The sequence below is a fragment of the Staurois parvus genome, unplaced genomic scaffold, assembly GCF_062004578.1.
Source record: "Staurois parvus isolate SC_StPar_1 unplaced genomic scaffold, SC_StPar_1.0 ptg001192l, whole genome shotgun sequence".
Taxonomy (NCBI): domain Eukaryota; kingdom Metazoa; phylum Chordata; class Amphibia; order Anura; family Ranidae; genus Staurois; species Staurois parvus.
In genome coordinates, this window is record NW_028318988.1 from 3,720,564 (window position 1) to 3,792,652 (window position 72,089).

The following is a 72,089-nucleotide window of genomic DNA, read 5'->3' on the forward strand; positions in this document are numbered from 1 at the left end:
CACAGACACAGAATTGTTACTCGCACAGACACAGAATTGTTACTGAGGGCCACAGAACTGTTACTTGGGGCCACAGAAACTTTAATCAGGGACACAGAATTGTTACTGAGGGCCACAGAACTGTTACTTAGGGCCACAGAATTGTTACTCGCACAGACACAGAATTGTTACTCGCACAGACACAGAATTGTTACTGAGGGCCACAGAACTGTTACTTAGGGCCACAGAATTGTTACTCGCACAGACACAGAATTGTTACACAGGGACACAGAACTGTTACTGAGGGCCACAGAACCGTTACTTAGGGCCACAGAATTGTTACTCGCACAGACACAGAATTGTTACTCGCACAGACACAGAATTGTTACTGAGGGCCACAGAACTGTTACTTGGGGCCACAGAAATGTTAATCAGGGACACAGAATTGTTACTGAGGGCCACAGAACTGTTAGGGCCACAGAATTGTTACTCGCACAGACACAGAATTGTTACTCGCACAGACACAGAATTGTTACTGAGGGCCACAGAACTGTTACTTGGGGCCACAGAAACGTTAATCAGGGACACAGAATTGTTACTGAGGGCCACAGAACTGTTACTTAGGGCCACAGAATTGTTACTCGCACAGACACAGAATTGTTACTCAGGGACACAGAACTGTTACTGAGGGCCACAGAACTGTTACTTAGGGCCACAGAATTGTTACTCGCACAGACACAGAATTGTTACTCGCACAGACACAGAATTGTTACTCAGGGACACAGAACTGTTACTGAGGGCCAAGGAACTGTTACTTAGGGCCACAGAATTGTTACTCGCACAGACACAGAATTGTTACTCGCACAGACACAGAATTGTTACTCAGGGACACAGAACTGTTACTGAGGGCCACAGAACTGTTACTTAGGGCCACAGAATTGTTACTCGCACAGACACAGAATTGTTACTCGCACAGACACAGAATTGTTACTCAGGGCCACAGAACTGTTACTTGGGGCCACAGAAACGTTAATCAGGGACACAGAATTGTTACTGAGGGCCACAGAACTGTTACTTAGGGCCACAGAATTGTTACTCGCACAGACACAGAATTGTTACTGAGGGCCACAGAACTGTTACTTAGGGCCACAGAATTGTTAGTCGCACAGACACAGAATTGTTACTCAGGGACACAGAATTGTTACTCAGGGACACATAATCGTTTAATTAAAGAGTATGTCAGACAACATGCAGAGGAGTGGCAGAGGAGGCAATGTTTTAGGAGCGAGCAGACGTGGCAGCAGAGGAAGGGGTCGAGGCAGCACTATTCGCAGCCAGAGGCCAGTGCTCCCGGTGTCATCCAGCGGTCGTGTCTCCACCGACAACCCTGCCGTCATCGATTGGTTGGCTCTGTCGTCTTCCTCTTTCCAGGTCACCTCTGACACCTACAGCCAACGGTCGGTGGGTACGTCAGACACAACCGTTAGTTGGCATGGCCCGGGACCAAGCCCACTGAAATCACGTGTCCTCTACCTGCCCCTGTCCTTTGGTGTTCCCTCACCAAGCGAAGTATCGCATGCTGTGGGCTCAGCCCCACTGTACAGTGAGGAAGAGCTAACAGAGGGCTGTCAGGAACGGGGGGAGACATCCGCCTTTTCAGCAGCCAGGCGAAGAAGTAGTGGCGAGGAGAGTGGCCCGGTAGCCGGTCTAGAGACAGGTCTGTCTCCTGACCCAGACGCAGCCGAGGGGGCTAGTAGTGAGGCGGAGACCCTACTTGATGATGAGGAGGTTGATCGCACTTGGCAGCCTCGTCGTCATCAGGCAATTTCTTCCGCATCATCAGGAGAAGAGGGTGGCAGCTTGGCAGTGAGCGAAACAGTCGGTGGGTTGCCCAGGAGACAGCAGCAGGGTCGCAGCAGTGTCAGTGGAAGCAGTGTCAGTGGAGCCAAACGGCCACGGAGTAGAGCACCAGCTCCACTGCAGCCTACCACCACGGCCAGTAGTGGTGCCGGTGTGCACGGAGGAAGCAGCAGTCAGCCAGTGAGGAGTATCGGGGGCAAAGTTTCCTACTCGGCGGTGTGGCAATTTTTCGTCAAGCCGCCCGAGGAAGTAAACGTAGCCGTATGTCGACTATGTGGCCAGAAAGTCAAGCGTGGCCAGGGGGCCCATGTTGGGACTACAGCATTGCGGCAGCATATGCAGCGTCGCCATTTGGTGGCCTGGGAAAACCGTGATAAAGATACGGCGGTTCTGCCCGCCCCAGCCCCCGCTCCATCACCCGCTCCGTTACTTGCTCCGTCACCCGACGTCAATTGCCCTCCATCAGCCAGTCAAGGCTCCAACACCTCTGCTGAGGGGAGTTGTCGCTCGTTGGCATCTTCCGCTCGTTCAGATGCTCCTTCTCCTGCTACTCCTCTTCACGGATTCCGTCAGCAGTCTTTCTTGGAATCCGTTTCCAAGAGACAACAGTTTGCGAGCACGCACCCGACGGTGCAAAAGCTGAACGTCCTCCTGTCCAAGTTGCTGGTGCTGCAGTCCCTCCCTTTTCAAGTGGTGGACTCAGCACCTTTCAGAGAAATGATGGCTTGTGCCGCGCCGCGGTGGAGAGTGCCAAGCCGGCATTTCTTCGCCAAAAAGGCAGTGCCAGCCCTGCATTCACATGTAGAAGACATGGTGGGCCAGTCTTTGAGCATGTCGGTCTCTGCCAAAGTGCACGGCAGCGCCGACGTGTGGAGCTGTAACTACGGTCAGGGACAGTACATGTCATTTACGGCCCACTGGGTGAACGTGGTGCCGTCACAGCCGCACCAGCAACTTGGACAGGTCACGCGGCTTTTGCCTCCACGTTTACACGTCCTTGGTCCGGCAAAGATGTCCGCCTCTACCACCTCTTCTTCCGCCGTGTCCTCAGCCGCCACCCCCGTGCCAAGTCCCATTACCCGACCGGCATATCACATGTGCAGGGCGCAACGGTGTCACGCTGTTCTGCACCTGGTATGCCTTGGCGAACGTAGTCACACAGAAGAGGAACTTCTGAGTGTAATGAACAGAGAAATCGACAGATGGCTGTCTCCGCGCAAACTGAAAATCGGAACCATGTTGACCGACAACGGAAAGAACATGGTGTCTGCTCTGCGTCAAGGAAGGTTGTGCCATGCGCCATGCATGGCTCACGTGTTCAATCTGGTTGTCAAGCGGTTCCTAAAATCCACCATCCCACTGCAAGACATCCTTAAAATGTCACGTAAACTTTGCATGCATTTCAGCCATTCCTACACCGCAAAGCACACCCTCCTTGAGCTGCAGCGGCAGAACGGAATTCCACATCATCGCCTGATCTGCGACGTTGCAACAAGGTGGAATTCAACCCTACACATGTTAGACCGCCTTTACGAGCAGCGAAAGGCCATCACCGATTTCCTGATGTTACAAGCGGATAAAGGTACTCCCCTGTGTAACTTCGATGTCAGCCATTGGCAGCTCATGCGTGACACCTGCCGCTTGCTCAGGCCCTTTGAGGAGGCCACGCTATTCGTGAGTCGGCAGGACTATGGGATGAACGACGTCATTCCTCTGTTGCACGTCCTTGAACAAATGCTGTTAACAATGGCTGGTCAGGGTGCGGTAGACGTGGTGCACAGATCTCAACGCCACATGACCCCTGTGGGGGCAGGACAGGAAGAAGAGGAGGAGGTAGAGGAGGACATTTGTGCTCAGGAATTATTGAGTGAAATGGGTGGTTTTTCCACTCAGCGGACAGGAGTGGAGGAGCAGGAGCATCTGGTAGAGGAGGAGGAGGAGGAGACAGAGGACCCAGACGCACCGTGGCAGTATGCTGTGGAGATGGAGGCAGGGAGTCCCTCGCATTCCTTGGCACAAATGGCCCATAGCATGCTCGGTTGCTTGCGTAGCGACAGCCGAATAATAACCATCAGACAGAGGGATGACTTTTGGCTGTCCACCTTGTTGGACCCTCGCTACCGTTCCAAAATGGTGGCCTTTTTCACACCTGCTGAGAGGGAGGCCAAAATAACGTACTATAAAAACCACCTATGTAGTCAGTTGGTCTCTGCCTTTGTGCGCCAACGTCCATCCTCAGACACTGTGGGCCCTGTGCGCTCGCGTTCCGCTGCCATGGCAGCAGGGGATGGGTGGGGTGGTAGGAGCAGTGGCAGCTCCACCAGCAGCGGCTGCCTCAGTCTGCAGTCGATGATGAGTAGCTTTCTTCACCAGCGCAGTGAGGAAACTACTAACCAGCCGCAGCAGCAGCAGCATCAGGTGGACCTGGAGCAGGACCTCAAACAACAGGCTTGGGCCTACTTGGACAGCACCCTGCCAACCGAGGTAGACAATCCCCTTGACTACTGGTCAACGAAACTTGACCTTTGGCCCCAACTAGCTGAATTTGCCCTTGAAAGGCTGTCATGCGTGGCATCGGAGAGCGTGTTTAGTGCGGCAGGAGGTATTGTAACTCCGCGGAGGACACGACTGTCCACCCAAAGTGTGGAGAGACTCACGTTTGTGAAAATGAATCAGGCGTGGATTAGTCTGGATTTCAAACCACCAGTTCATGACACAACTGACTAAATCCGCCATGAATCATGCCTCAAACATGTGCCACTTTGAGGTCTCCTCACACACTGCTGGTGTGTTGAATTTTTTGACATAGGGTGCTGGCAGATTACGGGCCTCCCATTGCTGCTGCCAGGCCCCTAATCTGCCATAGGCCCCTATATACCGCCTCCTCATGCTGCTGCCAGGTCCAGAGTCTCTCATGGGTCCCTGTACGGCCTCCCATTGCTGCTGTCTCCATCGCCACACTCTGCCATGTGCCACTTTCAGGTCTCCTCACACACTGCTGGTGTGTAGATTTTTTTGACATAGGGTGCTGGCAGATTACGGGCCTCCCATAGCTGCTGCCAGGCCCCTAATCTGCCATAGGCCCCTATATACCGCCTCCTCATGCTGCTGCCAGGTCCAGAGTCTCTCATGGGTCCCTGTACGGCCTCCTATTGCTGCTGTCTCCATCGCCACACTCTGCCATGTGCCACTTTCAGGTCTCCTCACACACTGCTGGTGTGTAGAATTTTTTGACATAGGGTGCTGGCAGATTACGGGCCTCCCATTGCTGCTGCCAGGCCCCTAATCTGCCATAGGCCCCTATATACCGCCTCCTCATGCTGCTGCCAGGTCCAGAGTCTCTCATGGGTCCCTGTACGGCCTCCTATTGCTGCTGTCTCCATCGCCACACTCTGCCATGTGCCACTTTCAGGTCTCCTCACACACTGCTGGTGTGTAGAATTTTTTGACATAGGGTGCTGGCAGATTACGAGCCTCCCATAGCTGCTGCCAGGCCCCTAATCTGCCATAGGCCCCTATATACCGCCTCCTCATGCTGCTGCCAGGTCCAGAGTCTCTCATGGGTCCCTGTACGGCCTCCCATTGCTGCTGTCTCCATCGCCACACTCTGCCATGTGCCACTTTCAGGTCTCCTCACACACTGCTGGTGTGTAGAATTTTTTGACATAGGGTGCTGGCAGATTACGGGCCTCCTATAGCTGCTGCCAGGCCCCTAATCTGCCATAGGCCCCTATATACCACCTCCTCATGCTGCTGCCAGGTCCAGAGTCTCTCATGGGTCCCTGTACGGCCTCCTATTGCTGCTGTCTCCATCGCCACACTCTGCCATGTGCCACTTTCAGGTCTCCTCACACACTGCTGGTGTGTAGAATTTTTTGACATAGGGTGCTGGCAGATTACGGGCCTCCCATAGCTGCTGCAAGGCCCCTAATCTGCCATAGGCCCCTATATACCGCCTCCTCATGCTGCTGCCAGGTCCAGAGTCTCTCATGGGTCCCTGTACGGCCTCCCATTGCTGCTGTCTCCATCGCCACACTCTGCCATGTGCCACTTTCAGGTCTCCTCACACACTGCTGGTGTGTAGAATTTTTTGACATAGGGTGCTGGCAGATTACGGGCCTCCCATAGCTGCTGCCAGGCCCCTAATCTGCCATAGGCCCCTATATACCGCCTCCTCATGCTGCTGCCAGGTCCAGAGTCTCTCATGGGTCCCTGTACGGCCTCCCATTGCTGCTGTCTCCATCGCCACACTCTGCCATGTGCCACTTTCAGGTCTCCTCACACTGCTGGTGTGTAGAATTTTTTGACATAGGGTGCTGGCAGATTACGGGCCACCCATAGCTGCTGCCAGGCCCCTAATCTGCCATAGGCCCCTATATACCGCCTCCTCATGCTGCTGCCAGGTCCAGAGTCTCTCATGGGTCCCTGTACGGCCTCCCATTGCTGCTGTCTCCATCGCCACACTCTGCCATGTGCCACTTTCAGGTCTCCTCACACTGCTGGTGTGTAGAATTTTTTGACATAGGGTGCTGGCAGATTACGGGCCACCCATAGCTGCTGCCAGGCCCCTAATCTGCCATAGGCCCCTATATACCGCCTCCTCATGCTGCTGCCAGGTCCAGAGTCTCTCATGGGTCCCTGTACGGCCTCCCATTGCTGCTGTCTCCATCGCCACACTCTGCCATGTGCCACTTTCAGGTCTCCTCACACTGCTGGTGTGTAGAATTTTTTGACATAGGGTGCTGGCAGATTACGGGCCTCCCATAGCTGCTGCCAGGCCCCTAATCTGCCATAGGCCCCTATATACCGCCTCCTCATGCTGCTGCCAGGTCCAGAGTCTCTCATGGGTCCCTGTACGGCCTCCCATTGCTGCTGTCTCCATCGCCACACTCTGCCATGTGCCACTTTCAGGTCTCCTCACACTGCTGGTGTGTAGAATTTTTTGACATAGGGTGCTGGCAGATTACGGGCCTCCCATAGCTGCTGCCAGGCCCCTAATCTGCCATAGGCCCCTATATACCGCCTCCTCATGCTGCTGCCAGGTCCAGAGTCTCTCATGGGTCCCTGTACGGCCTCCCATTGCTGCTGTCTCCATAGCCACACTCTGCCATGTGCCACTTTCAGGTCTCCTCACACACTGCTGGTGTGTAGAATTTTTTGACATAGGGTGCTGGCAGATTATGGGCCTCCCATAGCTGCTGCCAGGCCCCTAATCTGCCATAGGCCCCTATATACCGCCTCCTCATGCTGCTGCCAGGTCCAGAGTCTCTCATGGGTCCCTGTACGGCCTCCCATTGCTGCTGTCTCCATCGCCACACTCTGCCATGTGCCACTTTCAGGTCTCCTCACACACTGCTGGTGTGTAGAATTTTTTGACATAGGGTGCTGGCAGATTACGGGCCTCCTATAGCTGCTGCCAGGCCCCTAATCTGCAATAGGCCCCTATATACCGCCTCCTCATGCTGCTGCCAGGTCCAGAGTCTCTCATGGGTCCCTGTACGGCCTCCTATTGCTGCTGTCTCCATCGCCACACTCTGCCATGTGCCACTTTCAGGTCTCCTCACACACTGCTGGTGTGTAGAATTTTTTGACATAGGGTGCTGGCAGATTACGGGCCTCCCATAGCTGCTGCCAGGCCCCTAATCTGCCATAGGCCCCTATATACCGCCTCCTCATGCTGCTGCCAGGTCGAGAGTCTCTCATGGGTCCCTGTACGGCCTCCCATTGCTGCTGTCTCCATCGCCACACTCTGCCATGTGCCACTTTCAGGTCTCCTCACACTGCTGGTGTGTAGAATTTTTTGACATAGGGTGCTGGCAGATTACGGGCCTCCCATAGCTGCTGCCAGGCCCCTAATCTGCCATAGGCCCCTATATACCACCTCCTCATGCTGCTGCCAGGTCCAGAGTCTCTCATGGGTCCCTGTACGGCCTCCCATTGCTGCTGTCTCCATCGCCACACTCTGCCATGTGCCACTTTCAGGTCTCCTCACACACTGCTGGTGTGTAGAATTTTTTGACATAGGGTGCTGGCAGATTACGGGCCTCCCATAGCTGCTGCCAGGCCCCTAATCTGCCATAGGCCCCTATATACCGCCTCCTCATGCTGCTGCCAGGTCCAGAGTCTCTCATGGGTCCCTCTACGGCCTCCCATTGCTGCTGTCTCCATCGCCACACTCTGCCATGTGCCACTTTCAGGTCTCCTCACACACTGCTGGTGTGTAGAATTTTTTGACATAGGGTGCTGGCAGATTACGGGCCTCCCATAGCTGCTGCCAGGCCCCTAATCTGCCATAGGCCCCTATATACCGCCTCCTCATGCTGCTGCCAGGTCCAGAGTCTCTCATGGGTCCCTGTACGGCCTCCCATTGCTGCTGTCTCCATCGCCACACTCTGCCATGTGCCACTTTCAGGTCTCCTCACACACTGCTGGTGTGTAGAATTTTTTGACATAGGGTGCTGGCAGATTACGGGCCTCCTATAGCTGCTGCCAGGCCCCTAATCTGCCATAGGCCCCTATATACCGCCTCCTCATGCTGCTGCCAGGTCCAGAGTCTCTCATGGGTCCCTGTACGGCCTCCTATTGCTGCTGTCTCCATCGCCACACTCTGCCATGTGCCACTTTCAGGTCTCCTCACACACTGCTGGTGTGTAGAATTTTTTGACATAGGGTGCTGGCAGATTACGGGCCTCCCATAGCTGCTGCCAGGCCCCTAATCTGCCATAGGCCCCTATATACCGCCTCCTCATGCTGCTGCCAGGTCCAGAGTCTCTCATGGGTCCCTGTACGGCCTCCCATTGCTGCTGTCTCCATCGCCACACTCTGCCATGTGCCACTTTCAGGTCTCCTCACACACTGCTGGTGTGTAGATTTTTTTGACATAGGGTGCTGGCAGATTACGGGCCTCCCATTGCTGCTGCCAGGCCCCTAATCTGCCATAGGCCCCTATATACCGCCTCCTCATGCTGCTGCCAGGTCCAGAGTCTCTCATGGGTCCCTGTACGGCCTCCCATTCCTGCTGTCTCCATCGCCACACTCTGCCATGTGCCACCTTCAGGTCTCCTCACACACTGATGGTGTGTAGAATTTTTTGACATAGGGTGCTGGCAGATTACGGGCCTCCCATAGCTGCTGCCAGGCCCCTAATCTGCCATAGGCCCCTATATACCGCCTCCTCATGCTGCTGCCAGGTCCATAGTCTCTCATGGGTCCCTGTACGGCCTCCAATTGCTGCTGTCTCCATCGCCACACTCTGCCATGTGCCACTTTCAGGTCTCCTCACACACTGCTGGTGTGTAGAATTTTTTGACATAGGGTGCTGGCAGATTACGGGCCTCCTATAGCTGCTGCCAGGCCCCTAATCTGCCATAGGCCCCTATATACCGCCTCCTCATGCTGCTGCCAGGTCCAGAGTCTCTCATGGGTCCCTGTACGGCCTCCTGTTGCTGCTGTCTCCATCGCCACACTCTGCCATGTGCCACTTTCAGGTCTCCTCACACACTGCTGGTGTGTAGAATTTTTTGACATAGGGTGCTGGCAGATTACGGGCCTCCCATTGCTGCTGCCAGGCCCCTAATCTGCCATAGGCCCCTATATACCGCCTCCTCATGCTGCTGCCAGGTCCAGAGTCTCTCATGGGTCCCTGTACGGCCTCCCATTGCTGCTGTCTCCATCGCCACACTCTGCCATGTGCCACTTTCAGGTCTCCTCACACACTGCTGGTGTGTAGAATTTTTTGACATAGGGTGCTGGCAGATTACGGGCCTCCCATTGCTGCTGCCAGGCCCCTAATCTGCCATAGGCCCCTATATACCGCCTCCTCATGCTGCTGCCAGGTCGAGAGTCTCTCATGGGTCCCTGTACGGCCTCCCATTGCTGCTGTCTCCATCGCCACACTCTGCCATGTGCCACTTTCAGGTCTCCTCACACTGCTGGTGTGTAGAATTTTTTGACATAGGGTGCTGGAAGATTACGGGCCTCCCATAGCTGCTGCCAGGCCCCTAATCTGCCATAGGCCCCTATATACCGCCTCCTCATGCTGCTGCCAGGTCCAGAGTCTCTCATGGGTCCCTGTACGGCCTCCCATTGCTGCTGTCTCCATCGCCACACTCTGCCATGTGCCACTTTCAGGTCTCCTCACACTGCTGGTGTGTAGAATTTTTTGACATAGGGTGCTGGCAGATTACGGGCCTCCCATAGCTGCTGCCAGGCCCCTAATCTGCCATAGGCCCCTATATACCGCCTCCTCATGCTGCTGCCAGGTCCAGAGTCTCTCATGGGTCCCTCTACGGCCTCCCATTGCTGCTGTCTCCATCGCCACACTCTGCCATGTGCCACTTTCAGGTCTCCTCACACACTGCTGGTGTGTAGAATTTTTTGACATAGGGTGCTGGCAGATTACGGGCCTCCCATAGCTGCTGCCAGGCCCCTAATCTGCCATAGGCCCCTATATACCGCCTCCTCATGCTGCTGCCAGGTCCAGAGTCTCTCATGGGTCCCTGTACGGCCTCCCATTGCTGCTGTCTCCATCGCCACACTCTGCCATGTGCCACTTTCAGGTCTCCTCACACACTGCTGGTGTGTAGAATTTTTTGACATAGGGTGCTGGCAGATTACGGGCCTCCTATAGCTGCTGCCAGGCCCCTAATCTGCCATAGGCCCCTATATACCGCCTCCTCATGCTGCTGCCAGGTCCAGAGTCTCTCATGGGTCCCTGTACGGCCTCCTATTGCTGCTGTCTCCATCGCCACACTCTGCCATGTGCCACTTTCAGGTCTCCTCACACACTGCTGGTGTGTAGAATTTTTTGACATAGGGTGCTGGCAGATTACGGGCCTCCCATAGCTGCTGCCAGGCCCCTAATCTGCCATAGGCCCCTATATACCGCCTCCTCATGCTGCTGCCAGGTCCAGAGTCTCTCATGGGTCCCTGTACGGCCTCCCATTGCTGCTGTCTCCATCGCCACACTCTGCCATGTGCCACTTTCAGGTCTCCTCACACACTGCTGGTGTGTAGAATTTTTTGACATAGGGTGCTGGCAGATTACGGGCCTCCCATAGCTGCTGCCAGGCCCCTAATCTGCCATAGGCCCCTATATACCGCCTCCTCATGCTGCTGCCAGGTCCAGAGTCTCTCATGGGTCCCTGTACGGCCTCCCATTGCTGCTGTCTCCATCGCCACACTCTGCCATGTGCCACTTTCAGGTCTCCTCACACACTGCTGGTGTGTAGAATTTTTTGACATAGGGTGCTGGCAGATTACGGGCCTCCTATAGCTGCTGCCAGGCCCCTAATCTGCCATAGGCCCCTATATACCGCCTCCTCATGCTGCTGCCAGGTCCAGAGTCTCTCATGGGTCCCTGTACGGCCTCCTATTGCTGCTGTCTCCATCGCCACACTCTGCCATGTGCCACTTTCAGGTCTCCTCACACACTGCTGGTGTGTAGAATTTTTTGACATAGGGTGCTGGCAGATTACGGGCCTCCTATAGCTGCTGCCAGGCCCCTAATCTGCCATAGGCCCCTATATACCGCCTCCTCATGCTGCTGCCAGGTCCAGAGTCTCTCATGGGTCCCTGTACGGCCTCCTATTGCTGCTGTCTCCATCGCCACACTCTGCCATGTGCCACTTTCAGGTCTCCTCACACACTGCTGGTGTGTAGAATTTTTTGACATAGGGTGCTGGCAGATTACGGGCCTCCCATAGCTGCTGCCAGGCCCCTAATCTGCCATAGGCCCCTATATACCGCCTCCTCATGCTGCTGCCAGGTCCAGAGTCTCTCATGGGTCCCTGTACGGCCTCCCATTGCTGCTGTCTCCATCGCCACACTCTGCCATGTGCCACTTTCAGGTCTCCTCACACACTGCTGGTGTGTAGAATTTTTTGACATAGGGTGCTGGCAGATTACGGGCCTCCCATTGCTGCTGCCAGGCCCCTAATCTGCCATAGGCCCCTATATACCGCCTCCTCATGCTGCTGCCAGGTCGAGAGTCTCTCATGGGTCCCTGTACGGCCTCCCATTGCTGCTGTCTCCATCGCCACACTCTGCCATGTGCCACTTTCAGGTCTCCTCACACTGCTGGTGTGTAGAATTTTTTGACATAGGGTGCTGGCAGATTACGGGCCTCCCATAGCTGCTGCCAGGCCCCTAATCTGCCATAGGCCCCTATATACCGCCTCCTCATGCTGCTGCCAGGTCCAGAGTCTCTCATGGGTCCCTGTACGGCCTCCCATTGCTGCTGTCTCCATCGCCACACTCTGCCATGTGCCACTTTCAGGTCTCCTCACACTGCTGGTGTGTAGAATTTTTTGACATAGGGTGCTGGCAGATTACGGGCCTCCCATAGCTGCTGCCAGGCCCCTAATCTGCCATAGGCCCCTATATACCGCCTCCTCATGCTGCTGCCAGGTCCAGAGTCTCTCATGGGTCCCTGTACGGCCTCCCATTGCTGCTGTCTCCATCGCCACACTCTGCCATGTGCCACTTTCAGGTCTCCTCACACTGCTGGTGTGTAGAATTTTTTGACATAGGGTGCTGGCAGATTACGGGCCTCCCATAGCTGCTGCCAGGCCCCTAATCTGCCATAGGCCCCTATATACCGCCTCCTCATGCTGCTGCCAGGTCCAGAGTCTCTCATGGGTCCCTGTACGGCCTCCCATTGCTGCTGTCTCCATCGCCACACTCTGCCATGTGCCACTTTCAGGTCTCCTCACACACTGCTGGTGTGTAGAATTTTTTGACATAGGGTGCTGGCAGATTACGGGCCTCCCATAGCTGCTGCCAGGCCCCTAATCTGCCATAGGCCCCTATATACCGCCTCCTCATGCTGCTGCCAGGTCGAGAGTCTCTCATGGGTCCCTGTACGGCCTCCCATTGCTGCTGTCTCCATCGCCACACTCTGCCATGTGCCACTTTCAGGTCTCCTCACACACTGCTGGTGTGTAGAATTTTTTGACATAGGGTGCTGGCAGATTACGGGCCTCCTATAGCTGCTGCCAGGCCCCTAATCTGCCATAGGCCCCTATATACCGCCTCCTCATGCTGCTGCCAGGTCCAGAGTCTCTCATGGGTCCCTGTACGGCCTCCTATTGCTGCTGTCTCCATCGCCACACTCTGCCATGTGCCACTTTCAGGTCTCCTCACACACTGCTGGTGTGTAGAATTTTTTGACATAGGGTGCTGGCAGATTACGGGCCTCCCATAGCTGCTGCCAGGCCCCTAATCTGCCATAGGCCCCTATATACCGCCTCCTCATGCTGCTGCCAGGTCCAGAGTCTCTCATGGGTCCCTGTACGGCCTCCCATTGCTGCTGTCTCCATCGCCACACTCTGCCATGTGCCACTTTCAGGTCTCCTCACACACTGCTGGTGTGTAGATTTGTTTGACATAGGGTGCTGGCAGATTACGGGCCTCCCATTGCTGCTGCCAGGCCCCTAATCTGCCATAGGCCCCTATATACCGCCTCCTCATGCTGCTGCCAGGTCCAGAGTCTCTCATGGGTCCCTGTACGGCCTCCCATTCCTGCTGTCTCCATCGCCACACTCTGCCATGTGCCACCTTCAGGTCTCCTCACACACTGCTGGTGTGTAGAATTTTTTGACATAGGGTGCTGGCAGATTACGGGCCTCCCATAGCTGCTGCCAGGCCCCTAATCTGCCATAGGCCCCTATATACCGCCTCCTCATGCTGCTGCCAGGTCCATAGTCTCTCATGGGTCCCTGTACGGCCTCCAATTGCTGCTGTCTCCATCGCCACACTCTGCCATGTGCCACTTTCAGGTCTCCTCACACACTGCTGGTGTGTAGAATTTTTTGACATAGGGTGCTGGCAGATTACGGGCCTCCCATAGCTGCTGCCAGGCCCCTAATCTGCCATAGGCCCCTATATACCGCCTCCTCATGCTGCTGCCAGGTCCAGAGTCTCTCATGGGTCCCTGTACGGCCTCCTATTGCTGCTGTCTCCATCGCCACACTCTGCCATGTGCCACTTTCAGGTCTCCTCACACACTGCTGGTGTGTAGAATGTTTTGACATAGGGTGCTGGAAGATTACGGGCCTCCCATAGCTGCTGCCAGGCCCCTAATCTGCCATAGGCCCCTATATACCGCCTCCTCATGCTGCTGCCAGGTCCAGAGTCTCTCATGGGTCCCTGTACGGCCTCCCATTGCTGCTGTCTCCATCGCCACACTCTGCCATGTGCCACTTTCAGGTCTCCTCACACACTGCTGGTGTGTAGAATTTTTTGACATAGGGTGCTGGCAGATTACGGGCCTCCCATAGCTGCTGCCAGGCCCCTAATCTGCCATAGGCCCCTATATACCGCCTCCTCATGCTGCTGCCAGGTCCAGAGTCTCTCATGGGTCCCTGTACGGCCTCCCATTGCTGCTGTCTCCATCGCCACACTCTGCCATGTGCCACTTTCAGGTCTCCTCACACACTGCTGGTGTGTTCAATTTTTTGTCATAGGGTGCTGGCAGATTACGGGCCTCCTATAGCTGCTGCCAGGCCCCTAATCTGCCATGGGCCCCTATATACCGCCTCCTCATGCTGCTGCCAGGTCCAGAGTCTCTCATGGGTCCCTGTACGGCCTCCCATTGCTGCTGTCTCCATCGCCACACTCTGCCATGTGCCACTTTCAGGTCTCCTCACACACTGCTGGTGTGTTCCATTTTTTGTCATAGGGTGCTGGCAGATTACGGGCCTCCTATAGCTGCTGCCAGGCCCCTAATCTGCCATAGGCCCCTATATACCACCTCCTCATGCTGCTGCCAGGTCCAGAGTCTCTCATGGGTCCCTGTACGGCCTCCCATTGCTGCTGTCTCCATCGCCACACTCTGCCATGTGCCACTTTCAGGTCTCCTCACACACTGCTGGTGTGTTCAATTTTTTGACATAGGGTGCTGGCAGATTACGGGCCTTACATTGCTGCTGCCAGGCACGTAATCTGCCATGGGCCCCCGTACCGACTCCTCATGCTGTGACGTTGCAACAAGGTGGAATTCAACCCTACATATGTTAGACCGCCTTTACGAACAGCGAAAGGCCATCACAGATTTCCTGATGTTAAAAGCGGATAAAGGTACTCCCTGTGTAACTTAGATGTCAGCCATTGGCAGCTCATGCGTGACACCTGCGCTTGCTCAGGCCCTTTGAGGAGGCCACGCTATTCGTGAGTCGGCAGTACTATGGGATGAACGACGTCATTCCTCTGTTGCACGTCCTGGAACAAATGCTGTTAACAATGGCTGGTCAGGGTGCGTTAGACGTGGCGCACAGATCTCAACGCCACATGACCCCTGTGGGGGCAGGACAGGAAGAAGAGGAGGAGGTAGAGGAGGACATTGGTGCTCAGGAATTATTGAGTGAAATGGGTGGTTTTTCCACTCAGCGGACAGGAGTGGAGGAGCAGGAGCATCTGGTAGAGGAGGAGGAGGAGGAGGAGACAGAGGACCCAGACGCACCGTGGCAGTATGCTGTGGAGATGGAGGTAGGGAGTCCCTCGCATTCCTTGGCACAAATGGCCCATAGCATGCTCGCTTGCTTGCGTAGCGACAGCCGAATAATAACCATCAGACAGAGGGATGACTTTTGGCTGTCCACCTTGTTGGACCCTCGCTACCGTTCAAAAAAGGTGGCCTTTTTCACACCTGCTGAGAGGGAGGCCAAAATAACGTACTATAAAAACCACCTATGTAGTCAGCTGGTCTCTGCCTTTCTGCGCCAACGTCCATCCTCAGACACTGTGGGCCCTGTGCGCTCGCGTTCCGCTGCCATGGCAGCAGGGGAGGGGTGGGGTGGTAGGAGCAGTGGCAGCTCCACCAGCAGCGGCTGCCTCAGTCTGCAGTCGATGATGAGTAGCTTTCTTCATCAGCGCAGTGAGGAAACTACTAACCAGCCGCAGCAGCAGCAGCATCAGGTGGACCTGGAGCAGGACCTCAAACAACAGGCTTAGGCCTACTTGGACAGCACCCTGCCAACCGAGGTAGACAATCCCCTTGACTACTGGGCAACGAAACTTGACCTTTGACCCCAACTAGCTGAATTTGCCCTTGAAAGGCTGTCATGCCCGGCCAATAGCGTGGCATCGGAGCGCGTGTTTAGTGCGGCAGGAGGTATTGCAACTCCGCGGAGGACACGACTGTCCACCCAAAGTGTGGAGAGACTCACGTTTGTGAAAATGAATCAGGCGTGGATTAGTCTGGATTTCAAACCACTAGTTCCTGACACAACTGACTAAATCCGCCATGAATCATGCCCCAAACATGTGCCACTTTCAGGTCTCCTCACACACTGCTTGTGTTTTCAATTTTTTGACATAGGGTGCTGGCAGATTACGGGCCTCCCATAGCTGCTGCCAGGCCCCTAATCTGCCATGGGCCCCTATATACCGCCTCCTCATGCTGCTGCCAGGTCCAGAGTGTCTCATGCCATGTGCCACTTTCAGGTCTCCTCACACACTGCTTGTGTTTTCAATTTTTTGACATAGGGTGCTGGCAGATTACGGGCCTCCTATAGCTGCTGCCAGGCCCCTAATCTGCCATGGGCTCCTATACCGCCTCCTCATGCTGCTGCCAGGTCCAGAGTCTCTCATGGGTCCCTGTACGGCCTCCCATTGCTGCTGTCTCCATCGCCACACTCTGCCATGTGCCACTTTCAGGTCTCCTCACACACTGCTGGTGTGTTCCATTTTTTGTCATAGGGTGCTGGCAGATTACGGGCCTCCCATTGCTGCTGCCAGGCCTGTAATCTGCCATGGGCCCCCGTACCGCCTGGTCACGCTGCTGCTGGGTCCACAGTGTGACATGGGTCCTTGTACCGCCTCCCATTGCTCCCACTGCATGTGCCACTTTCAGGTCTCCTCACACTCCTGCTGGTTTCCATTTTGTCATAGGTTGCTGTATGGCCTCCCATTGCTGCTGCCTCCACCGCCACACTGTGGCTCCAAACACTGGTTTTGGCCCCGTGACTGGCCAAATGAGTGAAGTGTGCGGTGATTCTAAGATCGACGGCACTCATCTGCATGTCATACTGAGTGACAGTATTATTTCTCTTCCCCAGCAGACTCCAAGGGCATTTAAATTAAAGGTACAGTGTTCTGCACTAATATTAAGTCTCTCTGAAGCCTAGAAACACCCTTTTTTAAGTTAAATTCACAGCGAATTTATTCGACTCGAATCGAATATTGTCCACGAATTCGCCGAATCAGTCGAATCGAATTTTTCATTTCTTCGCTCATCTCTACTTGAGAGATTCGGACAGGTCTAGACGGAACTGGTATTTTAACGGTGCGTCGTTCCAGCTGGTATCAGCTGACCATTTGCGGAATTCCACAATATATTTCTCCACAGGCCGCCGACCCTGTTGTAGAGCATTGAGGGTGGACTCAGCAGTGGCGGTCCTCTGGGGATTATCATAAAAGGCAGCCATGGCTTCAAAAATAGTGATCACTGAGTTGAGTGCTGGGTTCCTTTGTTCCAGTAGGCTGTGTGCCCATGATCGAGGTTCATTAGACAAAATGCAGATAATGAACCCAACTTTGACCGCCTCAAGTGAAAAAGTCCTTGGTTGCAGAGCAAAATACAGCTCACAAGCATTTTTAAAGGATCTGAATTTACTTCGGTCCCCAGGAATCATTCAGGAGTGGGTACCCTGGGCCCTGAAGGAGGTAACACCACAGCAGGTATAGCAGCAGGAGGCGAACTGGCAGGTGCGACTATAGGGTTAGAACTGACAGAAGTATTCTGGTCTGCAGAAGTCACAGAAGTAGTGAGGGCGTGAAGACGTCCTTCCAGCTGAAAGTATCCTTCCTGCAGATCTTTAACTGCTTGTGTAAGTGCCATCATCTGTTGGCACAGGGCCTCTAATGCGGAACCACCTCTCTCGGACTCAGACATAGTGGCTGGTTGATACTATCACATACCTGGTGATGGAGGCCAATGGGGAGAGGGCTTCCCTTGCGGCTAAGTTTCAGACTCCCCTGGATATGGGACAGCAGGAGTCGGGCCCAAAGTAGCTAAGGTCGTCTGTAGGAATACTGGTCAACGGTACACCCAGGAGTACAGCTGACGCACTGGAATGGAGTCTGCAGACAGGTGGCACCTGTGGGAGGTATGCAAGCTTTCAGGGAAATGGAGGACCACAGGATAGTCGGCTCAAATCCAAGCTCAAGTGCCAGGTGGAGATTGGAGCAGACATAGTCAGTAGAATAGCACTAGGTCATACACAGAGGAGAGGGAGAGACTCTCCATTAGCCAAGCCAGGGTCAGGTCAGGAGTCAGACAGAGAAGACAGGTCCAACAGCAAGCCGGGTCGGTAACAGGAAATCGCTATAGCGAAGGAACACAGACAATGGTACTGGGGAGCCAGAGATCAACCAGCAACTTGGGGGAGTGATGAGCCTCCTTATGAAGGCCGTCTGGCACCAAACTGAGCCAATGCGTGCGCGACTATGCACCAGTGTGCATGTGTGTTCTGGCTTGTGTCCGTGTGCCAATGCTCATGGATCTTCACCAACATGCACTTCTGTGGAAAGGCAGGGTACTGGCAGGAGTGCCAGATCTCCTAGAACTTCTGCTGTGGACAGAACCCTGACAGGGCGCAAGTTGGTGTGAGAAAAACCTGTTGCCTGGCTGTGCAGAGAGAGGCTTAGGGATGTCCACAACATAGTGGCCCTTACAAGGGTAGCGCTACATGCTAAAGAAAGAAAACTAAATATATTTGTTAAGGAATTATGATCATCAATGAATACATCCTTTAAAAAACAATGCTTTGAAGGTTTCTAAAGAATATACTGTACATTAAAATGTATATTTATAAATAATATAAATAGTTAAAAAAAATTAATAAATACATACATATATTGTATCTATGGATAGTTTTTAGATTTTGTATCTATGGATAGTTAGATTAACTCTCTGCAGGGCAAGGCATATGGGAGAGTTATTGTTTAATCTAATAATAATCAAATAATTATAACCACCAAAACAACAACAACAACAACTTCAATGGCAACAGTAGTTAATCATTCCTTGGAGGATTCTAATTGGCTTTAGACTCATTGTTTGTGTTATGACCAGGGGTTTATATAGAAGCTAATCACAGCGTTGTTTATTTACCACTAAGCAAAAATGAAGGAAAAGCCATGCTACACATATGTAGCCAATTACTAAACAACATTTAAACCAATCGTGCAAAATTCAGTTTGTTTCATTCATTTTTGAAGAAGATCAAAATATTAACATTTCAATTCTTGCCAAAAGTTTTCTTTTATTATTTGTCATGGGAGCTGAACTATGGAAGGTAAGTTTGATATATTGATTATTTTGTTAAAATCTTTGTATTTATGAAAAATATTATTTTGAACTAAAAAAAAACGTAAAAAAAATGGACATTTAAAATAGATTTCGTGCTAGGTAAATATGAAATTTCAGTTTTTGTTTTTCCTTTCTTTTCTTTTTTAATGCAATTAAAAAAAAAAAAAAAAGTCATGCAATACAAAAACATAAAACAAAAGATAAAACAAGAAACTATATGAACCTAAATTAATGTTGACAGTGTAGTGCAGAAAATTTAAAGCATGAGATAATGTTGATTAAAAAAGTACAATTTTCTTCTCGTTACATACAGTATATTGCAAAAATTTTAAAGAAACTGTAATAAATGGCATATTTTGTTAAATGTATTATATTATACTATACTTAACCCCCTGGGGACTGAGGATAAAACACATTTTAATGCCTGAACACAAATTTGGAATTTTGACACATTTATCACAACTACTTAGTGTATCCAAGTGGATTATACCTTGTTTTTTTTCAGGACAAATGGTAAAATATAAAATCAGAAATAGTGTCGCGCTCCACTACCAATTGCAAAAAATGTGAATAAATAAATATTAAATAAATAATAGTCCAGCATCAAAAGAATATATATCAATATCACTGCAATTATATTACTGCTGCAAACATGTCCTTATTTAGTCTGTGACTTTGACACTTCTAGTGCTGTGATAGGAGATAATGACCGTGCAGTCCACCAATCATAAAAAATATTATGCACCTTCCCTGGTTGTGTCCCTTTAATTGGACTTAATGGTAAATGAATAGGATTATCCCTCTTTCCCTGGGATGGATGGATGGATGGACGGAGTGTTCCCTCTTCCCAGCAGGGGGTCGCCTTGCTTCCTTATGGATTTTTCTCCATAGGTGTAATGGCCATGAAATGTAATGAAAGAATATAGTGCCTTATCCTCTTTAAAATGTAATTTATTAAATAAAGTAGTGCACTCACATGTATGACAAGTTAAAAATGCTTTAACATGTTGAAATTTGAATCCACAGTAAAGTTTTCCAATATTGCTGAATACTTTCTGTATGTTGCTTTAAGCGTTGTGACGTCACACATGCAAAATTGTACAGAGGATAAGGCGCTATATTCTTTTATTACATTTCATGGCCATTATACCTGTGGAGAAGAATCTCTAAAGGAAGCAAGGAGACCCCCTAATGGGAAGAGGGAACACTCCATCCATCCATCCATCCCAGGGAAAGAGGGATAATCCTATCCATTTACCACTAAGTCCAATTAAGCTTTTTATGAGCTCACTAAACAGTTTGGTCATATACACCAGGTGAGAGCACAACCGGGGAAGGTGCATAATATTTTTTATGATTGGTGGACTGCACGGGTATTATCTCCTATCACAGCACTAGAAGTGTCAAAGTCACAGACTTAATAAGGACATGTTTGCAGCAGTAATATAATTGCAGTGATATTGATATATATTCTTTTGATGCTGGACTCATTTTTATTTAATATTTATTTATTCACATTTTTTTGCAATTGGTAGTGGAGCGCGACACTATTTCTGATTTTATATTTTACCATTTGTCCTGAAAAAAAAACAAGGTGTAATCCACTTGGATACACTAAGTAGTTGTGATAAATGTGTCAAAATTCCAAATTTGTGTTCAGGCATTAAAATGTGTTTTATCCTCAGTCCCCAGGGGGTTAATTATAGTATAATATAATACATTTAACAAAAGATGACATTTATTACAGTTTCCTAAAATGTTTTGCAATATATGTAACGAGAAGAGAATTGTTCTTTTTTAATCAAAATTGTCTCATGCTTTACATTTTCTGCCCTTCACTGTCAACTCTATTTTGGTGGTGGAGCGCGACACTATTTCTGATTTTATTGCTTATGACACAATGGTATGAGTATGTGTAGAGTGTAAGCCAACCACATTCTTTCACAGTTTCTACACACATTTTACATTTTATTTTCACTATTGTATTGGTTTACCACAATTTTAGTATCATTTATAGTATTTAATCATTTAAATATTTATCAGCACTTTGTATACACCATAGCAGCTCATAAGACCCCACACTTTAGTATTACATGGTAAAATATATCCCCTGATTTTTTTTATTATTAAAGGAAAACTGGCCCCAAATTGTAACAGCAGCCCACCAAGTGGTAGGCCACAAAAAAGTCAGAGCGGGGTCAGCGCATGCTGAAGTGCACAGTGCACAAAAGTCACCAACTGTCTGCAGAGTCAATAGATGAAGACTTGGCTTTGGGTTAATACGGCTTTAACAAAAGCCTGGTGTCCAAATAAACACAGCACTACAACATTGTATAACAATCTTTTCCTATAGCCCTGTTCCCCTCGGCCTCTGTTGCCGGCACTTAATAAAGTGGAACTTCACTCTCTCAATCAACATTGACTATTTTTATTCCTCATACTGATAGTAAATAGATAGGAAAGTATATTATATTTACCTGTTTTAAACTTTTTTTTTCATTTCTTAAGTTACTTCTTGGTTTCCATACCTAGGCAAATAATGTCATACATCCCAGCCTTCAGTAGAGGAGGAGGGGTTTGCTGAACTAAGCACACCCTCCTGCCTTCATGCCTAAGCTAAGGGCAGATGGATTCCAGGAAGTAAATGCTACACACACTCACTGGCCACTTTTTTTGGTACACCTGTTCAATTGCTTGGTAACACAAATTGCTAATGTTAAGTACTCCTTTTGAATGAAGGACATCAACGCCAATTCTGTTGCATTCGTCTGATAGAAGTTTACTGGAGAATTACAATGTACATCGGGTCACAAAGCATGCAGAAAGCAATGTGACAAAAAATGATTACATGGGTGGATGTTTATATAGGAATTCTTCAACATGACCTGTTCAATTGTTTGGTAACACAAATTGCTAATCAGCCAATCACATGGCAGCAACTTAATGCATTTAGGCATCTAGACGTGGTGAAGACGACTTGCTGAAGTTCAAACTGAGCATCAAAATGGGGAAGAAAGGGGATTTAAGGCTGAGAGCTGCTCTCCAAGACTTAGACTGGGAGGGAATATTAGCATCGATGAACACAACACAGAAATGTGAGTTTTTCCAAAAGACTGTATGTGAACACACTGCAAAATATATTCCCATTTGAACAAGAAAAGAGCTTTTATTAAATATAAAAATGAAGGAACGCAATCATCGTTTAAACATTACAAAGAATATTACAAAAAATGCAGAAAGGAAATAAAGGCTGCAAACATTGAAAGTGAACGACAGATTGCAAGAGATAGCAGGGCCAACCCCAAAAAAGTCTTCAAATATATTGACCCCTTGCCCTCTAGAGGATTTATCTCCTTAATGACCAGGCCTCTTTTTGCTACTCGGCGCTGCACTAATTCAACTGATAATTGCGCGGTCATGCAATGCTGCACCCAAATGAAATTTACGTCTTTTTTTCACACAAATAGAGCTTTCTTTTGGTGGTATTTGATCACCTGTGAGCTTTTTATTTTTCACGCTATAAACAAAAAAAGACCAAAAATTTTGAAGAAAAACTATATTTTTTACTTTCGGCTATAAAAAATATATAGCAAACTCAAAGTTAGTTATAAATTTAGGCCAAAATGTATTCTGCTCCATGTTTTTGGTAAAAAATCCCAATAAGTGTATATTGATTGCTTTGTGTGAAAGTTATAGCGTCTACAAACTATGGTATAGATACTGCAATTTACTCCATTTGTTTGCTATACAGCGCTGCACTGGTTTAACTGACAATTGTGCGGTCATGCAATGCTGTACATAAATTAAATTTATGTCCTTTTTTCTCACAAATAGAGCTCTCTTTTGGTGGTATTTGATCACATGTGAGTTTTTTATTTTTGGCTCTATAATCAAAAATTTTTGAGAACAAATTTGTTTTGAAAAAAAACAATATTTTCTCTTTTCTCTCAAACAAAATATCCAAAAAACTAAAAAATCATCATAAATGTAGGCCAAAATGTATTCTGATACTTGTTTTTGGTTAAAAAAATCCCAAAAAGTGTATATTGATTGCTTTGTGTGAAAGTTATAGCGTCTACAAACTGTGGTATAGATAATGGAATTTACACAGCTTTTCCTTTCTGACTGCCTATCACATTTCTTGAGGTGCTAAAATACCAGGACAGTACAAACACCCCCAAATGACCCCTTTTCAGAAAGTAGACACCCTAAGCCTTCTGCTGAGAGGCATATTGAGTCCATGGAAGATTTGTTTTTTTTTTCTTCAAGTATCTGGAAAATAACAAACTTTTTTTTTTTCTTCATAAAGTTGTCATTTAAATGATATATTTCTCGCACAAGCCATGGGTATATGTGGAATTACACCCCAAAATACATTCTGCTACTTCTACCTAGTATGGGGATACCACATGTGTGAGATGTTTTGGGAGCCTATCCACATACAGGAGCCTGAAATCCAATGACCACTTTGAAAGCCTGAAGGTAAGTAACTTCCTCATTTCACTTCCTTACTACCTATCACAGTTTCAGAGGCCCTGAATTGCCAGGATAGCACAAACCCCACCCCCCCAAATGACCACTTTCTGGAAAGTAGACACCCCAAGGAATTTAAAAAGAGGCATGGTGAGCAGGGGCATACTGGCCATTTGAGCACTCGGGCCCTTCCCGAGGGCCGGGGTTCAGTAGAGGCCCCATGAAATGCTCCTGGAACCTTTTTATAGGGTTTTTTGGGTGTGCTTTGAGTGTGGGCAAGGACACAGGGGCCCCATGATCCCTTATTGCCCAGGGACCCCATAAGTTGTCAGTTCGCCCCTGATGGTGAGTATTTTGCAGATCTCATTTTTTCTCACAAGGTTTTGAAATATAAAAAAGGAAAAGAAAAAATAGTTGTTTTTTTTTTTTTCCTTTTTCAAAAACTTGTGGCAACAAACGAGATCTGCAAAATACTCACCATGCTTCTGATCAAATTCCTTGTGGTGTCTACTTTTCAAAAAGAGGTCTTTTGGGGTGGGGGGGCTTGGTGCTGTCCTGGCATTTCAGGGCCCCGAAACTGTGATAGGTAGTCAGGAAGTGTAATGAGGAAATAAAGCCCTTTGCGAGCCTGAAGGTGCTTATTGGATTTTGAGGTCCTGTACTTGGCTAGATTGCCAAAACGTCTCTCACATGTGGTAACCCCATACTCGGGAGAAGCAGCAGAATGTATTTTGGGGAGTAATTTCACATAAACCCATGGCATGTGAGTAATAAATCATTTAAGTGACAATTTTATGTAAAAAAAAAATTTTTTGTCATTTTGCAAAAACTTGTAAAAAAATACATTCTTCTATTGATTCAACATGCCTCTCAGCAAATAGTTTGGAGTGTTGGAGTGGAGGGACTCCTCAACGCAGATGTTTTGCTGGGGAGTATAGACATCTGCAAATTTTTCGGTTAAGGTGAGTTACGAGGGGCTGAATTTAGTGTGAATTCAGGGTCACCCCGAGGATGACAGAGTGTATTGTCGTTGAAATGCATAAAACACATTATACTCTCATATCAATGCCTGGCCATGGCAGCAGAGAATACGGGCATATGATGAATCGGGTCTGTGGACCAATATAACTGCAATTCATTTTTTTTAGTAATGTCCATGTTGAGGGTTAGGTCCAAAAAAATTTTTAATTCAGAAACCGTAATGAGCTTCCATGCGAATGGTCTGGCAAGGTTTGAATTTGGGTTGGTGGAGATAAATTGTTGTGCATATAAATTGCTTTGATCCACAATCAATGCATACAGATCTTCCGTGAAAAACAGCTCCAAATAATCAAGGGGGTTAGTTAAATTTGCTATTTCAACCTGAATTCCGGGTTGGGCAGTGAATGGGGGAAGCATGGGTGCTGCGGAATTTGTGGGCTGCCAATCGGGATTTGCAAGCACATCCGGAAGGGTACTAGGGGCTCTATGGGCCTGTGTGCGAATTCTTGGTGGTTGCGGGACAATACTTGTGCTCGCCACTGCACCAGCTTGTACTGCACTTATGGGACTCGCCACGTCACCGAGTGATACTGCAGTGCTGGTATTATTATTATTATACAGGATTTATATCGCGCCAACAGTTTGCTCAGCGCTTTACACTATAACGGGAGACAATACAGCAACAATACAGTTCAATACAAGAGGGTAAGGAGGGCCCTGATCCTTGGAGCTTACAATCTAAGAGGTATGTGAAAGACCAGGATGTACTAGGCTGCTGGTGCTCGCCAGTTCACCAAAAGGTAGCGCGGCAATACTAGCAATGTAGGTTTATTGTGCATGAACATGTTCCTGGCAGTCAAGGGGTTAAATGTAATCACTGGTATACTGATGGGCAATTTGATGCTATCTGGGAGGGGCGTGAAAACCACGGGAGCACAAATTGTGTATATATATGTGATTTTGTGCACCTGTGCCTCCCTGTAGCAGTATTTGTGCTATAGGGCGGTCAGGAAGCGGTTACATAAGCGGTTTGTGTTATGGCGCTGCATCACTTTAACTGACAATTGCGTGGTCATGCAACACTGCACCCACATGAAATTTACATCCTTTTTTTCCCCATGATTTGGGCTTTCTTTAGGTGGTATTTGATCACCTGTGCGTTTTTATTTTTCGCACTATAAAAAAAAAAACAACTTTGATAAAAAAAACAATATTTTGGACTTTTTGCTATAAAACATGTCCAGTAAAAAAATTTAAAAATCAAATTTCGGCATAAATTTCGGCCAAAATGTATTCTCCGACATGTCTTTGCTAAAAAAAATCAGAATACATGTAAATTAATTAGTATACGTGAAAGTTATAGTAATTACAAATGGCGGTATAGATACTGGATTTTTTTTTTGTATACTAATAATATGGCGATCAGCGGCTTATGGAAGCAATCAGCGATTTATGGCGGCGACCGTGACTTATGGCGGGACTGCGGCGGACATTCTGACACTGGGGGGGACTGACTTGGGGTCACTGACATCCCTACTGACACCAATACAGTGATCAGTGCAAAAAAAACCCCACTGGCACTGTACTAATGGCACTGGGGAGGAAGGGATTAACATTGGGAGGCAATGAAAGGGTTAACTGTGTGAGGGGAGTGTTTTACAAGGGGGTGGGGGGTGTGTACTTCTCTGTTACACACTGTTCCGGAAGGCTGTGCTCAGCGATCCCAGAAAACAATGCAGCCTTCCTCCCTGTCGGTGTTTGCCAGCAATCGCCAGGCTCTGGCGGGTAATCACCGGACCCGGTGATTGACACCCGCGATCAGTGCCGTGGGTAGGGCAGGGCATGCGTCCCCTACCCTGAAATGCAGGATCACGTTTATATTTGTGATCCTGCGCACAGGGGCCCCTTATAGCAGTATATGTACTTCAGGCGGTCCCCTAGTGGTTAATAGTAAAAAGATTCTAGAAGCAGTGGGCGGGAGGTGAGGATGAGCTGGTCTGCACTCTCAGGGGATCCTGGCCAATCCTCAAGCAGGTGGCTTGGCATGGGGTCAGGAAAGCCCTTAAAAGTGAATGACATGCAGGACTCTGGGAGGGGTCCCAGTGGGAAAGGGCCTACCTACAGGCAGGGTGCTGGAAAGGAGGATAACTTAACATCATCATACTCCAGAGCAAGGACCACCTGTACAGCCAGAAAAGGAGCTAGCCCAGTAGAAGGCCTGAAGGCAGCCACCTACCTAAATCTGCACACAGGACTGAGACTGAGTGAGTAGTCCTACACCCCAAGGCCAAAAAGGGGAAAAAGAGCACTCTGGTGGGAAACCCAATTAGCTCCTTACCTGGGACTGTTTCATTTAAAGTGGCAGGCACTGGATTCCCTTGCCCAGGAACTCCCTCAGGCAACTGTATAAGAAGAGGATTATCTGGGGTCTGCGGAGGTACACCTGGAGAGGCTAGAGTGCTCACCAAGCAGAAGTTCTACTGTGTAAAGACTTGTACATAATTGCTAAGGAGTTTGTTCTCAGTTGCAGTTCCACTGGGCATCCCGTACACCCCTTACCCCATCCACATTCAACACCCCTCAATAAAACATAAAAAGCCAACCTCAAGGACTGTCTCTGAGTTTACTGTCTCTGAATGTAAGTCTGTGGAAAACTGTGTGTTGCCTGGCTGTGCAGGACTACAGGGAGACCCAAATCTCTAGCGACTCCTAAGGGGGTAGTGCTACATATACTAATGCTGGAAAGGCTATTGTTTGAGCAATTAGATCAAGGGTCTTGAATTAAAATTCACGTAGGACCAGTCAGTAACATTTTCTTCCGGCAGAGGTCTCATGTTTGCATTATAACACATCACAGTCCCCCTTTACATCACAGCTCCCCCTGTACATCGCAGCTCCCCCTGTACATCACAGCTCCCCCTGTACATCACAGCTCCCTCTGTACATCACAGCTCCCCCTGTACATCACAGCTCCCTCTGTACATCACAGCTCAGTGTCTTTACCACCTCCCGCCTGCCATATAGTACAATGACGGGCGCAAGGTGGTTCTCTCGTTCTGGGAGGATGTCATATGATGTCCTCCCATTCTAATCGCACATGCGCAGCTCCGGGAGCGCGTAGCGCGGCAATCGGCGGTGCGCTGTGTCCCCCGGGCACAGCGGATCACGATCAATGGACAGAGTCGAAGATGTCGGCTCGGTCATGTGATCAGCTGTATCCAATCACAGCTGATCACATGTAAACAGGGAAATGACGGTTATCTCCTCACGCTGACAGTTTGAGAGAGAAGAGGAGAGCCGGTAATCGGCATTCCTCAGAGGGGACATGTACACTGATCATCAGTGTGCCCTGATGATCTGTGTAGCCCCAGCAGTGCCACCTGTCAGTGTCCATCAGTGCCACCTGTCAGTGCTCATCCATGCCACCTGCCAGTGCCCATCAGTGCCACATCAGTGCCACATTTCAGTGCCTACCAGTGCACATCAATGCCACATATCAGTGCCCATCTGAGCTGCCTTCAGTGTCACCCATCAGTGCCAGTCAGTGCCACCTATCATTGGTGCCAGTCAGTGCCGTCTATCAGTGTGCATCAGTGCCACCCATCAATGCAGGTCAGTTCCACTTATCAGTGCTGCCAGTCAGTACCACCTATCAGTGTGCATCAGTGCCTCCTAACAGTGCCAGACAGTGCCACCTAACAGTGCCAGTCAGTGCCGCCTATCAGTGCCATATATGAGTTCTGCCTTTCAGTGCCTATCAGTGATGCCTGTCAATGCCCATCAGTGCCACCTACCAGTGCCTCCTCATCAGTGCCACCTATCAGTGTCCATCAGTGCAGCCTATCAGTGCCCATCACTGCAGCCTCATTAGCGCACATCAGTGAAGGAGAAAAATCAATTATTTACAAAGTTTTATAACAAAAACTAAGAAAAAATGTTTTTTTTTTTTTAATTTTCAGTGGTTTTTGGTTTGTTTAAGAAAAAATAAAAAACCCAGAGGGGATTAAATACTACCAAAATAAAGCTCTATCTGTCACAAAAAAAAAAAAGATAAAAATTTCATATGGGTGCAGTGTTGCATGACCGCGCAATTGTCATTCAAAGTGCGACAGCGCTGAAAGCTGGAAATTGGCCTGGGCAGGAAGGGGGTATAAGTGCCCTGTAGGTTAGTGGTTAACCTATCCTTCCCCTCATAGCCTCCTTTACATCACAACTAGAGATGAGCGAATCGAACCAGGCGAACCGGAATTCGAGTCGAATTTCAGGAAATATTCGATTCGCGGCGAAACCGAAATTTTGCCTACTTCGGGTGCGCGAATCGAACATTTCCCGATCAGCCGGCAAAAGTGTCCCTGCAGTGAGCTCCGCTATTTCTGACAGTTCTCTGACAGAAGGAACACATGTTTAGCGGTTGAAACATTGTATCTATTAGTTTACATTTAGGATACAGATGTTTCAACCACTGTTCATGTGAAGAAGCTGTGAGAGAACTGTCAGAAATAGAGGAACTCTGCACATACACTTTTTGCCGGCTTGGAATTATTCTTCTTTTCATCCTACTTCTTCTTCTTCATCTTCATCCTCAGAAGAAGAGGATGAGGATGAGGATGAAGAAGAAGAAGAAGAAGAAGTAGGATGAAAAGAAGAATAATTCCAAGCCGGCAAAAAGTGTATGTGCAGAGTTCCTCTATTTCTGACAGTTCTCTCACAGCTTCTTCACATGTACAGCGGTTGAAACATCTGTATCCTAAATGGAAACTAATAGATACAATTTGTATCTATTAGTTTCCATTTAGGATACAGATGTTTCAACCGCTGTACATGTGAAGAAGCTGTGAGAGAACTGTCAGAAATAGAGGAACTCTGCACATACACTTTTTGCCGGCTTGGAATTATTCTTCTTTTCATCCTACTTCTTCTTCTTCTTCTTCATCCTCATCCTCATCCTCTTCTTCTGAGGATGAGGATGAAGAAGAAGAAGAAGCAGTAGGATGAAAATAAGAATAATTCCAAGCCGGCAAAAAGTGTATGTGCAGAGTTCCTCTATTCTGCAGATACACTTAGAGGAGCTCTGCACATACACTTTTTGCCTGTTTGGAATTAATCTTATTTTCATCCTACTTCTTCTTCTTCTTCTTCTTCTTTATCCTCATCCTCAGAAGAAGAAGAAGAGGATGAAGAAGAAGAAGAAGAAGAAGAAGAAGAAGAAGTAGGATGAAAATAAGAATAATTGCAAGCCGGCAAAAAGTGTATGTGCAGAGTTCCTCTATTCTGCAGATACACTTAGAGGAGCTCTGCACATACACTTTTTGCCGGCTTGGAATTAATCTTATTTTCATCCTACTTCTTCTTCTTCTTCTTCATCCTCATCCTCATCCTCAGAAGAAGAAGAAGAGGATGAGGATGAGGATGAAGAAGAAGAAGAAGAAGAAGTAGGATGAAAATAAGAATAATTCCAAGCCGGCAAAAAGTGTATGTGCAGAGCTCCTCTAAGTGTATCTGCAGAGCTCCTCTAAGTGTATCTGCAGAATAGAGGAACTCTGCACATACACTTTTTGCCGGAAACCGCTGTATGGAGGGAATGTCCCAGAACTGTCAGAAATAGTCTATTTCTGACAGTTCTGGGACATTACCTCCATACAGCTGTTTCAACCGCTGTATGGAGGGAATGTCATAGAACTGTCAGAAATAGACTATTAATGACAGTTCTGGGACTGTCCTTCCATACAGCGGTTGAAACATTGTATGTATTTGTTTCCATAAATGGATCCATTTATGGAAACAAATACATACAATGTTTCAACCGCTGTATGGAAGGACAGTCCCAGAACTGTCATTAATAGTCTATTTCTGACAGTTCCATGACATTCCCTCCATACAGCGGTTGAAACAGCTGTATGGAGTGAATGTCCCAGAACTGTCAGAAATAGACAGAAACTGTCACAGAACTGTCCTTCTTCTCATCCTTCTCCTTCTTCTCATCCTTCTTCTCATCCTTCTTCTCATCCTTCTCCTTCTTCTCATCCTTCTCCTTCTTCTCATTCTTCTCCTTCTCCTTCATCTCATCCTTCTCCTTCTCCTTCTTCTCATCCTTCTCCTTCTCCTTCTTCTCATCCTTCTCCTTCTTTTCATCCTTCTCCTTCTCCTTCTTCTCATCCTTCTCCTTCTCCTTCTTCTCATCCTTCTCCTTCTCCTTCTTCTCATCCTTCTCCTTCTCCTTCTTCTCATCCTTCTCCTTCTCCATCTTCTCATCCTTCTCCTTCTTCTCATCCTTCTCCTTCTCCTTCTTCTCATCCTTCTCCTTCTCCATCTTCTCATCCTTCTCCTTTTCCTTCTTCTCATCCTTCTCCTTCTGCTTCTCCTTCTCCTTCTCCTTCTCCTTCTTCTCATCCTTCTCCTTCTTCTCATCCTTCTCCTTCTTCTCATCCTTCTCCTTCTCCTTCTTCTCATCCTTCTCCTTCTTCTCATCCTTCTCCTTCTTCTCATCCTTCTCCTTCTCCTCATCCTTCTCCTTCTTCTCATCCTTCTCCTTCTCCTTCTTCTCATCCTTCTCCTTCTCCTTCTTCTCATCCTTCTCCTTCTCCATCTTCTCATCCTTCTCCTTCTCCTTCTTCTCATCCTTCTCCTTCTTCTCATCCTTCTCCTTCTCCTTCTTCTCATCCTTCTCCTTCTTCTCATCCTTCTCCTTCTCCTCATCCTTCTCCTTCTCCTTCTTCTCATCCTTCTCCTTCTCCTTCTTCTCATCCTTCTCCTTCTCCTTCTTCTCATCCTTCTCCTTCTCCTTCTTCTCATCCTTCTCCTTCTTCTCATCCTTCTCCTTCTCCTTCTCCTTCTCTTTCCTCATCTCCAAGGGCATTTAAATTAAAGGTACAGTGTTCTGCACTAATTTAAAGTCTCTCTGAAGCCTAGAAACCCTTTTTATAAGTCATCTTCGTAGCGAAGAAATTCGCATCGAATCGAATTTCACACTGGAATTCGCCGAATCAGCCGAATCGAATTTTTGAGAAATTCGCTCATCTCTAATCACAACCCTCGTTAACATCACAGTCCCTTCTTTACATCAGTGACCACAATCTCCCATTACTTTTACATCACAGACCCCCTTCATATCACAGCCTCACCCCCTTTACAGTAGTACTACACAGTCCTCAGCTCCCCTACATATCACAGATCCCCTTTACATTGGAGTCCCCTACATATCACAGCCCCCTTTATATCACAGCCTCACCCCCTTTACAGTAGTACTACACAGTCCTCAGCTCCCCTTCACATCACAGATCCCCTTTACATTGGAGTCCCCTACATATCACAGGGCCCCTTCATATCACAGTTTACCTTTTACATTGTATTCTCCTTCACATCACAGTGCCCCATTACTTTGCCGTACCCTTTATAACACAGCACCCCTTTATAACACAGCACCCCTTTATAACACAGCACTCCTTTATAACACAACACCCCTTTATAACACAACACCCCTTTATAACACAGCACCCCTTTATAACACAGCACCCCTTTATAACACAGCACCCCTTTATAACACAGTGCCTCTCACATCAGAGTGCCCATTTATATTACAGTGCCCCTTTCAATGCAAGCCTCCCCAGCCTCACAGTTCTACCTTCAGCAGGGCAGAGGCAGTTATCTGGTTGGGATGTCCTCTCCTGGGTCTCCCACCTATCATCCTCACAGCAGGGCCGGGGGCGAGAGGTGCTGTAGATCTGGATGGAGGACAGGAGCTACACAACTCATTATACTACCAATCAGGTGATTACCGCTTGTTAGTTTGAAAAGATTCTGCCTCTCTGTGCAGATCTGCAGCACCTCCCACCCCCTGCCCTACTCTAAGGATTAAATCAGTGGCCATTCGGTGGACCCGGGAGAAGACACCCAGCTGCTAAGTGGCCCAGAAAGGACTGTCACTTGGTCTGGGTCCGGACCACGGTCTGCCATTTATTGATCCTTGAATTAGATATTTTGTACCATTTGCTAGTTTTCACTAAGAGGCGCCTGCTGCATCTGCTGGTACCCAGCCCCTGAGCCCACACATCTATATTTTAGATTAAGATATCCATCCAGGAGGATTTGGCACTGTCCATACTGTAACTCTGGCAACCAATGTTGAAGCCCTAATGAAGGAGGATGCTTTGGCTCAAAACGTGTTTGTTATTGGTTTGTTATGGTTATAGCGCTGATGCTATTTGAGCAATAAAATAATACAATTAATTTATTAATTGTATTTATTTTATATGATCTAGGTCAATGAAGATTCCTTGCAATCTGTTTCTTCCAATACAACTTGTATCAATGTGACAGAATTCATCTTTTTTGGATCCCCGAGCCTCCAGAATTACAACAATTTACTTTTTTGTGTATTTCTTTGTGTCTACCTTTTCGCCCTCTCTGGCAATGGCTTTATCTTCTTCTTGGTCATCTTTGACCGGCATCTCCATACCCCAATGTATTTCTTTGTCGGCAATTTGTCCTTTATAGACATGACTTTTGCTTCAGTAACCATCCCGAAGATGTTGGCCAAGTTCCTGATGAACCTGGATACCATTTCCTTCACCGCCTGCTTTGTACAGATGTATATTTTTCTGTCTTTGGGAGCAACAGAGTGTTATCTCCTGGCCGTAATGGCCTACGATCGCTACGTAGCTATATGCTCACCCTTACACTACCAAACCATCATGACAAGACAACTTTACATAATACTGTCAATGGCAGCCTGGTGTGGAGGCTTTGCTGCTCCAATTGTAGTCACCATTCTTGCCGTAAATGCACCTTACTGTGGTTCCAACATACTCCACAATTACTACTGTGATTATACTCCGGTGCTCAATTTGGTTGGTGGCGACCACTTCCTCTATATAGAAGTTGGGTCCTTCTGTGGTGCCGTTGTCATTTTGTCAAGCTTTTCTGTAATTCTTATATCTTACACTAATATTATTTTAACAATCCTCAGGATCAGTTCCAAAGGAGGCCGGAAGAAAACCTTTTCTACCTGCGCCTCTCACTTTACAGTTGTCAGTGTATATTTCTTGCCGATTATGTTTGTGTACATTCGTCCAACAGGCCTCTACTCACCTGTAGTGGATTCTTGGTGTCCCTGGTATATTCAATATTAACTCCTATAATGAATCCCATAATATACAGCATGAGAAACAAAGATGTTAAAATTGCTTTCCAGAGGAAAATAAGCTTCATTTGTACCAGAAGTAGTTTGGCCACAGAATAGAACGCATGTGATTAATGAATAAAGCCATTTATTAACTTGGATGAATTAAATGAACATTCTATAACAGTTTTGGCTCAATTTGTTCTTAATTTTATACAGTTTTAGACTGATGATTTTTTACTATATATGCATTATTTATAACGTTTTAAGAGCTCCTGCTTCTGCTCAAGGCTGTGAATTCTATTCACCCTGCTGGCAGAAAAGAGAGAAGGGAGCAGCGTCCCAAGTTACTCCAGAGACTTGGTCGTGTGTGAGGGGATGAACCGCCGCTTAAACCAATCCCCAGAAGTCATGCAACAACACTGTGTGATGGATGGCCTCAGCTGCCGCTCCAGCCATACCCACTGATGCGTTCCGTCCCACCCATGGGTGGCTTGGTCACAGAGCTTCTGTGACCAAGCCTCCTATTGGCGGTGTGAAACGCATCAAAGGGCATGGCCGGAGCTGTGGCTGAGCCCATCCATCACACAGTGTCATTGCCTAACTCCTGGGGATTGGTTATATATACATTATTATTGTAAAATGGGGGATGTTTAGCTTTCATGGTAGATGTGTTTTTGAAGTGAGTTCACATCATGTTTGACTACTGTTTGACTACTTGCCCTCCTGAGGATTTACCCCCCTTCCTGACCAGGCCTTTTTTTGCTATTCTGCGCTGCACTATTTCAGCTGGTAATTGAGCGGTCATGCAATGCTGTACCTTTTTTTCACACAAGTAGAGCTTTCTTTCAGTGGTATTTGATCACGTGTGTGCTTTTTATTTTTTGCACTATTAATAAAAAAAAGACTGAATTTAAAAAAAAGAAAAAAAAACCTTGATATTTTCTCATTTCTGTCATGAAAAAAATCCAAAAAACTGCCAAACTGTATTCTGCAACACGTCCCAATAATTTGTATATTGATTGCTTTGTGTGAAAGTTATAGCGTCTACAAACTATGGTATAGATAATGGAATTTACACAGCTTTTACTTTCTCACTGCCTATCACATTTCTTGAGGTGCTAAAATACCAGGACAGTACAAACACCCCCAAATGACCCCTTTTTGGAAAGTAGACACCCTAAGCTATCTGCTGAGAGGCATATTGAGGTCATGGAAGATTTATTTTTTTTCCACAAGTTTCTGGAAAATGATAAAAAAATGTTTTTGTTTACACAAAGTTGTCATTTAAATGATATATTTCTCACACAAGTCATGGGTATATGTGGAATTACACCCCAAAATACATTCTGTTACTTCTACCTAGTATGGGGATACCACATGTGTGAGACTTTTTGGGAGCCTATCCACATACAGGAGCCTGAAATCCAATGACCACTTTGAAAGCCTGAAGGTGCGTAACTTCCTCACTTCACTTCCTCACTACCTATCACAGTTTCAGAGGCCCTGCAATGCCAGGAGAGCACCCCCTCCCAAATGACCCCTTTTTGGAAAGTAGACACCCCAAGGAAATTGATAAGAAGCATAGTGAGGATTTTGCAGATCCCGTTTGTTGCCACAAGTTTTTGGAAAATAAAGGGGTCATTGGGGGTGGGGGGGGGGGGGGGGGGTTGGTGCTACCCTGGCATTTCAAGGACTCCAAAAATGTGATAGGTGGTCAGGAAGTGTAATGAGGAAATAAAGCATTTTAAAAGCCTGAAAGTGCTTATTGGATTTTGGGGTCCTGTACTTGGCTAGACTGCCAAAACATCTCTCACATGTGGTATCCCCATACTCAGGAGAAGTAGCAGAATGTATATTGGGGAGTAATTTCACATATACCCATAGCATGTGAGCAATAAATCATTTAAGTGACAATTTTGTGTAAAAAAACATATTTTTGTAATTTTCCAAAAACTTATGGTAAAAAAATAAACTTTGCTATTGACTCAACATGCCTCTCAGCAAATAGTTTGGGTGCCTACTTTCCAAAAAGGGGTCATTTTGGGGGGTGGGGGCATTTTATTCCCAGCATTAGAAGTTTATGCCACACATCGATCACTCTTCTAATCACCTGAGTCCAAGCCTTTTCTGACACTTTTTGTTCACATGGAAAAAAAAAATGTATTTTTTGCTAGGAAATTACTTTGAACCCCCAAACATTATATATTTTTTAAAGCAGACCCCCTAGTGGGTGCTGCAATTTTTTTTATATCACATAGTACTCATGCTGCAATTTTTCAAATGCAATTTTTTTGAAAACATTTTTTTTTACTTTTAATGCACAAAAACACAATATATCAACCACTTACTTAGCAACTTATAAAAGATGCTAAGTAAATAGATACCAAACATGACATGCTTTAAAACTGCTCATGCCCTGTGCAATGGCGACAAACTGCAATTTGAATACCCATAGGCAACACTTTAAAAGCCTTTACAAGCTACCATTTTAGATTTACAGAGGAGGTCTAGTGCTAGAATTACTGCCCTTGATCTGAAGTTTGCAGCGATACCTCACATGCATTGTGCAATCGCTGTTTACATGCTGACACTGGGTCAAAAAGCAACGGTGCTTTTTTAAAGTTAATTTGATTTTTTACATTATTTTTACACTGTCCCTTTCATTTTTTTTTTATTTTTATCACTTTTAATGCTATCACAGGGATCACTTTTAATGCTATCACAGGGAATGAAAATATCCCCTATAACTTCAATGGGGATTGCCATATACAGTCAGGTCCATAAATATTGGGACATCAACACATTTCTAATATTTTTGCACCACCACAATAGATTTGAACTGAAACAAATAAGATGTGCTTTAACTGCAGACTGTCAGCTTTAATTTGAGGGTATTTACATCCAAATCAGGTGAACGGTGTAGGAATTACAACAGTTTGCATATGTGCCTCCCACTTGTTAAGGTACCAAAAGTAATGGGACAATTGGCTTCTCAGTTGTTCCATGGCCAGGTGTGTGTTATTCCCTCATTATCCCAATTACAATGAGCAGATAAAAGGTCCAGAGTTCATTTCAGGTGTGCTATTTGCATTTGGAATCTGTTGCTGTCAACTCTCAAGATGAGATCCAAAGAGCTGTCACTATCAGTGAAGCAAGCCATCATTAGGCTGAAAAAAACAAACAAACCCAACAGAGAGATAGCAAAAACATTAAGCGTGGCCAAAACAACTGTTTGGAACATTCTTAAAAAGAAGGAACGCACCAGTGAGCTCAGCAACACCAAAAGACCCGGAAGACCACAGAAAACAACTGTGGTGGATGACCAAAGAATTCTTTCCCTGGTGAAGAAAACACCCTCCACAACAGTTGGCCAGATCAAGAACACTCTCCAGAAGGTAGGTGTATGTGTGTCAAAGTCAATAATCAAGAGAAGACGTCACCAGAGTGAATACAGAGGGTTCACCACAAGATGGAAACCATTGGTGAGCCTCAAAAACAGGAAGGCCAGATTAGAGTTTGCCAAACGACATCTAAAAAAGACTTCACAGTTCTGGAACAACATCCTATGGACAGATGAGACCAAGATCAACTTGTACCAGAGTGATGGGAAGAGAAGAGTATGGAGAAGGAAAGGAACTTCTCATGATCATAAGCATACCACCTCATCAGTGAAGCATGGTGGTGGTAGTGTCATGGCGTGGGCATGTATGGCTGCCAATGGAACTGGTTCTCTTGTATTTATTGATGATGTGACCGCTGACAAAAGCAGCAGGATGAATTCTGAAGTGTTTCGGGCAATATTATCTGCTCATATTCAGCCAAATGATTCACAACTCATTGGACGCCGCTTCACAGTGCAGATGGACAATGACCCAAAGCATACTGCAAAAGCAACCAAAGAGTTTTTTAAGGGAAAGAAGTGGAATGTTATGCAATGGCCAAGTCAATCACCTGAACTGAATCCGATTGAGCATGCATTTCACTTGCTGAAGACAAAACTGAAGGGAAAATGCCCCAAGAACAAGCAGGAACTGAAGACAGTTGCAGTAGAGGCCTGGCAGAGCATCACCAGGGATGAAACCCAGCGTCTGGTGATGTCTATGCGTTCCAGACTTCAGGCTGTAATTGACTGCAAAAGATTTGCAACCAAGTATTAAAAAGTGAAAGTTTGATTTTATGATTATTATTCTGTCCCATTACTTTTGGTCCCTTAACAAGTGGGAGGCACATATGCAAACTGTTGTAATTCCTACACCGTTCACCTGATTTGCATGTAAATACCGTCAAATTAAAGCTGGCAGTCTGCAGTTAAAGCACATCTTCATTTCATTTCAAATCCATTGTGGTGGTGTATAGAGCAAAAAATGTTAGAATTGTGTCGATGTCCCACTGTTTATGGACCTGACTGCATTCTTTTTTGAGAAATCTGGGATCTATCAGACTCTAGATATCTCCTCTGCCCTTACATTATTTAATCTTACCAAGATCGGTGTGATCAGATGCTTTCCAATTTACAAATGGTGCTGTATATATACTGCGAAATTGAAGTGATGAAATGCTCGTAGCTTCCGATTTCTTAGACTATAGAGATGATTGGCACCATTCCGGTCTCCAGCATCATCCTGGTATAACCATTCAAAGTCCAGTGATGTACCAGTATGTCGCTGGTCCTTGTTGGGTGTATATGCTATGTTCTTTTTTTTATGCAGCCTGTGGTCTGAATGAAAAAAAAAGAAGAAATCTCTGCCAGAAATAGTGTGTGGTATGCCCACCATTAGAATATTCCGCCCTGCATCATCCCACTTCTAATGGTGGGCACACATGAAATGTGCCAAAAAGTATTTTGAAATATGTATGCCGAAGCATAGGGGCCATCCACCCACTGGCCACCCCAGACCCCCATGTTTCAGCATATATGCTTTTTTTTTTAACTGTGGATGAAAAATATCATCCAACAGCACTGCACACATCTATTTATGTATATTCTGAAAGCAAGACCATGTTGCTGTCAGCATAAACAAGTCGGTTCTGCAGCTGAATGACATTCCTGCAAAGAAAACAGCAATGGTTAACAATAAAACAGTAACTCAATAAAAGAATAAAATCGTAACAGTAGAATAGTAACAGTGACAAGAAAAAAAAATCTATAACTACTTTTGTTTTTTTAACATTTTTTAGTTGTTGTTGGACTTGAACTTTTTATTTATTTATTTTTTAACTTTAACTTTTTAAACAGATTGTAGGATCTCAATTTCCTGACTACCTAACATCTTTTGAGACCCTGTGTATATATGTGCCCTAGACTGTGCCGTGCTGTACCCTATACTAATACTCCACTAGTGTATGGTTAGCAACAGAAGCAGTCCTTGAGGCAGAGACCAGGTTGACCAGAACATGAGGGACAAAAAAAGCAGGTGTCGCACCTAATTCCATGTCTGCTACAGACTACATCTTTTTTCGGTCGTCCTTTGGGTTGGGGTACCGGGAATGGCATCGGGAAAGGGCCGTGATGATCTCTTCCTGGAATTTTAGGAAGGATCCACTTCATCCAGTTGCTTTGTAAAGCACAAAAGCGTTACATAGAGCCAACTGAAATAAATAAACAGACACTTTTTTGTACCAGCATCTGGCTTTTCAGGAAACTAAGTACGGCTCCATCATCTGGTCATGAAGTCCACCCCTCCCATGTTAAGGTTATAGTCATGGACACAGAGAGGCTTCTCAACAACACCAGCTGCTGTGGCAATTTGGATGGTCGTGTGTCAGGAATGGACTCGCCAATGGTGGTGGGACTCACCTGCCTTGTGGGCTGCAGTACCAAGGCTGGCCAGCAGGTGCTCTCAGCAGCCAGAATCTCACTCCTGCAATCAGGCCATCACCTGAGGCTGATTGCAGGAGGTGTATTTAAGCAGAACCAGGCCTGTGATCAGTGCGTTGGTGTATGTTTCCCATGAGCCCCTGTACCTTGTCTGCTTCCTGCCTGATCCTGCTTTGGTCCTGACTCTGAACCAACTCCGCCTGTCCTGACCTCGGCTATTCCTGACTACTCTTCCGCCTGCTCCTTGTACCTTGCCTGCCCGTTTGCTACCGACCCGACCTGCCCGACTACGTTTAGTATTGTTCTTATTGTTATCTGTTGGAGTTTGGTTTGTTTACACTGCGTTTATCTATTGTTTAGTCTTTAATAAATTGTATTGTTTATTCTATACCTAAAGCCTGCGTTTCCCTGTGTCAGTCCACACATCTCTGGTCATACCTGGAGCCCTGACATCGTGTCTGCGTGACTGGAAGACAGGACTAAAACATCCCGTTTGTCCTTCCACTTCACTGCAAGCAATTCATCATTCCTCAAGCAGGCTTTCTCCCCCTAAGTCGGGTATTTACAAGCCAATATTGAAGCCCTAATGAAGGAGGATGCTTTGGCTCAAAACGTGTTTGTTACTGGTTATAGCGCTGATGCTATTTGAGCAATAAAATAATATAATGAATTAATTGTATTTATTTATATGATCTAGGCCAATGAAGATTCTTTGAAATTTGTTTCTTCCAATACAACTTGTACCCATGTGACAGAATTCATCCTTTTCGGATTCCCGAGCCTCCAGAATTACAACAATTTACTTTTGTGTGTATTTCTTTGTATCTACCTCTTCATCCTCTCTAGCAATGGCATTATCTTCTTTTTGGTCATCTTTGACCGGCATCTCCATACCCCAATGTATTTCTTTGTCAGCAATTTGTCCTTTAGAGACATGACCTACACTTCAGTAATTGTCCCGAAGATGTTGGCCAAGTTCCTGATGAACCTGAATACCATTTCCTACACCGCCAGCTTTGTACAGATGTATGTTATTGTGTCTTTGGGAGCAACAGAGTGTTATCTCCTGGCCGTAATGGCCTACGATCGCTACGTAGCTATATGCTCACCCTTACACTACCAAATCATCATGACAAGACAACTTTGCATAATACTGTCAATGGCAGCCTGGTGTGGAGGCTTTGCGGCTCCACTAGCAGCCACCATTCTTGCCTTAAAGTTACCTTACTGTGGTCCCAACATAATCTACCATTACTATTGTGATGATACTCTGCTGCTCAGTTTGGCTTCTGCCGACATATCTTTCCATTTGTTAGTTGGGTCTTTCAGTGGTGCCGTTGTCTTTTTGTCAAGCTTTTCTGTAATTTTTATAACTTACACAAAGATTATTTTAACAATCCTCAGGATCAGTTCCAAAGGAGGCCGGAAGAAAACCTTTTCTATCTGTGCCTCTCACTTTACAGTTGTCAGTATATTTTTCTTGCCATTTTTGTTCATGTACCTTCGTCCACCAGCCATCTACTCATCTGAGGTGGACTCTTTTTTGACCATGTTATATACAGTATTAACTCCCACGATGAATCCCATAATATACAGCATGAGAAACAAGGACATTAAAATTGCTTTCCAGAGGAAAATAGGCTTCATCTGTACCAGAAGTAGTTTGGCCACAGAATAGAACGCATGTGATTAATGAATGAAGCCATTTATTAACTTGGATGAATTAAATGGACATTCTATAACAGTTTTGGCTCAATTTGTTCTTAATTTTATACAGTTTTAGACTGATGTTTTTTACTATATATATATATATATATATATATATATATATATATATGCATTATTTATAACGGTTTAAGAGCTCCTGCCGGTGCTCAAGGCTATGAATTATATTCATCCTGCTGGCAGAAAAGAGAGAAGGGAGCAGCGTCCAAAGTTACTCCAGAGACTTGGTCGTGTGTGAGGGGATGAACGCCGCTCAAACCAATCCCCAGAAGTCAGGCAACAACTCTGTGTGATGGTTGGCCTCAGCTGCCGCTCAAGCCATGCCCACTGACGCGTTCCGTCCCACCCATGAGGGGCTTGGTCACTGAACTGCTGTGACCAAGTCTCCTATGGGAAGTGTGAAACGCATCAGACAGCCTGGCCAGAGCTGTGGCTGAGCCCATCCATCACACAGTGTCATTGCCTGACTCCTGGGGATTGGTATATATACATTATTATTGTGAAATGGGGAAGTTTAGCTTTCATGGTAGATGCGTTTTTGAAGTTCACATCAGTCTAAACTATGTTTAACCCCTTGCCCTTCTAAGGATTTACTCCCCTTCCTGACTAGGCCTTTTTTTGCTAATCTGTGCTGCTCTATTTCAAGCTGGTAACTGCGCGGTCATGCAATGCTGTACCCTTTTTTCCACACAAATAGAGCTTTCTTTCAGTGGTATTTGATCACCTGTGCGCTTTTTATTTTTTGCGCTATAAACAAAAGACCAAAATTGTGAAAAAAACAAAACAATATTTTTTACTTTGGCTATAAAAAATCTATACTAAACTCAAAGTTAGTCATAAATTTAGGCCAAAATGTATTCTGCTCCATGTTTTTGGTAAAAAAAATCCCAATAAGTGTATATTGATTGCTTTGTGTGAAAATTATAGCGTCTACAAACTATGGTATAGATACTGCAATTTACTCCATTTTTTTGCTATACAGATCTGCATTAGTTTGACAATTGCTATGTATAACCACTTGCCATCCTAAGGATTTACCCCCCGTTCTTCCCCTACCAGGCCTTATTTTGCTATTCAGCGCTGCAATTGGTAATTGCGCGGTCCCGCAATGCTGTACCGAAATTAAATTTTTGTCCTTTCTTTCACACAAATAGAGCTTTACTTTGGTGGCATTTGATCATCTGTGCACTTTTTATTTTTTGCGCTAATAATAAAAAAAAAGACCGAAAATTTTGAAAAAAATAACCCAATATTTTCTCATTTCTGTCATAAAAAATATCCAAAAAACTCAAATTTCTTTTACAAAGAGTTTTATTGAGGGTTAAGCAAAGAAAAAACAAACATTTGAAATACAAGTTCAATGACCAACAAATATAAATTGTACTGGGCAAGTGGAAGCCATTTCAAGGTATACATTGATAGGTGCATAAACTGAAATGTTTACTTAAGAGTCTTTTAGAAAAGGATGTGGGAAGGGAATGGGAAGGGAACAATAAGCAAACCGTTGTAATTCACCGACAATAAAGACTCTATAAGAAATTGTTTTACAGCATCAACATTATAGAAAACATGAGAGGCACAGAAAAAAAAACCCTCCAAAGAATGATACATGTTTTAAACCTTGGATGCATAAAGAGATCTAGGTTGCAAAGATAGTATTGCAGATGTAACCCAGAAAACAGCAAACACAAACCGTAAAATATGTTTAAAGACAGATTGGACAGAAGGATAAAAGAGGACAAGCAGTGGAAAGACACGGACAACAACAACATCAAAAAAAAAAAAAAAAAGGAAGAATAAGGGGGGAAGGAGGGCTCCGGGGCGACCACAGCAGACTCCATTCTTATATCGACAGAAGGGACTGATCAAATCTTGAAGGTTGAGCTATATCCAACCAGGGACGCCAAATCTGCAGAAATTTTGTATGGGTATCCAACAATATGGCCGTCAGTTTTTCATTAACCATTATGAAGTTCATCCGATTTTTGACTGCCTCAAAACTAAGGAGAGGAGTTTTCCAAGCTCTTGCAATTGTCAATTTAGTTGCCATAAATAAGTGTGACGCCAGCTGCCGCTCAGAACGGAGGAGGCCCTCCAGTGGTTTACCTAGAAGCGCTTCATATGGGTTACGCTTAATGTCCGTGTGAAACATAGTGCGAAGAAGGGCATACACCCTAATCCATAGTCGACTTACTTTAGGGCAAGTCCACCAGATGTGGCCCATAGTGCCCAATTGTTGGCATCCCCGAAAACAGACCGGAGAATGTGAAGGGATAAAACTAGCTAGACAAGCAGGCATATAGTACCATCGGTAAAGAATTTTGTAAGCATTCTCAAGGATAATGACATTCCTGGAACATTTGGATATTGCTTGGGTCATGGTCTGCCAATCCTGTTGATCCAAGGACCCCCCTAATTCAGACTGCCAACGCTGGTGATAGGAGCGAACCGGAAGGGTTCTAGAAGATATAATAGCGGAGTAAATCAAGGAGATCAAACCCGGGGCATGAGGCCTATGTCTACACTGGCTTTCAAAGGGGGACAGACGGTAAGGACCCGGGAGCACGCGTATTAGTGTATTAATAAAGTGACGAAGTTGAAGGTAACCAAAATGTTCCCGTAAAGGGATTTTATAAGAAGAGCGTAAAGTTTCGAAGGTAATTATTCTAGTGGGAGATAGAAGCGAGTGAACATCATAAAAACCATGTGTCTGCCACCAGGCAAACTGTCTAGGATTATCCCTTCCCGGAGGAAATAATGGGTTATGGAATAGACGTAACAACGGCAAGTGAGGGGAAATGAGGCCAGCGGAGTATTTAATAGAATCCCAAAGATGTAACGAAAACGTCAGCGCCAGGCTAAGGGTAGATGGACGTTGAGAGATAGGAAGCCATGGAAGGGAAGAGAGCAGTATCGGGTGAGAGTCCATCATATCCACAACAGCCCACAGGGGGAAGTGGTGAGATGCATGAACATGTGCTAGAGGGGCAATGTTAGCCGCCAAATAGTAGGACTGGAGATTTGGAACAGATAACCCACCCACACTCCGTTGCGCAAATAAGATATGTTTGCTAATTCTGGGTCGAGACGAGCTCCAAATAAAAGACAGAAGTTTTCACTGATGAGTACGAAGTATATGCGAAGGTACTGGAACTGGTAAAACACGAAATAGGTATAATAGTTTAGGAAGATAGGTCATACGTATCGCATTTATTCTGCCGAACCATGATAACAGAAAATGAGACCGAGATGAGAATAACTCGGACAGCTCATGAAAGACAGTGGGAAAGTTAGCCTGATACAGTCTGTCATATGTCGGGGTAAGCTTAATTCCTAGATATGGTAAGGCGGAAAGCCATTGAAAAGGGAATGTTTGTTTCAAAGTCAACAAGAGTGATGGTGGGAGGGTGACCGACATAGCTCTTGATTTAGCAGGGTTGACATGTAAACCCGAAAGAGTTGCAAAAGAATCAAGAACCGCGAGCAAGTTGGGCAAAGTAACCCCCGGGTTCGAAATTGACAATAATATGTCATCTGCAAACAAAGACAATTTATGTTGGGAGCCCGCGGCCTCAATCCCCTTAATATCAGGATGCATACGAATGGCTTCATCCAATGGTTCCAGGGCCAGGATAAAAAGTAAAGGAGAAAGCGGGCAACCTTGCCTAGTGCCTCTAGCAATCGAGAACGTGGAGGACTCAAAACCATAATATTTAAGCTTCGCTTGAGGGGATGTGTATAGCAAAGAGATCCATCATAGGAACGAAGGGCCAAAGCCAAAACGATGGAGGACCGATAGGAGATATGGCCAAGATAAAGTGTCAAAGGCCTTGTTAATATCTAAAGATAAGAGCATCATATCAAGTTTACGAGTGTGGGCCAAATGTTGCAATTGTAAAATATGTCTGATAGCATCTCCAGCCTGCCTGTGGGGAACAAATCCCACTTGGTCTTTTTTGATCAAACGAGAAAGGAAGGAATTCAATCGAGTAGCCAAAATCTTAGTAAGAATCTTCATGTCGATATTGATAAGAGAGATAGGCCTATAATTTGCCCAGGAAGAGTGATCTCGATCTGGTTTAGGGATCATAACCACATTAGCAGTTAAAGAATCCGGGGAAAAATTTGAACCTCCCTTCACCGCGTTAAACATAGCTGCAAGGTGAGGAGCGAGCACATCAGCTAATTTCTTGTAATATAGTGCCGTGTATCCATCGGGACCTGGACGTTTACCCGTTTTTAGATCTGCTATGCATTGCAAAACCTCAGATACTTGAATATTATGATCCATCAAGTCCTTATGGGCCGACGTTAAAGTAGGCAGGGGAAGATGAGATAAAAAGTCAGAAATAGACTGAGGATCAGCCCGAGTAGGATCAGAATAAAGTTTAGCTAAACAATACCGTAACTCTTCCAAAACTGCTACAGGATTGCTCGTAAGGGTATTGTGACGGGTGCGTAACAATATTGGTTTGGGGTGCTGCGCAAAAGAGCGCAGTCTACGGGCTAACATAGAGTCCGGTTTGTTTGCTTTACTATACCATTTCTGGCGAGTCCAAGGTAAGGAGCGTTCAGCCTCATCCATTAGGCAAAGATCTAACTCTAAGCGGGCCTGATCCAACAGCCTACGGTTCGACGGGGAAGGTGACTGTTTAAATTGGGCCGACGCAGAAGCCAACTTCGATTCCAACTGACACTGTTTAAGCTGTCTTGCCTTCTTTCATCTGGAGGCTATTTGGATAATATGTTCTCTAAGAACTTCCTTGTACGCTTCCCATAATGTTACTGAAGAAGAGACAGAACCGGAATTTAATTGGAAATATTCCTGAGACTTACGATGTAGTTCCGCCTGAACCTACCTCAGTGAAAGCAAAGAATCATTCATTATCCAGGAAGAGAAGGCTGGCCTACTTAGGAGAGAACGGCAGACCACCAAAATAGGTTCATGATCCGACCATGGAACCGTTAGAATAGAAATAGCGCGAACTAAAGGGAGGTGTTTACGCGAAACAAAGGCATGATCAATTCTGGAATGAGAATGATGAGGGTGTGAATAATAAGTGTAGTCTTTCCCCTGAGGATGAAATTCACGCCATAAGTCTACCAGATCATGGGTAGTTAACGCACGTACAAAAGACTTTGCCGATGTAGAAGGGCCAGAACGCTCCGCTGGATATTTATCTACTGCGGGGTTTAGCACTAAATTTGAATCCCCTGCCATCAAAAGCATTCCCCGCTGATGTGTAGCCAGGAGAGAACATAGGTGTGACAGAAAAGGTCCAGGATTAATGTTGGGAGCGTAATAGGACACTATGGTAACGTCTATCCCATGGACCGTGCCCTGGAGCAAAAGATATCTACCATTGGGATCAGCAATATGCTTCACACAGACGAACAGAGTTTTACTATGGAAGGCGACCAATATGCCTCTCTGTTTAGTGGGGCCCGTGGCCTGAAATATCTGAGGGTAACGTGCATCAAAATATTTTGGGGCAGAAGTAGTAGAGAAATGGGTTTCTTGTAAACAAGCAATATCAACTTGACGAGCCCGGAGAAACTTAAATACTTTTACTCGTTTCTGCGGAGAATTCATCCCCTGGACATTCAAGGATAGCCAGTTCAGCGACATGGAGACCTAAAAAAAGGAAGATTTAGTCCACCGAGATCCCCGGGAGCCCTAAAGAAAAATTTACAAAAACACACATGACAAAAGACAAGAAAAAGGGAGTAAAAAAGGAAGAAACGGACAAGAAGACATCTGATATACGTGCAAGATATCTGAGAAGCATTAAGGTTAATTCAAACAATATAACAGTCAGCTGTGGGTAAAATACACACATAGAGGCTAGGTAGCGGGCGGGACAAAAAAAAAAAACAGACCGCTAACCAGCACGGAGGGGGACACGACCGTCCACCGGAACAACTCGGCAGTAATATAAATTCTAGAAATATTATACAAACAATTTAGGCTAATACACCTATAAACCAGCAATCCAGAGCTCGCAGGGCACTGGAGGTCTCAACCAATCTGGGCAAAAAAACGCAAAGGTTTGGAATCCCTGAACAGATCCAGAGTCTATTCTAGAAATTGGCAGCAAAAAATAAGAAATCCACGCATGGCGGAACTATATATTGGCGGCCATCCTCTAAACATCAAGTCGCGGAGGCTTCCTGAAAACGCTGGACTTGTAGGGATCGGAGAGCCTGGGAACCACTTTGACTGGGAGGAGATTTACGCAGAGGCTGGGAATTCTGAAGGCGTGCAGGGACTGAGGCCTCCTCACTCTGAGATTGTGGCAGTTCCAGATTAAGCTCACGAAAGTGACGTCGGAGATCCGCTGGCGAAGAGGCCTGGAATTGACGCCCCTGCGAGGAGAATGAGAGCTTGAAAGGGAAACCCTATCTGTACTTGATATCAGCCGATTGAAGAATTTGAAGATAGGGTCTTAAGGTACATCGTTTGGCAATCGTAACTGGGGACAAATCCGCGAACAGATGAACAGAGTGGCCCTGAAACTCCAGAGCCGAACGATTCCGAGCCGCCTGCAGTAGACATTCTTTAGTGCGGTAATAGTGGAATTTAATAATAATGTCTCTGGGTGGTCCCTCCGTGGGCTTGGGTGCTAGAGCTCTATGGATACGGTCAAACTCTAGACATTCCATAGGAATCACAGGGGCCAACTCCTGGAAAAAATCAGTAGCAGTTCCCTGCAAATCGGTAATTGCCTTGGGGATTCCGCGGATGCGGAGATTATCCCTGCGTGCCCTATTCTCGGCATCCTCCAGCTTATCTTTTAAAGTATCCAGCTCAGCGTGCAAATCCTCCACTTCCTGCTCATGACCCTCCAGGACTGTAGTCGCCAGATCCATACTTTGCTCCAATTGATGGGCACGAAGGCCCAACTCCTTTAGACCTCTCGCCAGATCAGAAGATAATTTACGTGAGGCAGCTGTAACCTCCTCTCGCACTATAGCACGGAATTTGTGTAGCAAGGCTTCGGGATTGTGTTCAAGAGATTCAACCATCCCTGATGGAAATTGCCGCTGGCTATCGCCATCAGACTCAAGGTCACCTGGGAGTTGGGTGTTGTCGTCAGGCTCAGGCGGGCTAGGAATCAGCTTAGCGGTGTGGCCCCACGAAGGGGATTGCTGTTGGGCCCGAGGCTTAAGCTTAGTAAGGGGAGTGCGGTGCATCGCCAGGCTTGGTACACAGGATTCCAAAGCACTGACAAACTATTGAAGTAGTATGCTAGGGTGTAAAAGCCCAATAACCGAGAAAAATATGTCGGTGGCACGTCACATGGAGGTCACTTTGACATATTCCTCCTGGTTCGTGCACGTGTCCCCCTCCGGGGGGGTGTTCACAGAAGATTCATCAAACGCTGCAGTCAGTAGGATGTAAACGGATATAACAACCAAGCTAGGTGTTCAGGCTTTGAGGGGGCTGGCAAGAGATATCCCTGGTACCCCTGATGGGTACCCCTGGGATTGGGGTTAATAGTGAGAGCATCTGCAGGCCACCAGCACCAACCCCACAGTTAATCAGATTCCCAGTGTCTCACAGGAACCCTGCAGGGACAGAATGCAGGCCACGGTGCCACCAGCAGGAGCAGGGGGGGGGGGCCACCCAGTCTGCCCCAGTAGCTGACCTGACTCCAGAAGCGGATGGGCAAAGCGGCGGTATGACGATCCGCCCGCGGCGGCGATTCGCCCCAGCCGCGGATTCAGGAAACACCGCGGCCTCACACGCCATGGTAGGCCGCAGACCGTCTCGCGCCCCAAACGCTCGGAGAAGGGGCAAAATGTCACAGCACCCCTCCTCGGGTGCCAGGCAGGGCCCCTGCAGCCGGGAATCCGCAGCCGATGGCCGCTGCACTTAGGATGGCAGCGGATGGGAGCTCAGGGTGCCGGAGCCCAGAAAGGGACATCTGCTCCTGACGCCATCTTGGACACGCCCCCCAAAAAACTCAAATTTAAGTCAAACTGTATTCTGCAACATGTCTTTGGTAAAAAAAAAAATCCCAATAAGTGTATATTTATTGTTTTGTTTGAAAGTTATAGCGTCTACAAACTATGGTATAGATAATGGAATTTACACAGCTTTTACTTTCTCACTGCCTATAGCATTTCTTGAAGTGCTAAAATACCAGGACAGTACAAACACCCCCAAATGACCCCTTTTCAGAAAGTAGACACCGTAAGTTATTTGCTGAGAGGCATATTGAGCCCATGGAAGATTTATTTTTTTTCCACAAATTTTTAGAAAATGACAAAAACATTCACTTAAATGATATATTGCTCACACAAGCCATGGGTATATGTGGAATTACAGAGCACCAATCCCCCCCCTTTTTGGAAAGTAGACATGCAAAGAAATTTGATAATAAGCATGGTGAGGATTTTGCAGATCTTGCAGATCTTGTTTGGTGCCACAAGTTTTTGGAAAAGGAAGGGGTCATTTGGCGGGGGGAAGGGGGGGTGCTATTCTGGCATTTCAGGGTCTCCAAATCTGTGATAGGTAGTCATTAAGTGTAATGAGGAAATAAGGCTCTTTAAAAGCCTGAAGGTGCTTATTAGATTTTGGGGTCCTGTACTTGGCTAGACTGCCAAAATGTCTCTTACATGTGGTATCCCCATACTTGGGAGAAGTAGCAGAATGTATTTTGGTGAGTAATTCCACATATACCCATGGCATGTGTGTAAAAAAAAATATTTCTTTTGTCATTTTCCAAAAACGTTTGGTAAAAAATATAAACTCTTCTATTGACTCAACATGCCTCTCAGCAAATAGTTTGGGGTGTCTACTTTCCAAAAAGGGGTCGTTTTGGGGGGTGGGGGTATTTTATGCCCAGCATTAGAAGTTTATGCCACACATCACTCAGTCTTCTAACCACCTGAAGACCAAGCCTTTTCTGACAGTTTTTGTTCACATGAAAAAAATCGGTATTTTTTGCTAGGAAATTACTTTGAACCCCCAAATCTTATATATTTTTTAAAGCAGACACCCTAGTGAATAAAATGGTGGGTGCTGCAATTTTTTATATCACATAGTAGTCACGCAGCGATTTTTCAAATGCAATTTTTTTTAAAAAAATACACTTTTTTTACTTTTAATGCACAAAAACACAATATATTGGCCAATTATTTAGTGGAATATAAAAGATGATAGTATGCTAAGTAAATAGATACCAAACATGACATGCTTTAAAACTGCTCATGCCCCGTGAAATGGTGACAAACTGCATTTTGAATATCCATAGGCAGCATTTTAAAAGCCTTTACAAGCTACCATTTTAGATTTACATAGGAGTTCTAGTGCTAGAATTACTGCCCTTGATCTGACATTTGCAGCGATACCTCACATGCATAGTGCAACCGCTGTTTACATACTGGCACGGGGTCATCGCTAGCGCACGCAGGTGTGCACGCGCGATGGTGCTTTTTTTTTAAGTTACTTTGATTTTTTACATTATTTTTACACTGTCCCTTTAATTTTTTTTATTTTTAGCACTTTTATTGCTATCTCAGGGAATGCAAAAATCCCCTATAACTTCAATGGGCATTGTCATATATTCTTTTTTGAGAAACCTGGGATCTATCAGACTCTGGATATCTCCTCTGTGCTTACATTATCTAATCTCACTAAGATCGGTGTGATCAGATGCTTTCCAATTTACAAATGGTGCTGTTTATATCCTGCAAAACTGAAGTGATGAAATGCTCGTAGCTTCCAATTTCTTGGACTATAGAGATGATTGGCACCATTCCGGTCTCCAATTAGCTCTATGGACAGCTGGCAGAAACACTGGCTGCATTCTCAGGTTCCCTCGATGGCATGGAACTGCCTGAAAAGGCCATGGAAGGCAGCAGGGGAGGGGGACATCTTCTCCCGCTGCTTGTAAAAGAAATCCTGCAGCTAATTAGCCACTAGGATTGCTTTTACATGAAAGACAATCACCCTCTGAAAGTATCGATACCAGGATGATGCCTGCATCTGTAGGCATCATCCTGGTATAAGCACTCAAAGTCCAGTGATGTACCAGTATGTCGCTGGTCTTTGTTGGGTGTATATGCTATGTTCTTTTTTTTTATGCAGCCTGTGGGCTGAATGAAAAAAAGAGAAGAAATCTCTGCCAGAAATAGTGTGTGGCATGCCCACCATTAGAATATTCCACCCTGCATCCACCCACTTCTGATGGGCACACATGAAAATTATTTTAAAATATGTATGCCGAAGCATAGGGACTATCCACCCACTGGCCACCCCATGCCCCCATGTTTCAGCACATATGCTATTTTTTTAACTGTGGATGAAAAATATCATCCAACAGCACTGCACTCACCTATTTATGTATATTCTGAGAGCAAGGCCCTGTTGCTGTCAGAATAAACAAGTTGGTTCTGCAGCTTGCAGTTCCTGCAAAGAAAACAGCAATGGTTAACAATAAAACAATAACTCAATAAAACAATAAAATAATAACAGTAGAATAGTAACAATGACAAAAACAAACTATAACTATTTTTGTTTTTTTTAACATTTTTTATTTATTTTTGGACTTGAACTTTTTATTTGTTATTTATTTATTTAAACTTTAAAGTTTTAAAACAGATTTTAGGGTCTCTCAAAATGTGATAACCAATTTCCTGACAACCTAACATCTTTTGAGACCCTGTGTATATATGTGCCCTAGACTGTGTCATGCTGTACCCTATACTAATACTCCACTAGTGTATGGTATCGACAGAAGCAGTCCTTGAGGCAAAGACTAAGGTACAAGGTATTGGCCAGGACATGAGGGACACAAAAAGCTGGTGTCACTCCTAACTCCATGTCTGCTACAGACATGACATCTTTTTTGGGGTGTGCTTTGGGTTGGGGTACCAGGAATGGCATTGGGAAAATGCCTCTCATGCAGCTGACTAACTGCATCTGGGTTGGGGGTTTTCGCCACAGCACCTTCTGGATACAATCTCTTCCTGGAATTTTAGGAAGGATCTACTTTGTCCAGTTGCTTTGTAAAGCACAAAAGCGTTACACTGAGCCAACTGAAATAAATAAACAGACACTTATTTGTACCAGCATCTGGCTTTTCGAGAAATTAAGTACGGCTTCATCATCTGGTCATTGAAGTCCACCCCTCCCATGTTAAGGTTATAGTCGTACACACAGAGGGGCTTCTCAACAACACCAGCTGTCGTGGCAATTTGGATGGTCGTGTCTGCGTGAATGGAAGACAGGGCAAAAAACATCCCGTTTGTCCTACCACTTCACTGCAAGCAATTCATCATTCCTCAAGCAGGCTTTCTCTCCCTTTCTAAGTCGGGTATTTACAAGCCGTTGAGGGAAGCCCCGGCGATTAGGTCACACGGTGCCACATTTTCCACTTCCAAGATTGTACAAATGTCTAAATAGTGGCATGGTTGAGTAAAAATTGTCCATGTATAAGTGGTACCCCATATGGAAAAAGGAGGATACCAAATCCCAAACTATCTCGCCACTGCTTCCCATGTAGTCTGGGTATCCGGGGGGGCTCCACGTGATCTTTTCCCTCGTAAATCCGAAACTTGTATGTATAGCCTGATGCCCTCTCTCAGGTCTTATACATCTTGACCCCATATCTGGCATGCTTGATGGGGAGAAATTGTTTGAATGCAAGACGGCCAGAAAAATTAATGAGGGACTCATCAACGCAGATGTTTGGCTGGGGAGTATAGATATCTGCAAATTTTCAGTTAAGGGGATTTACAAGGGGACAAATTTTGTGGACCGGGTCAAATTCAGGGTCACCCCAAGGACGACAGCGTGTGTTGTCATTGAAATGCATAAAACACATTATACTCTCATATCTATGCCTGGCCATGGCAGCAGAGGACACGGGCATATGATGAATCGGGTCTGTGGACCAATACAACCGCAATTCATTTTTTTTAGTAATGCCCATGTTGAGGGTTAGGTCCCAAAAAATTTTAATTCAGAAACTGTAATGGGTTTTCATGCCAATGGTCTGGCAAGGTTTGAATTTGGGTTGGCGGCGATAAACTGTTGTGCATATAAATTGCTTTGATCCACAATCAATGCATACAGATCGTCAGTGAAAAACAGTTTAAACAAATCAAGGGGAGTATTTAAATTTACTGTTTCCACCTAAATTCCGGGTTGGTCAGTGAATGGGGGAAGTATGGTTGATGCAGAATTTGTGGGCTGCCAATCGGGATTTGCAAGCACATCCAAAAGGATACTAGAGGCTCTACGGATCTGTGTGCAAATTCTTGGTGGCTGTGGGACACTACTTATGCTCGCCACTGCACCAGCTTGTACTGCACTTATGGGCCACGTCGCCAAGTCATACTGCAGTGCTGGTATGTAAAAAACCAGATGTACTAGATCACTGGTGCTCGCCAGTTCACCAAAAGGTAGAGCGGCACTGTGTGGGAGACAAAGTGTGGCTTGCTACAACCAATCTCAAGCTTGCTTGCCCTTCATGAAAACTAGGTCCCAGGTTCATTGAACCCTTTAAAATTAAAAGAGAGATTATCCCTGTGGCCTTCGAGTTGGACTTACCTGACTCTTATAAGATCCACCCGGTTTTCCATATTTCTCTACTAAAACCAGCCGTAATGTGCCCTATCCCTGGAAGAGAGGAAACACCCCCAACACCAGTCATGGTAAGGGAAGACATTGAGTTGGAAGTTGATACCATCTTGGATGAACGGAAAAGGGGGAAACAGGTTCAATATCTAGTTAAATGGAAAGGATATCTACCGGAGGATAGTTCCTGGGAACCAGAAAGAAATGTGCATGCTCCTAAGCTTCAACAATTTTTAAACAGATTCCCTGAAAAACAAGCCCGCCCAGCATCTGAAGGCTGTCGCTTGGGAGAGGTCACTGTCACAAGAAAAGACGAGGAAGCCCGGGCAAATGCGCCAATGCTAAATATGGCCACGCCAATTCGCACAAAAATGTGTGCATGCGCATAGGCAAGCAAAACATTATCACGCGTTCATGTGTGCGAAAGCGCACTGGCACACCCAGGGCACAATAATTGCTGATACTCAGTGGCCTTTATAAGGACTGCAGCTCTGCTCAATAATTGCTGGATTATCGTCATTCCCCTGTTCCTGTGTATACTGCTGATTACCCACTACCAACCTGCTTGTGACCTTGCTTTGGCTCTCTTCCTGGCTCTCTACCCTGGCTTGATCTTGACCTTTCTCCTGTCTGCTGCTCTGTGTATGACCCCGGCTTGATCCTGACCTTGCTCCTGTCTGCTGCTTTGTGTATGACTCTGGCTTGATCCTGACCTTGCTCCTATCTGCTGCTCTGTGAATGATCCCAGCTTGATCCTGACCTTGCTCCTGTCTGCTGTTCCGTATTGACCCTGGCTCTGGCTACTGACTACTCTACTCATCCTCCAGGATCCACGTGTCCTCTAGAGAAACTCCCCCTGCATCTGGAGCACCCGCAGGTTCTGTCTCATCAGGCATCACCAAGAAGCAACACCACTGGCAATAAATGCTTCTTTGGGCACTGCACTTCCTGTTACCACCTCCAGGGGCGCACTGCACTTAACTGTAAGGGGAGCCCTCTCTCTATTCTGGCCTCCGGTCAGGTACGTGACACTGGTTCTAGGAAGAAGAGAAATAGTAATTAGATTGTGTGGATTGCGGCTGCTTTTGGAGGGTGTGTTGATCAAAGGAAAAAGATTGTGGCTCAGGATTTGGGGATGTCTCCAGATTTTAGAAGAAACAGAAGGGTGAGGGAAGAAATATGGGAGCATGATAGGGACAGGTTCCAGTGTCCTGGAGGTTTTATTAGTATGTGGGTTCAGAATTAGCAGGAGTTGATGAGTACAGTGGTAAGGTGAAGACAGGAGTGAGGGTGATATATACAAGCTGTGGGGTGGAGAAGAAGGGTGAAGGAGAGAGAGTTTGAAGAGAGAAAACAGAACTGTGAGAAGGAGGAGTATGGAGAGTATGTTACAGAGTGATGAGATGAAGAAGCAGACTGGATAAGAGCTGGATGGGGAAATAGGTCACCTGTAGTGTGATTAGTATTTGAAGATGTCAGCTGTGGTTTCTGGCTTTGTGCATTCGATAAAGTGAAGAGCTGAAGTACAATACTCAATACTTAATCCAAGATCAATACTTTATCCATGATGATCGTTGCCAATGCTACCCCTTGTAAATTTATACTGAGTTGGGTGGGGGTATTGCCAATTAGTCAATTAGGAATGCTTAGCAGAGACACATGGCTGGCAGGGCAAACTTCTCACACCAAAGGAGGACTACAAGAGACAACAAGAGAGCAGGAGGGTAGAGATGTAAAGATTAGGATCAGCTCATAAATTTGGGTTAGACAATAAGAGCAAAATAAACACCACAGTCATATGGACCAGAGTTTTGAAGCAGTAAGAATGACCAATATGAACATTGATAGTTATGAATCAGAGGTGGATTTTAAAAGCAGTATAGATTACTATTAGAGATGAGCGAATCGAACCAGGCGAACCGGAATTCGAGTCGAATTTAAGGAAATATTCGATTTTTCTTCTCAGAAGAAGAAGAGGATGAGGATGAGGATGAAGAAGAAGAAGAAGAAGAAGTAGGATGAAAATAAGAATAATTCCAAGCCGGCAAAAAGTGTATGTGCAGAGCTCCTCTAAGTGTATCTGCAGAGCTCCTCTAAGTGTATCTGCAGAATAGAGGAACTCTGCACATACACTTTTTGCCGGAAACCGCTGTATGGAGGGAATGTCCCAGAACTGTCATAAATAGACTATTTCTGACAGTTCTGGGACATTCACTCCATACAGCTGTTTCAACCGCTGTATGGAGGGAATGTCATGGAACTGACATGGAACTGTCATAAATAGTCAGAAATAGACTATTTATGACAGTTCTGGGACAATCACTCCATACAGCTGTTTCAACCGCTGTATGGAGGGAATGTCATGGAACTGTCAGAAATAGACTATTAATGACAGTTCTGGGACTGTCCTTCCATACAGCGGTTGAAACATTGTATCTATTTGTTTCCATAAATGGATCCATTTATGGAAACAAATAGATACAATGTTTCAACTGCTGTATGGAAGGAATGTCCCAGAACTGTCATAAATAGTCTATTTCTGACAGTTCTATGACATTCCCTCCATACAGCGGTTGAAACCGCTGTATGGAGTGAATGTCCCAGAACTGTCAGAAATAGACAGAAACTGTCACAGAACTGTCCTTCTCATCCTTCTCCTTCTTCTCATCCTTCTCATCCTTCTTCTCATCCTTCTCCTTCTTCTCATCCTTCTCCTTCTTCTCATCCTTCTCCTTCTTCTCATCCTTCTTCTCATCCTTCTCCTTCTTCTCATCCTTCTCCTTCTCCTTCTTCTCATCCTTCTCCTTCTCCTTCTTCTCATCCTTCTCCTTCTCCATCTTCTCATCCTTCTCCTTCTCCATCTTCTCATCCTTCTCCTTCTCCATCTTCTCATCCTTCTCCTTTTCCTTCTTCTCATCCTTCTTCTTCTGCTTCTCCTTCTCCTTCTTCTCATCCTTCTCCTTCTTCTCATCCTTCTCCTTATCCTTCTTCTCATCCTTCTCCTTCTCATCCTTCTCCTTCTCCTTCTTCTCATCCTTCTCCTTCTTCTCATCCTTCTCCTTCTTCTCATCCTTCTCCTTCTTCTCATCCTTCTCCTTCTTCTCATCCTTCTCCTTCTTCTCATCCTTCTCCTTCTCCTCATCCTTCTCCTTCTTCTCATCCTTCTCCTTCTCCTTCTTCTCATCCTTCTCCTTCTCCATCTTCTCATCCTTCTCCTTCTTCTCATCCTTCTCCTTCTCCTTCTTCTCATCCTTCTCCTTCTCCTTCTTCTCATCCTTCTCCTTCTTCTCATCCTTCTCCTTCTCCTCATCCTTCTCCTTCTCCATCTTCTCATCCTTCTCCTTCTCCATCTTCTCATCCTTCTCCTTCTCCTCATCCTTCTCCTTCTCCTTCTTCTCATCCTTCTCCTTCTTCTCATCCTTCTCCTTCTTCTCATCCTTCTCCTTCTCCTTCTCCTCATCCTTCTCCTTCTCCTTCTTCTCATCCTTCTCCTTCTTCTCATCCTTCTCCTTCTCCTTCTTCTCATCCTTCTCCTTCTCCTTCTTCTCATCCTTCTCCTTCTCCTTCTTCTCATCCTTCTCCTTCTTCTCATCCTTCTTCTTCTCATCCTTCTCCTTCTTCTTCTTCTCATCCTTCTCCTTCTTCTCATCCTTCTCCTTCTTCTCATCCTTCTCCTTCTTCTCATCCTTCTCCTTCTTCTTATCCTTCTCCTTCTTCTCATCCTTCTCCTTCTCCTCATCCTTCTCCTTCTCCTTCTTCTCATCCTTCTCCTTCTCCTTCTTCTCATCCTTCTCCTTCTCCTTCTTCTCATCCTTCTCCTTCTCTTTCTTCTCATCCTTCTTCTCCTTCTTCTCATCCTTCTCCTTCTCCTTCTCCTTCTTCTCATCCTTCTCCTTCTTCTCATCCTTCTCCTTCTTCTCATCCTTCTCCTTCTCCTTCCTCATCTCCAAGGGCATTTAAATTAAAGGTACAGTGTTCTGCACTAATTTAAAGGCTCTCTGAAGCCTAGAAACCCTTTTTATAAGTCATCTTCGTAGCGAAGAAATTCGCATCGAATCGAATTTCATACTGGAATTCGCCGAATCAGCCGAATCAAATTTTTCATTTCTTCGCTCATCTCTAATTACTATGTACATAGCAGTGCAGGGTGAATTAGTATTCATACACGGCATGGGTGATATTACAGATGGATATTGCTAGCAGACATTTACCATATAGCAGTGCAGGGTGAATTAGCATTTATGCACGGCATTGGCAATATTACAGATAGATATTGCTGGCAGACATTTACCTGTGATGGGATAGAGATGAGTTGTTCAGATGATTCAGAGCCACATTGCAATGCTCAATACTTAATCCAAGATCAATACTTTATCCATGATGATCATTGCCAAAGCTACCCCTGGCTGTGCTGCCCCTGGCTGTATTACGTGGTTCATCCTGACTACATCTCCGACCCTGGCAGTTACCTGCTACCAAGCTACGGGCACCCATGCTTCTTTGAGCCTTGCACCTCTGTCACCACCTTCAGGGGTTCTCAGACCAGAGCCACAAGGGAAGACCTCTTGTCCACCAACCAAGGTACATCACAATAGCACAGTAAAGCACCATAGAGACATCAACTTTCCCTACACAGTGTGTCAGCTCTCCCTAAACCAATCCAACATAAAATGACAAGTGGCTGCTGGTGAGTATAATAGATGGGCTTCTACATAACAAAGTTACCATTTTTGGACATTCTAACCCCATCTGACCATAGTTGAAAAGTCAGGAAGGGAATTATGGCTCATGAAAATTTTGTCTGGCGAATTTCTACATACATTTCCTGGATATGAAAACATTAAACAACAAGCTTTTCCATGAACCTACCCTGCAGCAATTCCACTTACCTACTGGAAGGTAAGAAGGGTAAGTATTAGCAACACAAGGGTTCTCCATCCTTTTAATTCTCAAAGTGTACCTTTTGTAGTCAGTTACACAATTTATTCCCATCTCTCAGCTTCCCAAGGCCATTTTTTGTCTTCTCACAAACATTGGCACTCCAAGAGTGCAATATCTCCACAGAAGTCCTCAGAATGAATGTGTGCTCCCAGTTTTCAAAGTGGAGGGATATATTGTGGCAATTGTGAACACGTAGAAGTCTTGCATCTTCAATGCCTGAGTGCAAGAGGTGATGTCTAAGGGATACACATTTTAGTTGTGCTCTCTACCAGCTCCTGCTTTTCTGGTCTTTCCCAATGTGTTTTCAATGCCTTGCAGACTTTCCCCAGTCTATTTCTGCACTTCTGGAACTCAAGGTTCTGAATGTGTTCATTTATGATCACACATTTCAGAGTTTACTTAGTGAGATTTGGGGTTGATTTACTAACAGCTGAGAGTGCAATATCTAGTGCAACTCTGCATAGAAACCAAGCAGCTTTCAGTTTTTTGGTGAAAGCTTAATGATCAAGTTGAAATTAGAATCTGATTGGCTACCATGCACAGCTGCACCAGATTCTGAGTGATCCCACAATGTATCTGTTACAGTGCAGTCCCTTCACTGTCCCTGGATCCTAAACCTGAAGTCAACCTTTGCACTGACGCCTATGTTGGAGTCATGAAGGCTTTTGTTAAGGAGGGGATCTCCCCATTAAATCATTTACGCTTCCATGGGATCTGAATTTCAGTGCTTCGCAAACAGGGCCTGATCTAGCCTGTCTGATTTGGGGGTGCAGTGAAAAATGTCAGGGGAGCAGAGGATGGGAGGTCAACAGGGTGGAGTATAAGAGTCAGAATAACAGTGTACTGGTGATCAGCAGGGCAGAGGATAGGGTCAGCATTTAGCATGGTGGAAGACAGTGGTCAGCAACGTTGAGGACAGGGTCACTGTTAGCAGGGCACTTAAAGTGGAGTTCCAGCCATTTTTGTGTTTATTAAAAGCAAGCAGCTACCAAAACTGTATCTGCTGACCTTTCATAAACACACACTTACCTGTCCCAGGGTTCAGCAATGTTCTCACCAGCAGTGTCTCTTCTCCTCTTCTTTCCTCCACGGCGCCAGCTTTTCAATTGTGGCACCAGGCTCTGACAGTTTGCAGCTTCACAACCTGGTGCCCATTGCGCATGTGTGAGTCTTGCTGCTCCTCTTGATTGGTTTGGCAGTCTTCTGGGACCTGTGAAAGTTCCTAGGAGACTGCAGGAGGAAAGAGGGGGTCAAACTTCCAGAACACTTTGCCATCGAAAACTGAGTCAGAAGTGCAAATGGGTATCTGTCAAAAACAGGTATCCACTCCCCCCCAAAAAGTGACAAATATGGCTGTGAGGGGGGGAGGGAGAAGGCAAACAAGTAGAGCTTCAACTTTTGAGTGAACTCCACTCTAAGAGATCTCCTCCTCCCTACACATCACATACCCGAGATCGGTATCCCTCCACACAGTGTGTAACTGGCTACTGCAGCTGCCAATCCAATCAAGAAATATCAGAATTGCAACATAGTAGCCATTGTACAGATCGATGCTGTGTCTGTTAGGGAATCTGATCTCAGGCATGTGTTATGTGGGGAGGAGAAGATCTGCTGAGGTCATCTAGCACTGAAGGTGACAAACTGCACCCCCACCTTCTACCCCCCAATAAAAAAAAATTAGCACTAATCAACACGCTCATGCCCTAAGCAGACATTCCCTCTGCAAGCCCAAATTCTACCCAACCAAAAATTCAAAAATTCCCCATCCTCACAGTCCAAATCCTCCTCCCAGCACAAATGTTTGCCCCCCATCCCACCTTCCAGCTCAAATCCCACCTAATTCCCCACAAATTTTCCATGCCCCCCCCAAAAATCAAACTGTCCCCCTGAATTCCCCCCTCCAAGTACATATTCTCTCTCAATCTCCCCAGTATAAATCTCCCTAAAATTCCACTTCTAGTATGATTCCTCTTCCCAAATCTCTCCTCCTAATACAAATTCTTCCCCTAAACTCCTCTCAGCAAAAATCCTCCCCCAAATTGCCCCTCCTAGTACAAATCCCCCCCCTCAAATCCCCCCTACTAGTACAACCCTCCCAAATCCTTACCCTTCCCAGCACAAATTCCTGCCCCCACCCAAATCCCCCTCCTAGCACAAATCGCCCACAATTTTCCCCCTCCTAGCACTAATCCTCCCAACCCCCAATTCCCCCCTTCTAACACAAATCCTCCCCAATCTTGCCTCCTAACACATCCCTCCCAGTTATCCTTCCCAGCACAAACAGCCTCCCACCACCCCTCTGCCACAAGCCCCCCCTCCTCCAATCTTTCATGTGGAGACTACATGAGTAGTGGGGAGATGCAGGTTCTCTGTGATCTCTCTCCTCTTGTCATACAGCTATCCTTCATACAAAAGGTTACATAGGATCGCTCTTAGATCCGATGGTACACGGCTTGATTACCCACCCCCATCCAAATTTCCTGGAGTTGAGCAGTCTTTGAAGGAGATTGGGGCGGGTAATGAAGCCAAGTACCATCGGATCTAAGAGTGGGCTAAGAAGTGCAGGGGTGGCAAAAGACACTGACGTAAAGGGGGATTGTGATGTGTTATAGTGCAAACATGAGATTCCGACTTCTGCCGGAAGATGGTATCATTTAATCCCCACTGGGGTTTTTCATTTAATTCATTAATTTACTTATTTATTTATTTTTGGTACAGTATATAAAGGAAAAAAGACCAACATTTTGAATAAAAAAATATTTTTTTGTTATAACATTTTGCAAATAAATAATCTTTCTTCATAAATTTGGGCCAACATGTATTCTGTTACATTTCTTTAGTGGAAAAAAAAACAAATCAGTGTATAATTTTTTAGTCTGTGTGAAAGTTATAAACTATGGTATATTTATTTGAAAATGTATCAATCCTGATGGACTGACTGCCTATCCCATTTTTTGAGGCCCTAAAATGCCAAGACAATAGAAATACCCCCCAAATTATCCCTTTTTATATTTCAATATTTTTTTTGAAAATCTGTAAAAACAGTATACAGAAATATAGAAACATAACCCACCTACATGATGGGTTGAAGCAAAGCAATCAGAATCATGGAATATTTAGACACATAATAATACATCGACCAACAATGTAGTAAGCAATAAACCAGAAACCCCAATAGGGTATAGTCGATTTTAAACAATTATACCACCAATCAAGTAGGTGTGGGCAGTATCATATAACCAAATAACAAAAATAGAGAAACCAAAAATAGAAGAAAAAGTCGAAAAAGAGGGTAAAGAAAAAATTGGAAAGAAAGAAAAAAGAAAGAAAGAAAGAAAGAAAAAGAAAGAAAGCCTAAAGTCCATTAAATAATAGAGATATACCTAATCCATGGTTCCCATGTGTGCTCAGATTTAGAGGTATTATTGTTAATGATACTAGTAAGTTTATCATTAATCATATTCCAATTAAGTTTCTGCTTAACCAAGTCTAGCGGAATTGTTGACTGTCTCCAACGTCTAGCTATAGTAATTCTTGCCGACAACAAAAGATAAAGAATTAATTTAATTGACTTCTTAGGAATATCAGTGGGTAATAGATGAAATTAGTCTACTTCAGGTGATCTGCGTATATTAATTCCCGTTACCAAATATATGAAGTTAAATAAACGGATCCAAAATCTATTCACCACAGGACATTTCCACCATATGTGGAGCATAGTACCCTCTTGTCCGCAGTGTCAAAAACAACTGGGTGACACAGATGGGTACATTTTGGCAAGACGTGTTGGAACTAAATACCACTGAAGTAGAGTTTTATAGTTAGATTTAATAAGTGTAGTATTAATCGAAATTTTAGATAAAGCATTAGCTGTAGTCCGCCAAGTGTACAAATCTAGAGCGCTATTCAAATCCCTTTCCCACTGTATCATATAAGAAAGCTTAATATGTGGATCAACAAGGGAAGTGTAAATATTAGATAGGCGACCTTTCACCATCCCAGTAGCCCCACAGGAGATTTCTAGAGGGGTAAGTATACAAGGTTCTATTAGTAATTTGAGTTTACTGGTGATAAAAGATATAATTTGATAATATCTAAACATTTCACTGGAGGGCATCTGACATTTTGTCCGAAAATATTGGAGAGAACGAGGATGGAGTCCATCCAAATGGTCCCCAATATGCAAAAAACCCTTATTGATCCACCATTGAAACACAGATGGTGTTGGACCAGGAGTAAACTCAAGGTTGCAAAAGACTGGAGGTAGAGGGGTATGTGGGGAAAATAGAGGCTTGTGGGCCCGCCATCTATCCCAGACCATTAAAGAATAAGACAACGTAGGGCAGACGATAGGAGGACGCAACCGACTGGGGAGCCACATGAGGGAGCCAATAGCACATGGATGGTAAGATAGGGCCTCAATGCCAACCCACTGAGATACATAGCCCCTAGCGGTAGTGCAAGAGAGCTGTGTTATCTGAGCTGCCTGAAAATAAGTCATAAGATTAGGAAGTCCCAAACCGCCTTGCTTTTTTAGGAAAATGAGGTTGATTTATTAACCTGAGGATGTTTGCCTCTCCATATAAATCTAGAGACTGCTGTAAGAATAAAAGTTCCTGTCTGGTTACCATGATCGGCAAAGTCCAAAAATAATATAATAGTCTCGGTAGAAAGGTCATTTTGATGGAATTAACCATTAGCCGCCCGGCCAATGGCCATTTGACGACCAGCAAAATCCTTCAGCGTTCCGGGTGGACACCATATGGCGTCCTCCCAGGCATGCACAGTTTGCATGCCTGCAGGGCTGCGCAGCAGCGCGATCTGTCACCGGCCATGTACCTCGGACACGGCCGATGACAGATCTGAATACCGGCCCCATTGACGGTACCATGTGACCTGATGTGACCGGTTGTATACAATGGCTGGCTTCATTCATGCCATCCATTGTAAACTAGTGTCTAGCTGTGAATGGTCACAGCGATCACATGCACATGTCATGTGTTTAGCCGTGGCCAAATCACAGCTAAGCACAAAAAAAAAAAGCCCTGAATGAATCGATGTAATTCAGTTAAATGCTTGATTATAGCAAAGTAATTCTTTGCTATAAGCAAATTGTGTAAAAAAAAAAAAAAAAAAATACTGATCACTTCCCCAAAGTAGTACAATGTTACTATGGTAACATTATACTACTTTGGTCATAGTGAAATATGAAAAAAAATCTTTAAAAAAAAGAAAAACATGTAATAAAAAATTAACAATAATAAAAAAATTATATATATTTTTTTTTTTTCCACATTGTCACCAGTGTCTCTGATCACCGCCATGCCAGTTATATGATGACTCTGTACTGCACTGGCGACAGTATGTAAAAAGAAAATTGTGAAAATAATTTTTTTAATTTTTTCATTTTCCGAAAAATTATGACAAAAAAATACAACTTCAAAAAACTCGCCATGCCTCTTATGAAATATGACAGACTTTCTACTTTACAAAAAGGGGTCATTTGGGGGATATGTGTTCTGTTCTGACATTCTTGGACCTCAAGAAATTAGATTGGCTGTCAGTACTTCAGGATTGATCAATATTCAGATATATACCATAGTTTGGGAACTCTATAACTTTCCTACAAACTAAATAATACATCCTAATTTGGGTTATTTTCACCAAAGACATGTAGCAGAATACATCTCGGCCTAAATTTATGAAGAACAATTATTTATTTGCAAACTTTTAGAACAGAAACAAAGAATAACGTGTTTATTTTTTAAATTATTGTTTTTTTTTTGTTAATTTAGCAAAAAAATAAAAATCCCAGCAGTGATTAAATACCACCAAAAGAAAGCTCTAGTTGTGTGCAGAAAATGATAAAATTTTAGTTTGGGTACAGTGTTGTATGACCGCGCAATTGTCATTCAAAGTGTGAGAGCACTGAAACCTGAAATGGCCTGGGCAGGAAGGGGGTAAAAGTGCCCGGTATGGAAATGGTTCATTCTACCAAACCAGGAAAAAGGAAGATGCGCCCAATCATGTAAGTCAGTCTTAAGTCGTTTAAAAAGAGGGGGGTAATTAGCCTTATATAACGATGAGATAAAGTTTGTGAGATGAATCCCCAAATAAGGAAGAGGACAGGGGGCCCATTGAAAATCAAAGTTGTCCTGAAGATATTGAACCTCCAAATCAGGTAAGGAAATATTTAAAGCAATTGTTTTGAGGAATTAAGAGTAAGACCCGAGGCCATAGAAAATCGATTAAATAAATGGAAGAGACTAGGTAGAGATGTTCGAGGGGTAGATATATACATAAGGACATCGTTAGCAAATAAGGCACATTTATGATCTCGTTGGCCACAGCAGATACCAGAAATAGTAGGAACAGAACGGATAACAATAGCAAGTGGTTCCATTGCCAGTGCGAATAGTAGAGGGGAAAGGGGGCAGCCCTGTCTAGTACCCCTCTCTATAGATAAAAGGGCTGATTTGTATCCACAAATGGAGACCTGAGCTAAAGGATTAGAATAGAGCCCGCACTAAAGTCAAAAAAGAGGGGCCAAACCCAAATGCACCCAACATCTGAAATAGATAATCGCAAGATAAACTGTTGAATGCTTTATGGAGATCTAACGATAACAGCAGGACTTCCCTCGATAAGGATGTATCTCAATTGGATTGTACAGCTGAAAGCAGAGCCAAAGTTCAACTAATTTGATCCAGTGTTTGTCGACCATTAATAAATCCAGATTGATCATCATGAATATAAAGGGATTAAAATTTAGGGAGGCGTAGTGCCAAAACTTTAGTAAGGATCTTGAGATCACAATTAATTAAGGAGATCGGTTGATAACACTGTTCAACAGGTAAAAAGTTTTGGGCATAAAATTAGCTAATCTTACATAATTTTGGGGTGCTGAAAACGAAAATGACCCTAAAAAATGTTGATTGGTTCTAGTTTCCATGATATATTCACCCATCTAATGACGTAAGCCATTCAAAATTATGATGCAACTTCAGCTGCATATTGCGCAATTGATACTGGTGACCAATAGAAAATTGCATGTATACTGAGATGATGCAATATTAGCCTTTAATTGCATCACTTCACTGCATAAAAGCTGCAGTATCTGTAGCTGATTGTAGTTCGACAGCGTCTTTACATTTAGTTTTATGCTTATATAGGCTACTCAGTAATGCCTCGAACTTGTGTGAATAAAGCAGATAATTTCTGCTATATCTGCGGTGAAATAACTTTTATCTCACAAAAAAGGAGGATAACAGGAATGATTAAGAAAGCCTACAACTTGTATTTTGGCTGCAAGATAGGAGACCAGGACAAGAGCTGGGCACCACATATATGCTGCAATTCTTGTGGGACGGCACTGGAGCAATGGTTGAATGGAAAAAAGGCATCTATGCCTTTCGCTGTGCCAATGATTTGGAGAGAGCCAACAGATCATGTTAGTAATTGTTACTTTTGTATGGTGCCTCCAATTGTAAAAGGGCTAAATAAGAAGAAAAAGTTATCTGTGCACTATCCAAATATTCCATCGGCAATACGTCCAGTTCCTCATGGAGAGGGGCTACCAATTCCTAAAGCACCAGAATCCTTCGTGGTTGAGTCAAGTGAGGAAGAACCTGAAGCGTGTAGTCACGTGCAGTTGTAAGAGATAGCCCTTTCCTCGAATACAAGAGAAAAGCCAAGAGAAGCAAAACCGACACAAACTGAAGACAAAACTAGTGAGAATCCTAAGTATTAAAATGATTCAACTTAGCTTATGGCTATAATTTTTCTTGGTAATCCTATGCAATATATTATGCCATTTAGGCTTTGTTATGTAGTCAATATCACTTGCTTTATATTTGTGGAAAGACATCTATCTATATAATTATTGTGCATTATGTAGTCATTACGCCTATAGTAGAAAACTTTCCATTTACAGAAAAACTAGAGCCAATTGACAAATTTCATTGTTATATTTGAACTCAGAATGTGAAATTCATTAAGAAATGGATCCTTTTGTTTCCAAAACTGGCAAAAAATAAAAATTTGTTGAACAGTGTAATTAGAGACTACAGTAGCATCTTTATTGGGTTTAGGAATGACAGTAATGAATGCTTTATTTTCATTGGGAGGCAACACTCCCCCATCTCGTAAATAATTAAAATAGTGGGCCATATGTGGAATCTGGAGGTCAGGGAAAGCTTTATTATAAACACGAGGAAGGCCGTCCAGTCCTAGGGACTTATGAGGAGCAAGGGTTTTCTGAATTTCCTCGCTGGTAATAGGCCGTTCCATTAAGTTTCTATGGGCCTCTTGAAGAGAAGGAAGAATAACAGAACTCATTGTCGGAAGATGAAGAGACGTCCCCCTGAGGTGAACAGTATAGATCAGTATAGAAAGAGTGAAACTTATGAAGAATCTTACTGGGATCTTGAGACAGAGTACCGTTATTTAGTCTGATTTTGGGGAGAGCCACTTGAGAGTGTTTAGGAGATAGCTTAAGTACTAATAGAGTGCCCGGCCTGTCTCTCCAGGTGAAAATTGTATGGTTGGACCATTGTAACTGCTTATCGCCGGTGGTAGTAAGGCATAGGTTCAGTTCCAACCGGGCTTGATCAAGTTTAACTAATAAGTCCAAATCGGGATTCTGTTTATGTTGAGTAACAAGGTCAGTGTTTACTTGAGTTTTAGTGAAGATTAAGTCGTTGCAAGCTTTTTTAAGTCATGAGGAAAGTTGAATAATAAATCCCCTGACCGAGGCCTTATGGGTCACCCAATTAATAGCCGGAGTCGTATCATCTGCCTTATTGATTTCAAAATACATTTGCAAATGTGTAGAAATAACCTTACAATATGAAGCGTCGCCCAAAATAGATTTGTTAAGACGCCAATGAGGAGCAGTCCTCCCATGAGTCCAGGACGAGAGTGGTAAATAAACCGGATCATGGTTGGACCAAGGTGTGGAAAGAATTTTAACTGTGACCATTATGGGAAGTGATCGAGTATGGAGGAATATATGATCAATACGGGAGTAGCAATTATGAGCCCTAGAGAAAGGAGAATAATCTTGAGAAATCAGGTTAGCTTCCCTCCAGGCATCGATAAGATCGTAGCAATATAGAAGCTGGGCAAAATTACGGCCCTGTCTAGAAGGGGACTGAAGCATGGCGGCTCGGGAACGATCCAATATCTAATCTAATGCTAGGTTAGAATCACCAGCCAAAATAACATCACCCTCAAACTCTGAGGCCAAGGAGCTTAATAAGGAATGAAGAAATAACAGTTCATGGGCTGGTCATTGTCTCTGGATGTATCACGTACCTGGTGATGGAAGCCAATGGAGAGAGGGCTTCCCTTGTGGCTAAGTTCCAGACTCCCCTGGATATGGGACAGCAGGAATTGGGCCCAAAGTAGCACAGGTTGCCTGTAGGAGTTCTGGTCAGAGGTACACCCAGGAACACAGTTGATGCACTGAAATGGAGTCTGCAGACAGCTGGTGCCTGTGAGAGGTATGCAAGCCTTTGTCAAGGTCCTACCTTTTCCCAGAGGTTATGTTACTCCATGTGCTGGCATCCATCTTGGATTTCTGCTGAGCATGGTGGGAATCTTTTATGCCTTCAGGTCTCTGAGGTCCATCCCCCAGAGGGGTGTGGCTGAGTACATATAAGCCTGTGATCCGCACATGCTCTTTGCACTTGTGTCTTGTATCTTTGTCTTGCTACAGCTCTGTGTATACTCTTGTGACTCTTCTGGTATCTGACTCGGCTTGTGACTAAGACCATTCTCTGTGTTTTCCTTCGATCTGACCTTCCGTTGCTGAACCCGGCCCATGACCTGTGATTCTCTGTCTACTGTTCTGTACCGTTTTGTCCCGTTGTTGTCGACCCGGCCTGCCTGACTACGCTATTGTCATTCTCACCAGCTACACGCCATTGGCGGTGGCCATTACCTCAGCCGGGGTGTCTCGGGGGTCCACGGCCTGGTTCCTGGCTGCGTCAAGTCCATCCCCACCATCAGGGGCCCTGGTGAAGGGCAGCCTGGGACTTAGACTCCGCGCCCTGAGGGACTTCGGTCTGTTGGTGGTGGTTGTCGTCAGCCAGTGCGTTACCCTGCCACTAGGCCTACCTGTCCGTTCCACAGCCCTGCCCTGACAGCCTTCAGGGAAACAGAGGACCACAGGATAATCGGTTCAAAGCCAAGGTCAAGTGTAAGGTGAAGATTGGAGCAGACGTAGTCAATAGAATAGCCAGGGTCATACATAGAGGAGCTGGAGAGAATATCCGTTAGCCAAGCAAGGGTCAAGTCAGGAGTCAGACAGAGAAGACAGGTCCAAGAGCAAGCCTGGTCGGTAACAGGAAATCACTATAGCAAAGGAACACAGACAATGGTACTGGGGAGCCAGAGATCAACCAGCAACTTGAGGGAGTGATGAGCCTCCTTATGAAGGCCGTCTGGCACCAAACTGAGCCGATGCACACACAACTATGCACCAGTGTGCATGCGTGTTCCGACTCACGTCCGTGTTCCAATGCGCATGGATCTTTGCCACAGTGCACTTCTGCGAACATGCAGGGTACTGGCAGGAGTGCCAGATCTCCTAGAACTTCTGCTGTGGACAGAACCCTGACAGTGCCCCCCCTAAAGGGGAGCATCCGGGTGCCCACTTGGGCCATCTTTTCTGGATATTTAGGGCAGAACTCTTGGAGAAGTCTGGGGGCATGTACATTGGCCTTTGGTTCCCAGGAACTTTCTTTAGGTGGGTACCCCTTCCATTTGATCAAGTATTGGATTTGTCTCCCCCGCTTCCTGCAGTCCAGGATTGATTCTACCTCATATTCTGCCTCCTCCCCAACTGTTATTGGTGGTGGAGGTGGTTCTACTCTTCCTGGAAATGGATCAGGAACAGCTGGCATGAGCAGGAGAACGTGGAAGACTGGATGAATCCAGTATGATTCAGGAAGAGATAGCTCATACGCTACTGGATTCATTTTGCGTTTGATTTGGAAAGGGCCAATGTACTTTGGTCCCAACTTTCGTGATGAGCAAGGAAGTTTCAGGTTGGCTGTTGACAGCCAAACTTTGTCTCCGACCTTCAGAGAGGGGTTTCCCCTCCATTCCCTGTCAAGGTACTTCTTATAGTCTGCCTGAGATCCTTGTATAGACTCTTGGAGAGCTTGATATTTGTTTTGGTATCATGGAGAGTCTGTCCTGTACTGTGTGTACTGAAGCTTCAGGTATGGTATCCGGTAGGCAGGAAGGGTGGAATCCATAATTGGCCCAAAATGGTGATTGATTCGTAGCTGAATGGATTGAGTTGTTGTAGGCAAATTCCGCCAATGGGAGCCAGAATGCTCAATCATCTTGGGAAAAAGCTGAGAAGCACTGTAAGTATTGCTCTAAAGTCTGGTTCGTTCATTCCTGTCAGGGATCGCGGCGTCCTGTCGGCCGACGCATGCGCACTGGCGATGGCTCACGCTGGGACACAAGCACCAGGACCCGGCGAGCCGCAGATGACAGGACGCCGCGCATGCGCAGTAGGAGCCGTGGGCGCGCCTCGGGCGGCCAATGACAGCCCGGGGGCGCATCCTGGACGGCCAATCACAGTGCAGGGCGCAATATTTAAAGATGCCCTGCACTGTCACTAATCGCTGCAAGGTCTATCTGTGATCCTGAGTTCCTGTACCTGATTTTGACCCTGATTGACCCTGACTACGCTGCCTTCTCCTGTGCTTTGACCCGGATTGTCCTGACTACGCTGCCTTCTCCTGCATTTGACTCGGATTGCCCTGACTACACTGCCTTCTCCACTCCTGATCCCCGACTTGTTTGACCTATCTGCGGACTGACTTATCCTGCTGACCCTGCGTGTGACCTGACTACTCTTTGTCTGCCGATTCTGTACCTCGCTTACCCCACGGGACCGCTGCTCGTGACCCATCCTGCTAGGTCCCGCCGTCCTCCTCACATCTGGCTCTCCCGGTACCTATACATCCCCGGAGGTTGCCTCTGCCACTGGTAGGCCTGCTCGAAGGTCGTGACCTGGCCCTGGTCTGTTACAAGTCCATCCCCACCATCAGGGGCCCTGGTGAAAGCACAGACAGGGACTTAGATTCCACGCTTTGGGTAGGTCTGTCCAGTGGACTGCCAGAGGCACCACCTGGCGGATCATAACAATTCCGTTTGCCCATTACTTTGAGGGTGGTAAGCAGATGATAGGAAGAGTTCCACTTTCACGGCTTTGCAGAGGGCTTTCCAGAATCTGGAGGTAAACTGCACCCCTCGGTCTGAGACAATATTACTGGGTAACCCATGTAACCTAATGATCTCCTTGATGAAGACAAGTGCAGTCTCAGGCGCAGATGGAGTACCCATCATTGGCAAGAAATGGACCATTTTGGATAGCTTATCTATCACTACTTGGATGTTAGTAAACCCCTCCGAGGGCGACAAGTCCACAATGAGGTCCATTGCGATCATTTCCCAGGAGCGATTAGGGATGGGCAGGGGCCTCAGTAACCCCCATGCCTTGGTTTTGTCTCCCTTGCTATGTAGACACACTGTGCAAAATTTTACATAGGCTCTGCAGTCTTGATTCAAGTTGGGTCACCAAAAGGATTGCTAGATCAGTTCCATTGTTTTACAGACTCCAAAGTTTCCAGCAAGTTGATGGTCATGGAATGTCCTGAAAACTTGGGATCTTAGCTCCTGGGGTACAAAGATCTTATCTTGGTGCCAATGAAGACCGTCCTGCCCCCTTAACAAGTCTTGTTCGGGTTTGGAGCATAGTGCAGAGGCCTGTTTGATTGAAGACTTTAGACTGGGTTGAATCAGCAAATCATTTTGGCTAAACAAGATGGTATTGGGGGGAGAAGGCTCAACTGGGTCTGGGAACACACAGGATAGAGCATCTGCCTTCCCATTCCTGGATTCTGGGCGGTAGATTATGTGGATATTGGATCTGGAGAAGTATAAGGCCCATCTAGCCTGTCAAGGTCTTAGGCGCTTTGCTGATCTTAAATATTCCAGATTCTAATGATTCGTGAAGATCATGATTGGGTGGCTAGCTCCATCCAAAAGGTATCTCCATTCTTCAAAGGCTATTTTGATTGCTAGAAGTTCCCTATCGCCCACATCATAGTGTCTTTCAGCTTGAAATGTCCAAAGAGTGTTCTGAAAGCGGTTTTCCATTCATCGCCTTCCCTTATGCGGACTAAGTTGTAAGCCCCCCGTAAGTCTAATTTAGTGAACACTCGGGCTGTCCGAAACCTTTGAAATAACTCGGGCACAAGAGGAAGAA

The 72,089-nt window shown here is 45.6% G+C and overlaps 1 protein-coding gene and 1 pseudogene across 2 annotated transcripts; both read left to right on the forward strand.

Annotated features, from left to right (window-relative positions):
- Positions 1 to 18,965: 18,965 nt before the first annotated feature.
- On the forward strand, positions 18,966 to 33,908 carry LOC149438443 (olfactory receptor 6N1-like; annotated as a pseudogene). Its single transcript, XR_016307917.1, has 2 exons — positions 18,966 to 19,136; positions 32,863 to 33,908. The product of XR_016307917.1 is annotated as an olfactory receptor 6N1-like (transcript).
- Positions 33,909 to 34,276: 368 nt separating this feature from the next.
- LOC149438444 (olfactory receptor 6N1-like) lies at positions 34,277 to 41,287 on the forward strand. Its single transcript, XM_089659957.1, has 2 exons — positions 34,277 to 34,339; positions 40,241 to 41,287. The coding sequence occupies exons 1-2, from the start codon at positions 34,277 to 34,279 to the stop codon at positions 41,219 to 41,221; spliced, it is 1,044 nt and encodes a 347-aa protein (XP_089516083.1). The 3' UTR covers positions 41,222 to 41,287.
- Positions 41,288 to 72,089: the final 30,802 nt, after the last annotated feature.

Bases quoted from the DNA above. Each gene is read 5' to 3' on its own strand.
- LOC149438444 (XM_089659957.1), top strand. From the start codon at position 34,277: ATGGCCGGAGCTGTGGCTGAGCCCATCCATCACACAGTGTCATTGCCT. The intron at 34,340-40,240 runs GTTATATATACA...TATATGATCTAG, and splicing joins TGCCTAACTCCTGGGGATTG to GCCAATGAAGATTCTTTGAA.